We start from the raw sequence: 72089 nt of genomic DNA, 5'->3' as shown, positions 1-72089 counted from the left end.
CTGCTCACTTCTACATGTTTTAGGTCGTTAATACGATCATCCTCAGACAGCATCTGGATAGTATGGAAACTGCCTTCTACATATTGGAGGCATTGGTCAGTGAAAGGGAGAAGCTCCTTGAGCGTCAAGGCATAAAGGAAGGTTCTGAAGACCCATAGATAAGATTCTTGGTGAGGGTATTTATGCTAACACACAGGCTCAGGCTGAATATGAATACCATATACTATCCCTATGCAGGAAAACATATTAACTACCTGGGTTATGGTTCGTGAGCCAGTAGAGTGCATAGAAGCCTATACCAGAATAGAACAGTTCCAGCGCTTCTTACAAAGTTTAACTAGGGCAGTAGAATTACAGTTAGCAGATCCAGAAACAAGACAATCAATTATATATATATGATAACTTATGAAAATACAAACAATATGCAAAAGAATACATTTGCCAGTAAAGATCAGATCAGCTCCGCTAGAAGAATGGGTTTTGCATGCAGCCAACATTAACTATTATGTGCAAGATACTGGGGCTTGGGTAAGAGAAGCCACCTCAAAAGGTTTAAAAAGACAACAGGAGATTAAAATTTCTATAGGTGATGCAAGGGCTTGGGAAGGAGAAGTACCTTACACAGGTCAACATAGGTACCAAGAGGCTAGAGGTTACTACCACTATGAACCACAATCTTGGGTAGGAAGAGCCTTCTTCAGGAGACCACAAAGACACCAGGAACCTAGATGTTTCAGCTGTGGTAGAATGGGACATACTAAGAGAAATCGTAGACCAACGAATTTTAACAACACCTCATACAGAAGGCCACTTCCTTCTGGATTTTGTAGAAGATGTGGTAAGGACAGGCACTGGACCAATGAATATAGATCATTCAGGGACATGCAAAGAAACCCGTTAAGGTCAGGAAAACCTGACGGGGCACTCAAGAAGGCCCCCACATCGAGAAAGGCCTGGTAATTCCCAGTAGCAGTGGAAGACAATCTCTCACAGGATGAATAGATAGTTCTTTGCCTATTGTGAAAAATAATACTGCTCTAGATGGTAGTTTGAATAGTGATAAAGAATCAAATGTGAATGGAAAAATGAGAAACTAATATTTTGGCAAACTTCTATTAATGATAAAAGACCTCAGTTGAAAGTGAAAACTAATAATAAAGTTATTACTGGCTCAATAGACACTGAGGCAGATGTGACTATTATTACCCAAAATTCATGAACTCAGAAATGGCCTCGTAGAGAGGCAAATATACATTTTTTAGGAATTGGAACTCTATCTAGAGGTTGACAGAGTGTTAACTTGGTGGTCTGCATTGGACCGGAAATACAGGAAGGGAGACTGAAACCATACGAGGCAGATATCGCTATAAATCTCTGGGGTCATGATCTCTTACAGCAATGGAATACTCAGATTAATATTCCTCCAGTGTCAGATACAAATTATGCACAATATTTAGATAGTAGAAAAGATCTGGTAAGATGCTATGAATAGCGGTTACCAACCATCCAGGCTGTATAGAAACTAAATACAAATGACAGACCTTCAGAAGAGCCCAAGGCCCTGCAATTGAAATGGCTTACAGATAAACCTGTTTGGGTAAGATAATGGCCTATGACCTCTGAGAAGCTAGAGGCTTTAGGAAAGTTAGTACAAGAACACTAGAGGCAGGACACATAGAAGAGTCTACCAGCCCTTGGAATTCTTCTGTATTTGTTATAAAAAAGAAGTCAGGTAATTGGAGAATGCTAACAGACATGAGAGCCATGAATAAAGTAATTCAACCAATGGGCTCTCTGAAACCTGGAATGCCATTACCTTCCTTAATACCTAAAGGATGGCATATCATAGTCATTGATCTAAAAGACTGTTTTTTCACAATACCATTACAGGAAAATGACAGAGAAAAATTTGCATTTACTGTACCAACTCTTAATAATTCAAAGCCAGTTAGGAGATATCAGTGGAGTGTTTTGCCACAAGGAATGCTAAATAGTCCTACTTTGTGTCAGCACTCTGTACAGCAACCTTTGGAAATAATTCATAAGAAATTTTCACAATCTCTTGTTTATCAATACATGGATGACATTCTTATATCAGATTCCAATAAAGAAACTTTGGAAAGTATGTTCGAAATGGTGAAGGAAGTTCTGCCTCTTTGGCGATTAAAGATTGCCCCAGAAAAGATACAAAGATGAGATTCTATTAACTGTTTAGGTTACACAATAGACTTACAAAGAATCAGACCTCAAAAGGTATAAATTAGGAGAGATCATTATCAAACTCTTAATTCTCTTCAGAAATTATTAGGGGATATTTCTCAATTACAGAAGATTATTGGTGTAGAAGGACATGACTTAAAGCACTTAAAAATGGCCCTTAAAGCTGATAAGGAGCTAAACAGTCCAAGAATATTATCTGCTGAGGCAGAAAAAGAGTTACAATGGGTAGAAAACAAAATATTGGATGCACACATAGATTGGATAAACCTTGATTTAGACTGTATTCTGGTTATCTTGCCATCCAGAGCATATCCATCTGGAATTCTCATGCAGAGGGAAGACACCATATTGGAATGGATATTCTCTTCCATGTAAACAGAATAAAAAGGTAAAGACATATATAGAAAAGATATCTGATTTGATTTTAAGGGCAAATTAAGACTTCGTCAACTGACTGGAAAAGATCCAGCAGAAATTATAGTTCCTTTAACTAATGAACAAATTTTCTGCTTGTGGAAGGATAATGAATATTGGCAAATAGCTCTTACTGATTTGGGGGAACGATTAGCAACATCTATCGCAAAACTGACAGAATTAAACTCATAAAAAGACAGTGTGGATTCTTGCACATAGTGTAAGACAGATTCCCATTTCTGGAGTTCTTACCTTCTACACTGATGCCAACAAATCAGGTCAGGCAGGTTATAAAGCAGGTGAGGTAAGTAAAGTAGTTCAAAGTCCGTATACATCTGTACAGAAGCCAGAATTATATGCAATTCTCATGGTACTCATGGATTTTATAGAACCTCTTAATATACTTACTGATTCTCAATATGCAGAGAGAGTCGTCTTACACATTGACACTGCAGAATTCATTCCTGATGATACAGAATTAACTTCTCTGTTTTTACAATTACAAGAAATAATAAGAAACAGAAGTAATCCTATATACATTACATATGTCAGATCCCATATGGGTCTGCCAGGCCCACTAGCACAAGGCAATGATGATATTGATCATTTATTATTTGGAAGTGTGCTAGAAGCCACAGAATTTCATAAGAAATATGTAAATAGCAAAGGTTTGAAAAAGGACTTCTCCATTAATGGCAATAAGCCAAGGAGATTGTGAGAAACTGTCCTGCTTGTTCCTTTTATAACCAAACTCCATTGCCAACAGGCTATAATCCTAAGGGCATTCAGAGAAATGAGGTTTGGGAGATGGATGTCTTTCACTTTGCAGAATTTGGAAATTTGAAATATGTGCATCATACAATAGACACATTCTCAGGATTCCAATGGGCTACTGTTCTTATCTCTGAAAAAGCTATTCTGTTATTATACACCTGCTAGAGGTGATGGCAGTTATGGGTATACCTGCACAAATAAGAACTGACAATGCTGCAGCATATGTCTCCACAAAATTGCAACAATTTTTCAAATACTATAACGTAAAGCATGTTACCTGTATACCAAACTATCCTACAGGACAAGCAGTGGTTGAGAGATCTAATAGAACACTTAAGGAGATGCTCAACAGACAAGCTTGGAAGACTAAGCCCCCCAAACATAGGATGTATAATGCTTTATTAACACTAAACTTTCTTAATGCCAATGAGAAAGGACAAACAGAAAGTCACTGGACTATAGAGAAAACTGCTGAACTGAATCAGCCGGTACACTTCAAAGATGTACTAACTTCTATATGGAAACCAGGATATGTGTTACATTGGGGTAGGGGTTTTGCATTGGTTTCCACAGGGAAGAAAAACTTTGGATACCATCAAAGTTGATCAAGATTAGAGTTGAAAAGGAAAAACCTCTTGACAAGGAGAAATGACATGTATTCTACTAAGGTATATCTCATAAACTAAAGAGAAACCTCCCAAAGGAAAGGGAAGTGTTTTGCTTTTATCTTCACAGGAAATCTTATCTCCAGAAGGCAAAGAACAATGCATGGGTAGATATTTAAGTAGAGAAGGTAGCTATAACCATCAAACAAAAGGAATGTGCTATAAGGTAAACTTTACAGCTGTCTCTCAGAGAAGTCTATTTCTCTTTATTTCCTAGTCCGTATTCAAGTAAATCAATGCTGGATTTAGAGGTGAATTTGGCTTTCCTCCTCTAAAATCCGAGCACATTGTTTAACTAAACTTTAGAGTTTCTGTATTGTATCAAGAAGCCAATTGATGTAATAAAGAATAAGAGAAGAATTTGGGGACTGTTTTTGTCTTTTCTTGGTTCTTTCTATCAATGGTATACCCTCTTGTAATCGTTATTCTCCCATGGTTGCCTTTCCAGTATATGTACATACACAAGCAAGCATTTCTCTACTAACTGTTTATGTTTGAGTCCCACACAGCCAATGAAGACCTGCCTGACAGCAATACCTGGACACCCTGGAAAGAAAATGGGCCACACCTCCTCAACTGCACTGGATCCAACTTCCTCCATTTCAACTGACACTCCCGCCAGAGCTTCGAGTATTGACTTCAATCAAGTTGAGGATATCAATCGAGATTTTCAATCAAGCAAGTACCATCTAACATGGACTGGATACAATACATTCAAGACATTCACTATCCTAACATTTTCTTCCTACAGGACCCCACAAGGCTATCGTCATCCCATTTCAGCAGGAAGTAACTTGGAGGATGCTACACCCCCTTTCCCCCATTGTTGTCACTTAGGATAGTGTATATACTTAGGTTGGGATAGCTTCCTATTGTTTATGGTTGGGATTGGAAGGAGATGTTCAGGCTTGGACACCTCTTTCAGATGATTTTAGGGTTTAGTTAAAATAGATAGTTAGGATGTGACATAAGCAGATTGTTTTGTCTTCTTATATTTCACCTTTATGTTTGTTAACTTTGGATACTTTACACTGTTAAGTTTTAATCCTCTTTTAGAAGCCCGTGAACATTTACTGTGACATACTTGAGTTTCTTCCTAAGGTGAGATTTATCACAGCACAATTGTGCTTTCAGTATGGTCATTGTCATTCAGAGTAAAGACTCTATTAGCAGAGTATAGACCTTGTTCTGAGTTTGTGTGCATAATAAATTTGTAACTTGAGGGAAACTCGTATACAATCCTAGCTCAGTTTCTAAAATGCAAAAGAGAACATTGACATATATAATTCTCAAAGTTACAATTGTAACCTGAGGCCAATGAATTTTATAGGTGGATTGTAGAAAATATTTTTCTATTTTTAAGATGTTTTTCTTCTAGGCTGTGCATGAGTTCCATCAGTTCTTTTACTTTCTGTGTTAAAGCACAAGCCAGCAGGGAGGGTATAAATTTGTGTCCATAGATCCAACAAGAGCTGGCCTGAATCAGTTTACTGCTTACTCCCAGTGCCACATTAAACAGGCAATTCACCTTCAGATACTTGGTTTTATCATCTGGTAAATGAACATTACTATTCCCCAAGATTCCAACAGTAGCTGAAATAACTTTTGTGGGTGCATTATAAACTGGTTGCCATGATGTATGGTCGATAATTATTGGGATAATTGAAATTTTATTTGAGTAACATAGAATCTCTGACCTGTAACACAGCAGTTTATAAAGGGTTATTGGTAAGTATCTAAAATAAATTTCTCAAATTCTAGTTCACAAGAATTGTTTTTGATCTTATGACACCAGCATTTTCAACTGTATCTGTCCTTTACACTGTTTATTTTAAGGTGAAATAACATAAGATTTACAAAGTAACTACTGAAAAAGATGATGACATAGTTCTGTATGTTGTAACTGGAGCAATCTTATTAAAGGACTGGATAACTGAGCAGTAACTTGGAAACACTGACTGGGAGCCATTCATGGGACGGACCCATATGGGAAAATGTAAGAAGACCTTCATCAGCATGAACTGGAAGTCATACTTCAGTAGAAAAGGAGGTCCATCTACCTCATCACATCATTCTGAAAGTGAAAGTTTCCTGATTAATTTCTGGGTATCGAGTCAAATGTGTTTGTTGTTTCATCAGAGAATGGGTTGTTAGTGTTTCCTACAGCTTAAATCCCATATACATTTTCATGAGTCCTAACCACTGGATTAATTTTTGTTGTTTGTTTAGCTTGTTACAAATAATAGCCTCTAAAAATTGGGTGCAATTAAGTATCACTTTAAATACAGCCAATTTTTCTTTTGTATATGAAATTAACTCACTTTTTAATCTTTTACCATGTTGCACTGGATTAAATATCTATGAGTAACTGATGAAGAAAGTGTTTAGCCTTGTATTAATTCTATGGTCATTGTTATCAGAATCACTTCTTGGATGGGAAACTATATTTTGATTTAATTTTCATGTTAATTCATATAATTAATTGTGATTTGCAATTCAAATGTAGACCTCAATGAATAGGTTTTTTCTTTTTCCCTGCCTCACAAACATCAGTGGAGAAAAAAACTAATATTCTCCACACTTTCCTTTATGGTTTGGTAATCAAGAAAAGTTATGCAGAAACAGATTTATGAGCTATTATAAGAGCAGATAAAATCATTTTACTTGCTTAACAACTAGTAACTGTAAAATACTATATTTCACATTAAAGTCCACATGTGTCATATACAGCTTAACCCTGATGAATACAAGTCCAGTTTAGAGGTATTCTTTCACACAGGTCTCTTTATTGTTTGATAATTTCCTACATGCATATTGATCAAACCCCCTGTCCATTGTCTCCCCTCCAATTCCTCCATAGTCACCTGACCACTTTTCACTTCCAAAGTCATGTTCTCATTTTAAAACCATCCACAGAGATAAGTTAGTGTTTAGAGGATGTGCAGGCTATCATGGCATCAGATTAGTAAAACAGCTAACCTAAAATAATACAATTTGACATCACTCTTACCATTCTATTGCTACCAAGTTTCCTTCATTTGTATGACAGCTCTCAAAAAATATTCTAGATTAAGTTTTCATACTACTCAGTTGGAGAAGTTAATTGCTCTGGTGTAATGTCATTTTTAACATCTAAATTTCCTTATGACTTGCCTTTCCCTATAACACATTGTCATAGACAAAGGGGGAAAAAGGAAACAGCATCTTGTAAACTGAAATGTAAGGCACCTAAATTGTTATATGTTAGGAATTATGAAGAAAAATATTTTATTAAGTATTTATAAAGTGATTTGATCTTCCAAGTTGAAGGTGGTTTTTAAAAGTATATTTTCAGATTTTTAACAGCCTTGCATCGAAAAGTTAATGAAGGCAAAATTTGTATATTGTCTTTTCTTTAAATTCTAATTTATGTCTTAACCTTATTATACTATAGATATTACTTAAGAATATAATTTAAAGACAATAGTGCACAGATACCACATTTTAATGTGTGCTAAATGAAGCAAGAACCATGAACTTCTGATAGATTACAAGTCTATTCTAAAAAGGATTTTCTTATAGGAACTAAGTGCCTGTTATGCTCTCTTCACTGTGATAGTGAATTAAAATTGTGTGTTATTTCTCTTTGACTTTTCTTATCATACATGACTGAAAATTTGAAATGCTATTTAAGAATTTTTTCTTTATCAATTTAATTTATGTGGAGTTTTTTTTTTTTTTTTTTTGTGGGGAACCAGCTAGCTGGTCACATGTCACACTAACTTAACTTATTTTGGATTTTATTTTTAGTGCAGAAACAAATTAGCAGGTTACATGTCACACTATTAGCACAACAGCATAACAAATAACCAATGGTAGCTAATATTTATATATTTATATACAGTTGTTATTTGAAAGTCTTGGTCTGATTTTCTTAGAAAGGAACGAAATGTAAAGGGTAGAAAACCTGTCTACTTATAAAGTGAAAATGATCATTACTATGAAAAAGAAGATTTGCTTCTCTTTTGTGAAGTATTACCTGAATTTTCATGCACTGATAGCATATACATAAACATTTTTTAAACATTTTTAGAAATTGTAACCTGACATAACTGGAAATAACTTAATCAAGCATGCTACTAATGTGTTATGGCTATGAGTAAAACTGCTAAAGTCCGTCTAATAATCAATTTATCTTTTTACAACTAAATTTTAAGACCAGCAAAATAAATTTTTTAACATTTGTGTATAGCGATACTTAGTGATTTGTTGACATCCAATTAGTAAAAGATAAATGTATGAATAGGAAAGTGAGAGAATGAAAATCCTGTTAACCATCAATGTTTGTTTCTTAATTAGCATACCTTGTTTGTGCAGAATGACATTTTTATATTTTCTTTCAGGTAGAATTTGCTGAAAGGAAAGGGTAGTCTCTGGGTGATCAGTGACATATTATACACATAGAAATAAACAAGGACTTTGGCAGTGATTCTGGCCAAGAGTATGCCAATTCTTTTCCCTCCAGGTAGACTCCATTTGAAGACAGTGGTATCTGACTAGTACTGGAAATTGATGTGTGCCTGATGAGTTTGGGTGCCAACATAATTATGTAGAAAGGAAGGAGATACGTGTTGCCACATTGACCAAGAATAAAACCTGATGTTTACGCAAAGACCTTTGACATGGGGACACCAATCCTTCCTTTTAGCAAACACTCCTGTAAAATGATTTAAAGGGGAACAAAAGAATAGATGCTGTGTATTCCATTTCATCAAGCTTATGTTTCAGCAGTAGTTGATTTTTTTAGAATCATAATAATGTCTGAAACCCAACTGAATATATATAGATCAATATATATATATATATATATATATATATATCAATTCTCCTGTTAATTTATTTATTGAAATTATTTAAAAACTATCTCACAATAAAATTTATATACAAAAAATGTCTCACAGTAAGAAATGTAATACTTTTCTAAATTCTCATTTCTTGGTTTCTTCTATCAAACAGAAAATCTAAATGTGATTGAGGGCTTTTATAGTTATATAAAGCCCTGCTTATGAAACAAAATTGATGACTGCTAACAAGGGTATCCTAAATTATTTTGTCAATACAGTTAAAAGAATTAATTTAGGTCATTCCTGTGTTATTCCCATGGTTATGTTAGCTATTTTATGGATGTTTTTATCTGCTGCAAAAATGTGAGCATGAGTGTTATAATTGGATGTTTAACATCCACAGAAACTTATATCTCAGGGTCTGGTTACCCAGAGTAGAAAATTAACTGGGGGAGAAGTTTCAGAAGGTAAATCTAGTGGAATACCCTCATACAACTTAGCGCACATTTCAGTTAGAATTGTGGGATACTGATCCATCCACTTTATTCTAGTCCCACTTGGGTGATGAAATGACAGGTTTCACTTAGCTGTACACTCTGCCATATTGTGCATTCTTGGAAAAAAACACAAAGCAGTGGGGTCAAAATGAAATTTGAAAACTTGTTAAAATACTACCTTTTCTTTTTATAAGTATATGAAGTATTTTTCTGTGTTATAGACTGAGGACCAATAAATGTATGTTGGCATATAAATCAACTTAAAATGGAAACACAAAATATTAGTACAAGCTTCAAATGCAATGCTAATAGTTTCCTAAAGAGAAGGGAAGAGTCAGGCACAGAGAGACATGGGCAGTAAAGGTTATGAAAAAACAAAACACTAAGAACTTATGAATGGAGGAGCATGGCTGTACTTTATTTATAAACATTACATTTACCAACTATATTGGTACATGTCTTTAATTTCAGCACTCTGGGAGAGACAGAGGCTGGAGGATCTGTGTGAATTCAACACAAGCCTTGTGGACAAGTGATGTCCAGGCTAGCCAACATCATCAGAGAGGCTTCATCCAGCAGCTGATGGGAGCAGATGCAGAGACCCAAACCAAACTTTAGGCAGAGCTCTAGGAACTCCAAAGAAAGGGGAGGAGGAATTGTTGGAGCCAGTTGGGGTTCCCTTCCTTTTGTTTCTTCATTCCTTCAAAACTGATATGTCTACTTTCCTAAGTGGACAAAATGTCATTTCCATTCTTTTATTATAAGAATGCTTTATTTATCAGCCAAGTCTGTCCCTCATCTGTTAGACTGCCATTGACATTTTTTATATTTGAATCTTTCTTATAGGATTTTGCTATTGTCACTTTATATTTTTTGTATAATGTATTAACTAGTGATAATAATACTTTAGAGGAAAAGGATAATTTTATACTCACTTGTATTTATTTTAAACTATTTTACTAGGAGCCAAATACATACTTTCTTTTACTCAATGTACTATGTAAAAGCACAATTTTGCTTTATTTTTTAATGAGAATATTGTTACTTCTTAGATATTTTAAGCCAGTATATTTTATACATAACTACTTGGTCTTCCTGAGACATTTTTAATGTTTTAATCAGTTATACATATGTGTGTATATATGTATGTTGCATTACATTTTAAAAGTTGATTAAATAGAGGGATAATAAATCAGAAATGATCTGTCTATAGTAAGATGATGGTATATGAAATAACAAGGAAACACAGTCAACAACAATGACTTTCCCCATTCCCCCTCTTATCTGTTAGCTAGCATTCTAGTTTTATTCTGTAGCTGTGATAAAGTGCTCTGACCAATAGCAAGCTGCAGAGGAAAGATTTTATTGGCTTCCATTTCCAAGCCACAGTCCATCACTAATGGAAGATAGAGCATGGGAGAAAGCAGAAATCATGTAGGATTATGATCTCTCTGACTCTGTCTCTCTGTCTCTGTCTCTGTCTCTGTCTCTGTCTCTGTCTCTGTCTCTGTCTCTGTCTCTGTCTCTGTCTCTCTCTCTCTCTCTCTCTCTCTCTCTCTCTCTCTCTGTCTCTCTCTCTCACCCACAGGCTAGGGTCACTTGAGGAGGAATGGTACCATTCCTCCTCAATTAGCCATCAAGAAAGTGCCCAAAGGACATACTCACAGGCCAATCTATTAAATTTAATTTAATTATGGTTTGCTTTTCCCAGGTGACTCTAGGTTGTACCAAGTTGACAATATAAACTTACTTGAACACGCCAGCCCTTTGTCAGCTTGACATGGAAACATATCACTGATTAAACCATTATCTTCTTGTCATTATATGACAATATAAAATATGGTTCAACTTGTAAAAGTCTTTAAAACGTTTAAAATTTAAAAGCCCATTCCCTGTGGAGGGATAATATTGCAGCCCAGATACAGCCAGCAGGGCCTAGGCCTTCCCCAAAATGATATGACAGATTTTGAAGGTCCCCCATGGAAGGCCTCACTATCCCTGGGGAGGAGTTTGGGGATGGGTTGGGGGAGTTGATGGGGAACATGGGAGGATGGGAGGGCAAGGGAATGGGGGGAAAGGATACGTAAATAAGAGTAGTAATTAAAGAATTAAAAAAATCCATAGTTTCTTAACTGATGGTTAAGAAACTATGAAAACAAGTCATGGTCTTACCGCAAAAAAGACCCAAGAACGTTTGGTTTTAAACAAAATTCAATAGCATAAATCGCCAGGTGTTGTTGGCACACTCCTTTAATCCCAGCACTTTGGAGGCAGAGGCAGGTGGATCTCTGTGAGTTCGAGGCCAGCCTGGTCTCCAGAGCAAGTGCCAGGATAGGCTCCTCCAAAGTTACACAGAGAAACTCTGTCTCGAAAAAAATCAAAAAAAAAAAAAAAAAAAAAAAAAAAAAAAAAAAAAAACTAGTATAAATCAAATCCTGCGTTTTCTTTGTTTACTTTTTGTTTGATTTTTTTCAACACAGGGTTTTCTCTGTGTAGCTTTGGAGCCTGTCTGGAACTTGCTCTATAGACCAAGCTGGCTTTCAACTCACAGAGATCTGCCTGGCTCTGCCTCCCCACTGCTGAGATTAAAGGCCTGCACCACCACTGCCTGGCATTCAGTATCTGACTTTTGGGACTCACTTATAGTACTACAGGCTCCAAGAAGGCTCAAGTAGCCCCACTCCGCTGGCTCTCTTATCCTCACACAGGACTTGTATCATAGCCTCAAGAAGCTCTACTGTATAGCTGTCACAGTTACTGACAGACATTCCATGATCCTGGCATCTCAAATATCCTGGAATATCACTACCTCACCTCTCTTCAGAGACTCCAACCCTGACTCTCAATTCCATTTCCCAGCTGATGTCCACGAACCACTCAATATTGCATCACTCATGTCTTCAAAACCATTTCCCAGTAGATAACTCTTAAAGATGGTCCTGAAAACTGTGATACTAGTTTTTTGTTTGTTTGTTTTTATTAATGATAGCTGAATATTCAGTTGCAGCTGTCAACCACCTGGTCTTAATCCAAAATATTATACAACCTGCTCTCACTGAGTCTTGGTTTCCCTCTGATATTCCATAAACTATGCATCCATTGTTAGCATTTCACTCAATATTATTGTCATCTAAGCTTACTAACCTCTGGGCACTCGATGATTTTTTTAGATCAATGATTCAAATGCTACCAGAGTCTTCCGAAAATACAAAGGGGCTATTTTTATCACAATGATATCCCCATTTCTTCTCATCCCACTTTCTGCTCTAGTTTGCTTCCCATTTTGGTAAACAACATCACCAAAATCAATATAGTTGGTGGAGATAGGTTTTTATTGCGGTTTACAGTTCCAGGTCATACTCTATAATTAAGGAAAGTTGTGTACATAATTGAAGCAGAAACAATGGAGGAGAGTTGCTTCCAGGATTAGATTTACCAAGCCATTTTATTCATTATAGGAATAACCCTCCTGGGATGGTGTTACTCTCAATGTGCTGGGCCATCCCACATCAATTTTCAATGGAGATAATTTCTCACAGACATTACACAGGCCGAGCTGATATGGAAAATTCTTTAATTGAGGATCTCTTTTCTTTGATGACTCTAGGTAGTGTCACATTGGCAATATAAACTTACTAGGACAGTAGCTATGGAGAAATTTTCTAAATATTTATTTAAGTATATTCTTTTAAAATATGTAAGGAATGAATAACAAAATTACTTAACAAAGTTCCTGCTGGGATAAAGTGCTTAGCATCAATGTGATATTCATTGATTCCTTATGTGGTTTTATATTGTTTTTAATAACATTAATCAATAGTAAATAACAGACATAAGCTTATAAAGAGTGTTTATGTGACTCTAGAATTGAATAATCATCACTAATAGTAACATTCACTTTCTAAACAACCCAAAGTAGATATTTGTTTATCTTGTGATTTTTCTGCGTGGATATAGCTGTGAGTAAACTCCCAGAGACTACTTACATCAGATAGTACATATGCCTTTTATTTGTGTTCAAATTGGATGACTTCTAAATATATTAACCCGTACAAGCACCACGGGTAATTAAAATTTTAAGAAAAGCACAGGTTGTTGAATATCAACATTGCTCATATTGTCTGTATTAATTAACTTATTCCTGAATGAATGACAATCAAATTAAAAATGATGAGCTATATTGTGAATGGTGAAACTTCAAAAAATTCACAGTGATATTTTTTTCTCTAAAGTTAGAAATATTGGCTTTGATGGCTAATTTTTTCAGAAACTGAAGGCAAATATTTGTAATCGTGTTTCACATATTAGAGATACCTTACTCTGATTCATAAACATAAATCACTGGTATGTGTGTTAGTTTCACCAAGCTGTGCAGAATTTTTAGAAAAATGATTTTGGCTAATGGTTTCAAAAGTTTTGATCCAAGTGCAGCTTTTTCTACACCTTTAGACTGTGGCTAGTTTAGAACACTATGGTAGAATGGGTGAGGTAAGTTCTTCTGATGGTGCCTTCTGGAAGAGAAGATGGTTTGAGTACCATTAAGTATTGCAAGGCTTTCTACCCAATGAATTTAACACCTTCCAAGTAGACATTTTCCACCAAATATCCTGCTACCTCCACTTCATACAATCAACTTTGAAGAATCCAAGTGTACACATGGGGATTTGGGGCTAGCCTAAATGTAAACATTTAATTTCCTTTAATTCAAATTTTATATCCCTTTAATAAAGAGAACTACACTTAGTTTATATGTAATACTCACCATAGTCTCAATATTTCCAGTATTCCTTAAAAAATCCAAATCCAAATTCAGCTCCAATAAATGAGGCAAATTCTTCTCTGTGAAACCATATAAAATGAAAAAGGAAGTTACATCCTTTCAAGATATAATGGAACATGATAAACCTTCTTAATCTGAAAGGGAGCAATAAGAAAATAGCAAAGGGCAATCAGACAAAATAAAGGATAAAGTCCAGAACAGAAAACATTAATTTTCTGTAAGCATATTACCTGGCTTCTAGAGAACAGAGTATTGTGGAAAAGCTAGTGGAGGCTTAGAAAGCACCATTTGTCTGTTGTTGTGGCTATGTGCACATATGACTACAACCTTAAACTAGCTATATTCATTTCAGATTCCCTTAACAGACCTTAAAGAACACTGACTTTCCTTCATTGACTTCATTTTTCTCAGTTCTCTGCATTGCCAGCCTCAGAAAGTCTTTCTAGGGATTATGACTCTGACACACAGTGTTTTTAAAAGTTCTGGGATATCCTTCAGGTCTTAGTTAAAAAACAAAAACACAAAAACCAGCATCATATCAACTTGAGCAACAATTATAGCCATTTTGAGCATAGCTTAGCTTAAACAACACCTAAAGTGTATTATACTGAACATGGTATAAAGTATATAAATGAGGAACCTGGAGTAATTAATCCTTTTCACATAATACTAATGGTCCTATGTGAGAAAGGAGTGTGGGCCTTGTTTTCAGACTCTTTAAGGTAAATTTCCACGTTTCTACCCATGAACCTGGTATAGATGAGGTCTACCCATTCCTGAGGCATACGCTTAAGGTATCTTTCTTACTCACATATTCATACAGCCTGAATCAATACAGAAACTATTGTCAGTGTAGCATGCTTCCTAAATACTTAGCTTTACTTAACTTTTGAAAATATTGATAAGTATTATTTAAATAACCTCCTTTGTGGATACGGTAAATCTCACAAGGCACCATCCCTAGATGGGGAGCTATAGTCAACTAATGGCAAGAGAGGAAGATTCAGCCTTCAAGAAGGAGCCCTCTGATTGTTTATGTCAATCCAAGGTTCAGCCTTAAAACACTTATACATTCAAGCAACTTTAAATGGGCTCGTTATGTTTATTTTAATTGTCTCTGTGTTTATAAGGTGTAAAGGGGTGTGTGTGTGTGTGTGTGTGTGTGTGTGTGTGTGTGTGTGTGTGTGTAACAATAATAATTAAGACAGAAGAATTCATGAATTTGAGAGTGTTTGGGGAGTACAGGTGGAGTAGAATGCGGGATATAAAAGAGTGTAAAATGATGTAGATACATATGGATAAATATGTACATATCCATATAAATAGTCATGGATAAAATTTTCAAAAAGTAAATTAAAAATTAAAAACCTTTTACAATATTTTTTAGATTGTAAGTTCATCAGACTACAGTTTCCCAAATATTTGTTGCTTTTTAAAAAAACAAGATGATTTACATATATCTTTACTATTGGAATTTTATACCGCTAAGCCCTCTCAAACACTAGTTTTGGTGCAAACGTTGTCATACCACAGATTCTTTTCATAGTCTGCTAGTAATTTTGTAGTTGACTAACGTTTTCTGGAAAGTAGGTCCATATACAGCTATCTTTTCACTATCTACTTGAACACCTTTTCCTTCTCACATTTTTGTACTGACCAAATCTGAACCTGTTTAGCTCTAAGATCAGGTGGAACTGAAACATTCAGGGTGGTCTGGCTATTGACAGCTTCTTTAACTTCTGCTTAAGATAAACATTAACTGTCTTGAATGATAAACATACTGCTGCGCTGCTAGGGGAATGGAAATAAATTTCATAATTTCCTGTCTGCAAAATTTGCTTCCAGGATATATTTCCCTTTATTTTCTTATTGTTCATTCTTCAGGGTAACCAGGGGCATTGTATTATCACCCCTTTTAAACTTCAACATTCTCACACTATGGGGATGTGGATTACTTACTCTTGACCTGAGGCATACTTCATACTTCATTTGACAGGGGAGTAAATCCATGAACATCACCAAAGCTGTCTGTCATCTAATTTTAACTCTGACCTGGACCTTCAAGTTTGTTTCCTGATGGCCATTGCAATTTCTGATTAAACTTTGTGTCAAAAGAGATACTGTTTGGCTTGCTTAACTTCTTTCCTTTGAATGGATGACTTCTGAGAAGATTTGTAATATATTTAAACATTGATATTCAGTTTTCTTAGTAAAACTGACAGTGTGTCCATAAATATTATAAGAACTCTAAAAGGTAACATAAAGAACCTTTGTCTTATGTGAAACCATCTCTGAAAGAGGATCCTGTTGGTTGTTCCTTCCTGCATAGCATATATTCTTCCATGATTCCATGACACATAACCAAATTAACTTTGAAAATCAGATTAGTGGAAAAGAATTAAAAAAAAAATGTGAAACCAGGTTTGGAAATATAGGGGTACTCTCTTCAACTGATGTTTAGGGTACAATTACATGTATAACCCATCCAGATCTCCCTCAGATTAGTGGTTTATTTACTTATCCACTTGCTGAGGTTGTATAGGGTCCTTGTTTACTGAGGAATCTTGTCAGTGAATTCAAAGTGAAAAACTGTCTTAGAGTCTTTGACATTTTCAGAGGCCAGCTGCTCTAAAGTTTTGGTATTCAACTTTGACTTCACCTTGTTAAAAAGATCAGCACCTATGGTACCTATGTTGTTCTGTTTATTATCTCCATAAATATGTATGTCTCAAATTACCATGGCTGCCATCTACCTAACCCCTCATTCATTAAATATATCTCACTTTCATAACTGTGTCTGCTTTTATTATTTGTGGACTCACATTTTAAAGCATGTTATGCCTTGGATTTAGGCTGAAAATGACAGTCCTATTGACTTTTCAAAAGAGTGTTGTTTTATTCCCATCACATTTCTTATTCCTATCGCTAAAGGAATACCTTCAGTCGTATTGTGAATTATACTCAGTCTGTAGGTATTCTTTCCTTATCTTTATATCTATTTTATCATGTCTCCTTCTTTTTGAGCTTGTTATCTCTGCCTAATAACTTTTTATATTTCTAATTCTTGACGTGTGGGGCATCAATCATTCCTTGATTCTAAGAGTTGTTATAGCTATTTGTTAGCACTTACTTTTGCATCTGGATAGATGATTAAATCCTTCATCATAAGAGAATAATCTCATATCTACAGCCCAAGTTTGTATAACATTCCACTGTATCTAGCAATTTTTGGGGACATTGCAAAGTATAGTGTCTTTAGTTCTGCCTTAACACATATTGCAATTCTCTGAGAGAATGGTGTCTTTCCTTCTTTAGCAGACACAGCTGTTTTTCTATGCATTTCTTTCTTTTGGCATTTGAAAATGAATGCTTATTAGTGAGAATGTCAACCTCTGCAACATGACTGTTGGCCAAGGTCAACACACATTCCATCTTCTAGTCACATGATCCACTCTACAAATCCAGTTGACAAATCTTTCGAAGTCTAATAATTCTTCGAATGTTTCCTGGTGCCAACTGATGTTGATTAGATTATTCAGGACTCAAAATCATGTGAAGTGTGCTCTGGGGAACATAACAGTGAGGTATAAGGAAAACAGTGTGGAATGGGAGGGAATTTCAACTCATATTTAAAGTCAGCAGCATCTGGAGTTAATGCTTCAGGAATAATTTCACTTGATTATGTACTTCAAAAACATTCTGCATCCACAAATGTCTTCAACTTGTCCTCCAGTGATAGGGCATGTTGCATGATGCAGCTTCATTTGGCCAAGGGAGATGCATGACTTACCAGGTTGAAGTGTTTCCATGGACTAGGATTTCAATTCTGTACAGTGTCAAGAGGGTAGTGTAGCATATATATATATATATATATATATATATATATATATATATTTCCTTTCCCAATTCCATGACTCTTAAACCATAGCATATCATAAAGAACATGATAGCATAGTATAATGAAGTGAATGATGTATTAACAATGCTGTTTTAGCCATCATTTTAATTGTATGTGAATTTTTGAAATATTTGAGATTCCTATAAAGTATAGGTATACCTTGCTCAATTACTTGTATGCATAGATTTTCAGAGTTGACCAATTGGTACTTGATAACCAATAGTCCAGTTATTACATGGGATATATATGATTACATTTTGTTACGTATAGAGATGCAAGTCTTAACTATAAAAAAGCAAATGTTTAAAAATAATTGATGATATATCAGTATAAAAAAGTAACTACAACAAAAAACAAACAATTGCTTTCATGTATGTTGATGTATTCTTCTGATTTTTTTTTAAAAAATTTTCTCACCCTCTTGTAATTTCTGTGTGTCACAGCTCACTTTTAGTCCCTGGAAAATGATTTTTGCATTTTGTTTCTTTTCCCAATAACGCTCCATACATGTGACATTGTTTCACTTGCATTTTTTTATTTGTCTTTGTCTTTTGCTTTTGGAACTGAAGAAACACTTACTGGGCTTAGACTTCTCATCAATAGTCACCTTCCTTTAGTTTTATGGTATGATGAGTGGAATAAGAATGAGTCATATATTTGAATTCTGAGCCATCAGGGAATAGCACTACTTGAGAGGGATTAGGAGATGTGGTCTTGTTGGAATAGTCATGGCCTTGTCAGTGGAGGTGGGCTTTGGGGTTTCAAAAACCCAAGTCCAGGCCAGTGTTTCTCTTTTCTTGTGACCTGCAGGTCAGGATATAGCTCTCATATACTACTCCAGCACCATGTCTGCCTATGTGCCACCACGTTTTCTGCCATGCTGACAATGGACTAAACTCAGAAACTATAAGCAATCCCCAACTAAATGCTTTGTTTCATAAGGGTTGCTTTGGTCATAGTATCTCTTCACAGAAAAAAAAAAAACTCTAAGATATAACATTTTAAGCTGTATCATATATTTCATACTTTTAACTAATAATCTAAATTTCAAAGTTTTGAGTAGCCTAGTATTAAATAATATTTTTCTAATCTGCGAAAAAACTACACATTTTATTTCATCATGTATAAAGTTTTAAGTAAGATATGCTAATTTTGAGACCACCATATTAATAAACATGTCTTCTCACACCTTAAGGAATTATTATACATGTGGGTATAGTATAATGAAAATAATAATACAAATTCGTAAAATTTAAAATATGTCAAATTTCAATTTATTAATGAAATTACTCAATAATTATGCATGGTGTGAATAATTGAAGTAGGAGAGGCAGATTGATGAGCAACCTCCTGTTGCACAGCATCTTCAATTTATCTACACTCTAACCAAGAACCCTTAAATCAACTTTATGGACAAGTCAATGCCTTCCATGAATGCAGGGTATATTTGAGTAATTTTGTCAGCATACTTGCAAAGTATTATGATTAGTTTCATGAAGACAAATCAAATTGAGGTTTTATTTCCTTAAGACAAATGAAAATCATTGAAAATTTTAAACATGAATAACATAATTGGTTTGGGTATTTCTGTGGAATGATAAAGGTTGAACCACAAAACAAAGGAAGCTTACAAAAAGGAAAATAGGGAGGGACACTTGCCTGACAGTGATGAAAGAATCTGAGTTTTAGGGATCTGCAGAAGAAATCCTTAAATCTTCCTTGTTGTGCAATTTTAAAGGAAGGTGAGGGAACAGAAAACCCTCTACTGTGTATTAGTTGCATTAAAGTTAGCTAAGGGTGGCCCATTCAGAGCTGGTTAAGAACAGGGTTCCTAAATGGAGCTATGACCCAACTGCCTCCTGAAAATTCATATTTATATCTGTATGCTAATGATCCTATCAGCCATGGGCAAAGAAGCTTCTTTCTGCTGTGAGCAATGGATAAAGCATAGACTCATAACTGCTCAAATTGTGAGAGTGGCTGTTGAGTGCTCAGACCTAAAGAGACTCTCTGTATCAACTCTGCCAAGGCCCAGGAATTATTGAGAAGTTGAGCCGGAAAGAATGCAAGAGGCAGAGTACAGGAGAGTAATGCTGCTTTGTGGATATGAATAGACAATCAGAAAGAAGAGGGGTAAAAATCAAGTGTGTGGATTCTTCAAGGAGAAGAAAACCCTTCATTTTGATTCACTAGTACATTATTACATATGTTTAATGGATCTTTGCCAATATTTGAAAAAAAATCTATAAAATAGAGAAAGGGAGAAAAGAAGGCCTTCCATGTAATGAGTTTAAACATCATGTTTAAAATTTGTACCTCTACATTGCATGGATTATGATTGCATATATGCTGTGGGTTACCCTGCTTGGACCCCCTTTGGGGAGGTGGTGGGAAGAGGCAGCACCAATGACTCAGACACTGGGAGTCAGTGAGTAGCAGAGTATGCTGCAGACTCCTTTATTAAGGAAGGTAGGCATGCCTTTATACCCCCTCCCAAGGTCCTATTGGCTCAGGCGGCTGACTGTGCTGCATTGCTTTTCCTCATTGGTGTCTCTGGGTCAGGTGTCACTTCATCAGCAGTCTCTGAGTATACAGGCAGGCTTGGCTTAGGGAGGAAGTGCCTGCCACTTTGTATACTCATGTGGGCTGGACTGGGCACCTGGACAGGGTGACCATAGCTTCGGTAAACTGGCCAAAGTTTCTCTTACACATATGTATTAGCATAGTGTAGAAGTGTGCTTATAGGGTGTGATTAAAAAAATTTAAAATCAATAGAATAAATAAGAACACTTGTTTTTAGTTACCTTTCAAATCAGAATAAACTCAAAGGAAGCATGTATCTCACAATATCAGGGTATTATAAATGAAGGAACTTTGCAAGAATAACTTGCCTGTACCAATCTTTTGAAGCATAACATATGTTAAATAAAACTGTCTGCATAACCTCAAAAGTTAATAGCCTATGACAAATCCAAACAACTTTAATATTTAATTATAAATTTGAAGTGTTATAAATATTACGAACATGAATATACAATTGATGATTAAATTGTAAATAAATCAAATATATTAACTTCTATTTTTCTCTTTTATAAAATAGTAAGTTAAAAACAGTGAATTTTTAATATTGTTTTCAGAAAGTTACCTGCAGTTAATGTTACAATTTGCAGTATTAAGTTACATCATTATTGACAAGGGAATATAAAATTATTAACAGAATGTTCTTCAATATGTATTCTCAATATGCATTTATTCAATTAAAAAAACAATATAACATTAACTTATTTAGATATTTAACTCTGAAAATGAGAATTTGGACAAAATAAGTTAACCAAAGGAAAGGCCATATGGAACTAATTATAAAATACTTTAAATTTTTATGACTCATGGTATGTATCAATTTTAGAATTCCATAGAAACCAAAGGATTATCTTAACCAAAATTCGAACTTAACAAAAGTCAGTGTGGAATTAAACCTATATTTTTGTAACTATTTTTATTTTTACAAGGTATATGAGTACTGTTAACCATTAAACTTTAATTTAGTTACCTGATTTAATTACAAATTGTGTAATTATATTTTCAAGTGATTAGATATGAATAGACTTAGTAGTGTAACTAGAAATAGCATGGACTTAAAACAAAACCAAATCCAGACATTAGGATCAGACATGCTCCTTCTTCAAGTGTGTTGGCCACATGCCCCAATGTACTATTTTACTGGGATTTTATTCACCAAACATTATGCTGGGTGTTTATGTTGCAGATGGGATACAAACAAATAAAATATGGATTGCCACCGCAAACTTGAAATACTAGCCTTTTTAACTAGTACTTGGTATATAGCTGTCATGTCTGACATCAATTGAATGAAGTTTCTAGTTGACCTGGCTAAATAGGTAAGTGTATAAGTTACTTTGGTGTCTTCAATATTAAATGCATATAGTTGCTTATTTATAGAGTTTTGATGAAGTGGTGTAAAAACAGCTTTAAAGAATATCTAAGAATAAAATCCTACATTGTTTAATTTTTCTTGCATCTTAATTTATAATACAGGCTATTTAAAATTTATATTTTTTGGTAGTATAAAACAATTTAGGTGAAGCAGCTTTTCATTAGAAATGGAATGATGACAAATAATATTTGGAAACATATATAATACAATATAATCAAACCACCATTTAGAAAAAAATATTGCATAAATGGTTCAGAGCACATGTTACTCTTACACATCTGGATTTGGTTCTCAGCATCCACGTGATGGTTTACAACTATGTATAACTCCAGTTCCAGGAGATACGATGCTCTCTTCTGATCTCTATGGGCTCTATGCATGCACATATACACACACATAGATGCAGACAAATAACACAAATAAGCAAGAAATATATAAATGTACCTAAAAATAAAAAAAGCATTGCTTAAGTGGCAGGTAATAGCAGCAATTTATATGCATTTAGGAATATCCAATCAGAAAAAAAAAATGCAAAAATGAACATAAGAAAGGAATTTTATTCTATGAAAAACTGAGTAGAAGGCTTGTATTTATCAGAGTAAATTTATACAGTTTTATAAGAATGTATACAAACTCAGATGCTAGTTTAGTATTTGTTAGAGATTTAACAAACTAGATGGTTAGGAATAATGACGTAATAGATGTTACCGTGCAATGAGCTTGATTATAGATTAGATTTCACAGTATCATTTCCATTAAAATCCTAGTGGTGGGGCTACAGAGATGGCTCAGCAGTTGAGAAAACTGGTTTCTCTTCCAGGAAATGTGAGTATAATTCCTAGTTCCCACATGAGCATCCTACACCCATACATAAAAATACAAGCAATCAAAACAAAGGCAAATAAAAATAATTTAAAAATCTGGTGACTTAAAACAAACATATCTTAAGTTGACTTCTGAAGATGGGATATTATTGTTAGATTTATTCAGACATTGACATTATATTTGTTTACATTCAATTATTAACATTGGAAATAGGATAGTGGTAATTACATAGTTATGAAAATTATTTAGTAATTGTCAATTCCTTTGAATATTTTAATCCCTTCTAATATTATGGATTTTAGTGTATTTGTTGTTTAGTCCAGAATACAATTGGAACTAAATTATTTCCCCATGACATTCAGGTTAAAGCCTTAATCCTCAAGGTTTCTGTATTTTTAGTCCTGATATATAATAGGAGCACTACTTGCCAGTCAAGGAAGGATACCTCAAGGGAAGAACAATTCACTAGTAAATTGCTGCTGAACATTCAGCCTCTAGAGCTTTAAAATTCCCAGTTCAGAATATTTTGGTAAAGCACCCAAAGTAGTTCAGTGCAGTCATTATTACCTGAAGTTCACTAATAAAACAACCATGATATGGTTAGATGAGAAGCATTATTTTCTATGCCAAAGTGTAGTAGTCAGTAGATTAAAGCTAAATTTTCTTCCTGTTTGATTAACATTATATTTAATTGACATAACAAATATGCTCTGTGATAAAAATACATGAAAATGAGGGAAACATATCAATTTTTTATTACAAACAAATATTTCTTCAATACCACAGGTAGCAGGTTAATTGCAACCCATTAAAGTTCAATAAGAATTGATGAAAAAACATTGGCTTTTGTTCATATTTTACTTTATTTAAAATTAAAATGGAATGACTAAATAACTATAACCTTAAATCAGATCAAACTGACTAGAAAGATTCTAGCCACTATAGAGTAGGTTATTTTTCTCCATTTTTTAATTTAAATTAGGAACAATATTGTTTTTCCCCCTTTTTATTAGAAAGAAAATAATTTTACATATCAATCCCAGATCCCTCTCCCTGCCCTTCTCCCCTGACCCCTCACAACTAATGCCCTACCCATCCCATAACTTTTCTGCCCCCCAGGGAGGGTGAGGCCTTCCATGGGGGGGGAGTCTTCAAAGTCTGTCATATTTTTGGGGATAGGGCCCAGGCCAACACCCTTGTGTCTAGGCTCAGGGAGTATCCCTCCATGTGGGATGGGCTCCCAAAGTCCATTCCTATGCTAGGTATAAGTACTGATCCACTACAAGAGGCCCCATAGATTTCCAAGGTCTCCTCACTGACACCCACATTCAGAGTGTCTGGATCAGTCCCATGGTGGTTTCCCAGCTATCAGTCTGGGTTCCAAGAGCTCTCCCTTGTTCAGGTCAGCTGTTTCCATGGGATTCACCAGCCTGCTATGGACTCCTTTGATCATCAGTCCTCCTTCTCTGCATCTGGATTTCAGTTCAGTTCAAGGTTTAGCTGTGGGTGTCTGCTTCTACTTCCACCAGCTGCTGGATGAAGGATATATGATGGTGTATGAATTAGTCATCAATCTCATTATCAGGAGAGGGCATTTGAGGTAGCCTCTCCTCTGTTGCTTAGATTGTTAGTTGGTGTCATCTTCGTAGCTCTCCAGACATTTCCCTAGTGCCTGATTTCTCTTTGAACTTATAATGTCTCCCTCTAATATATTAACTCTTATCTTGCTTTCTTCTGCTCTTCCCCCAATTCAACTTCCCTGTCCCATCATGTCTTCCTCACCCCTCCTCTTCTCCCCTTCTCATTCCCCTAGTTCCTTCTACCCTCTCCTCATTCTCCCATTTTTCTCAGGAGATCTTGTCCCTTTCCCCTTCTCCAGGGGACCATGTATGTCTCTCTTAGGGTCCTTCTTGTTTACCATCCTCTCTGACAGCCTGGGCTGTGGGCTTGCATCCCTTATACTATGTCTAGAATCCACATATTAGTGAGTACATACAATGCTTGTCTGGGTTACTTCACTCAGAATGGTTTCTTCTAGTTCCATCTATCTGCCTGTGAATTTCAAGATTCCATTGCTTTTTTCCCGCTGAGTAGTACTCCATTGTGTAAATGTACCACATTTTTTCTATCCATTTTTCAGTTGAACGGCATCTAGGTTGTTTCTAGGTTGTGGCTATTTCAAATAATGCTTCTATGAACATAGTTGAACAGATGTCCTTATTGTAGGAATGTATTTCTTTAGGGTATATGCCTAAGAGTGGAATTGCTGGATCTTGTGGTAGACTGATTCCCATTTTCCTGAGGAATCACCATGCATATTTCCAAAGTGGCTGTACCAGTTGACACTCCCACCAGCAGTGGAGGAGTGTTTCCCTTAATCCACAACCTCTCCAGCATAAACTGTCATTGGTTTTTTTTTTTTTTTATTTTAGCCATTCTTACAGGTGTAAGATGGTATCTCAGAGTTGTTTTGATTTGCATTTTCCTGATGACTAAGGATGTTGAACACTTTTTTATGTGTCTTTCATCCATTTTATATCCCTCTTTTGGTAATTGTCTATTTAGTTCTGTTCCTCATTTTCAATTGAATTAGCTTCTTGAATTCTTTGTAAATTTTGGAGATCAGCTTTCTGTCAGATGTGGGGTTGGTGAATATTTTTTCCCCAGTTTTGGGCTGTCATGTTGACTGCATCCTTTGCCTTATAGAACTTGGTAGTTTCATGAGGTCCCGTTTTTTAATAGTGGAACTCAGTGTTTGTGCTACTGGTGCTATGTTCGGAATGTGGTCTCCTGTAACAATTCGTTCCAGAGTATTTCCTATTTTCTCTTCTAATAAATTCAGTGTGGCTGGACGTATGTTGAGGTCTTTGATCCATTTGGACTTAAGTTTTGTGCATGGTGATAGACATGGATCTATCTGCAGTTTTCTACATGCCAGCATCCAGTTATGCCAGCACCATTTGTTGAAGATGCTTTCTTTTTTTCCATTGTATAGCCTTGGCTTCTTTGTCAAAAATCAGGCGTTCATAGGTGTGCTGTTTAATATCAGGGTTTTCAACTTGATTCCATTGGTCTACCTGTCTATTTTTGTGCCAATACCAAGCTGTTTTCAGGACTGTAGCTCTATTGTAGGGCTTGAAATCAGGCATGGTTTTGCCTCCAAAAGTTCATAGCTCTAAGTTCTCTCATGAAGAAACTAAAGAATAGTCACACCAGAGAGTTGACTTCACACCTGAAAGCTCTAGAACAAATGGAAGCACATCCATCCCAGATGAGTAGATGCCAGGAAATAATCAAACTGAGGGTAGAAATCAATAAAGTTGAAACAAAGAAATCAATTCAAAAAATCAATGTAACAAAGAGTTGGTTCTTTAAGAAAATCAACAAGATAGACAAAACTTTGTCCAAACTAACCAAAAGTCAAAGAGAGAATATTCAAATTAACAAAATCAGATATAAAAAGGGGAACTGATGGGGAATGTACTGTGTATATTTATCTTATTGATTGTTAAATAAAATACTGTTTTGCCAATGAGACAGCAAATTAGACAGGACTAGAAGTCAAAGAGGATTCTGGGAAATGTAGTGGAGAAGTGGTGATCCAGGCAGGAAGTGACATAGCAAGGAGACTCATATTTAAGTGAAGGAGAAACAGGAAGGGTCCCTTTTCCCCGTTCCTCCTCCAGTGGCGCAATGTGATCCACCAGCAAGAGGGACGCCAATAAGGCGTCCGATAAGATAAGTCTTATAAAATATACAGATTTATGATAATTGAGACTGAGTTAACAGATGAGGAATCCTAGTCATTGGCCAAGCATCTTTGAACCTAATACAAGTTTCTGTGTATTCATTTGGGCCCTAACTCAGGCGGTGGCTGGCATAGAGCTCACACATGGCGGTGGGGCTCAGGCGGCTTTTGGCAGAAAGATTTATTGTAACAGGGTACATAACAACAGACAATGAGGAAATCCCGAGAAACTTCAGGTCATACTTTGAAAACTTGTACTCCACAAATTTGAAAATTTAAAGGAAATGGACAGTTGTCTGTACAGATATCACTTACCAAAATTGAATCAAGAACACATAAGCAACTTAAACAGACCTATAATCTAAGTAAATACAAGCAGTCATCAAATGTCTCCCAACCAAAAAAGGCCCAGGTCCAGATGGCTTCAGTGCAGAATTCTACCAGAAATTCAAAGAAGAGCTAATACCAATACTCCTCAAATTGTTCCACACAATAGAAGCAGAAGGGTCATTTCCAAACTCTTTTTATGAGGCTTCAATAACCTTGATACTCAAGACACACAAAGACGTAACTAAGAAAGAGAACTATAGACCAATATCCCTCATGAACATTGATGCAAAAATACTCAATAAAATACTGGCAAACTGAATCCAAGAATATATCAGAAAAATCATCCACCATGATCAAGTAGGCTTCATCCCTGTGATGCAGGTTTGTTTCAACATTCACAAATCTGTCAATGTAATCCACCATATAAACCAACTGAAGAAGAAAAACCACATGATCATCCCAATAGAGGCTGAAAAATCCTTTGACAAATTCCAACATCCCTTCCTGATAAATGTGCTGAGAAATCAGCAATAGCAAGAACATACCTGAACATAATAAAAGCAATATGGAATAAACCAACAGCCAACCTCAAAGTAAATGGAGAGAAACTCAATGCAATTCCTCTAAAATCAGGAACAAGGCAAGGCTGTCCACTGAAGAATAAGGTTGTAACGTATGCTAAAGGAAGAATCAGTCCATGATGGTAAGATTTCTTTATTCAAGAAAGCACCAGGGCAAAACGCAGGCCAGAGTGAGGTTACAGGAACCCAGCAAGCGTGGCCAGAAAAAGAGGGCTAGGGTCTCCACACTCAGCCCTTAAGAAGCTCCCTTACATCACTCCAGCTTTCCTTCACCACGCCCTTATGGGCAAGTCCCGGGTCCACCTGGTACCTGTCCCAGGACTATTGGGCGGGGCTAGGGTGTCTCCATAAAGTCCACTCTCTCCATATCTCTTCAGTATTGTCCTTCAAGTCCTGGCTAGGGCAATAAGACAAGAAAAGGAGAACAAGGGGATACAAATTGGAAAGGAAGAAGTCAAGATTTCACTGTTTCGGAAGATATGGAAGTCTACATAAGTGACCAAAAACCTCTACCAGGGAACTCCTACAGCTAATAAACACCTTCAGCAAAGTGGCAGGATACAAGATTAACTCAAAAAAATCAGCAGCCCTAATACATATGGATGATAAGTGTGCTGAGAAAGAAATCAGAGAAACATTACCCTTTACAATTGCCACAAACAACATAAAATACCTTCAGATAACGCTAACCAAAAAAGTGAAAGACCTGTATCATAAGAATTTTGAGTCTTTAAAGAAAGAAATTGAAGAAGACACCAGAAAATGGAAGGATCTCCCATGTTTTTGGATAGGATCAACATAGTAAAAATGGCAATCTTTCCAAAAGCAATCTACAGATTCATTACAATCCCCATCAAAATCCCAGCACAATTCTTCACAGACCTTGAAAAAACAATTCTCAACTTTATATGGAAAAATGAAACAAGGTTGTTTAACACATCAATCCCAGTTCTCCCTGCCTCCTCTCCTCCCCTGCACCCACCCACCCAATACCCTACCTATCCCATACCCTTTCTGCTCCCCACAGAAGGTAAGACCTTCCACAGGGGATCTTCAGAGTCTGTGGTATGCTTTGGTAGCTTCCGCCCTCCCCGGTGTGTCTAGGCTCAGGGAATATTCTGATTTGTGGTAAAGGATGGGTTATATATTGTTATGAAAAGTGAGAACAAAATGACTGTCAACACCTAAATTATGTCTTTTGTGCTTTCCTGTGACAGTTAAAATTGCTTTTTGGATAAGACATATTTAGTACCTTGTAATGAGTACTTATATTCATTACTTTAGTATTCAAGAGACTACATATATAATCTACTACTCAGATGTATTTCCTCACCTTTAGGAATTATCTTGAATTAAATTCATTAAATGAAAGTTTGAAAGCAAACAAACAAAAAAAGAACTGTATACTTCAGGAAGCATATAAAGTAAATGAAGGTAGATAGAATGTCATTGTTAAGAAGGAGAGAATTAGGATGTGACTACAAAACTTTAAATAAAATAAGGCAAGCTCAGATCCCAAATAATAGTAAGGATTGAAAATAGAGTGAAGTGTTCTGTATGTATTTTAAATATTAGCCCTCTGTTGAATATAGGTTTGGTAAAAATCTTTTCCCATTCTGTAGGCTGATGTTTTCCTGTTGATGCTGTTCTTTGCTTTGCAAACCTTCTTAGTTTCATGAGGTTCCATTTATTTATTGTTGTTGTTATTGCCTGTGCTCTAGGTGTTCTGTTCAAGAAATTGTTGCCTGTGCCAGTGAGTTCAAGGATGTTCCCTGTGTCTCCTCTATTCGGTTGAGTGTATGTATCTTGTTTTGATCTACTTGGACTTGAGTTTTGTGCAGGGTAAAAGCTATGAATTTATTTATGATCTTTTACTTGTTGATATTGAGTTAGACAAGCATCATGTGTTGAAGATGCCTTCTTTTTTCTATTGTGAATATTGGGCTTCTTTATCAAATTCAGGTGTTTGTAGGGGTGTGGATTTAAGTCTCATTCTTTGGCTTAATTTCATTCATCAGTTGTTCTGTTTTTATGCCACTACCATGTGGCTCTTATTATTATAGCTCTGTAGAACCGATTGTAATCAGACATGGTGATACGTCTGGATGTCCTTCATTGTACAAGATTGTTTTAGGTATCCTGTGATTTTTCAAATTCTTTTTTTTTATTTTTCATATGAAGTTAAGTATTGTCCTTTCAAGACCTGTAAAGAATTGTGATGAAGTTTTGATGGGAATTTCCTTGAATCTGCAGATTGCTTTTGTTACGATGGCCATGTTTATTATGTTATTCCTACCAATCCATGATCCTGGAAAATCTTCCCATCTTCTTATATCTTCTTCAATTTCTACCCTGTATGAGTCTGAGCTAGGTCTTCTGCATATAACTTGTGTTTGTATAGCTTGGTGTTCTAGTAGGACTCTGAACAACAGGAATGTGTATATGTGTGAGGGAGGTTCTCTCACTGTTTGCCTGCACCTAGGACTCTTTTCCTCCTACTGGGTGGCCACATGCAGATGTGATATGAAGGTGTGAGTCCAGTCTCATTGTATCTCATCAAGCCATGTATGGTGGATATTCCTGGGGTGCCTGTTCCCCCTGCAACAGTGATACATTATTTATGATTTATTAAAACTTGACTGAGAGTTCAGAAAAGCAAAGTCAGCTTTGAGCTATACAGATCAGGCAGTGGTCATACACACTTTTAGCCCCAGCAGCAAGAAACTAGGAAGTGGTGGTAGACACCTTTAATCCTAGGACTCAGGATTAAAAGTAGATGGAACTCTATGAGTCCAAAGCCACCCAGATCCATCTAAGACTGAATCAGTCTAAAATAGAATTACAGCTCATACCTTTAGTATTAGAGAGGTACAACAGTCATAAGCAATAATACAGTAGGAGATATTTGTTCTCCATCTACACTGAGGAAAGGCAGCAATTTGAGACTAGGTGAAGAGCTCATACATGGATCAGCTCTTTCAGACTGAGCTAGAGATGAGAGCTTGTTTCCCATTGCTTTGCTTCCCTGATCTTCTGCTTTACCCTCTATATTTGTCTCTGGATCTTTTATTTATTCATGGTACAACCCCATTTTATGAAAGAAAACAGAGGAGGAGTTGATTTGGGAAGAAGGGATGTCGGATGACAGACTGGGTGGACTAGAACATTGGGAAAACTGTGGTTTGGATGTAAGGTATAATAAAAGAATAAAAGTAAATAAATAAATAAATAAATAAGAATTGCAGGCAAGAAGAGATAAACAGAGGAGAGCTGACTGTGAAAGACTGGAAGTGTGTTTGCTTTAAATTTGTAGACAGCAAAATGTAGAATCAAAATGAGTCTACCCTCTAATGTAGAAACAGACTTCTCCAAAATCTTTCAGTTTTATATCCATGAAAGAATAAATTGATTTTAGTCTTTGTTTTTTATCTCTTTGCAAATGTTCATAAAGTACATTGCCTAACAGTTTAACAATAGGAAATCTATTGGTATTTTCTTTGCTTCCCTTGTTTCCCTAATAATGAAGAGACTACGGTCAAACAGTTTACACTTCATTTAATTTTTTTTTCTGTAAACACCTCTAACCTGTGGAACTGCCTATAAGTTTTGCAGTGTACTTCAGGCTTCCAGCATTTTTGAGCAAATGTGGGCTTTTGGGATACAGTTATTTTTCTGTCTTTCCTGCTCACATAAGCCACCCTAAACCCACACTATTGTAAGTAGCTCTTTGCTTCAATAATTTGAATTTGGTGGTATTCTTACTTTTGTCTGCCACTGATTTCCCATCTGAAGAGAGGAAATGTTTGTGAATGTCTTCCCTTAAAAGGTGCTCTACAGCAGGGGTCCTTAGAAAAACTAAGATGATTTTGGAATTTAATATTGAAAAGTGGAATGAACAATTCATAATACAGATTTCTTTCACAAAATAGCACAAACAAAAGGAACCACACAGCCTCAAATGTATGCTTAGTTGTTATGCAGAAGGAAATGTTGAAGGAAAGATGACCAAGTTATCTTCAAAATTACTACATGTGTTGAAAAAATAAAGACTGCATTTTTTTCTCAAAATGGTGTTGATCATCTTGTGGAAGTATTAATGTGCTAACCAAATACGTTACAGTCCAATGTGAATATATACTTTTCACCAATTAGAAAGCTTTTGTTTGTTTGTTTAATGTAGTATAGTCCCTGTCATCCTCCAAATGTTTCCAGGAAAGGCAGACTCTCTCTTCTTGGAATACATTTAGGAGGTGTGTTGCTCCAGATGCTATCAAAGGTTCTTTCCTTTTGGATCATAATTTCTAATCTTTTCTGATACAATTTTTGAATTTCCATGCACAGTTGATACAATAATTTAGAAAGAATTCCATGTAAGGAAAAAAGTGTTCAAATTTGGAGGGCTATGGGAGAAATAATGAAGAGAAAATTGATATTATTTCTTGGATAAAAAAGTGGTTTTAGGGAAGAAAGAATAATAATTGTAATGGTTCAGGTATAAGTAGTACAAGGATTCAGATTTGCAGTGTGGAAAGCAAAAGGGAAACACTAGACATCCTTGGATTCTGGGAGAGTGAGATCATTCAGAAGTCTGCAGTACAGTGGGAGACTGGGATGTTTTTGAACTCAATCCAAATTGAGTCAAGCTTAGCAATTGTCTGTAATTTGTTTGAGAGACTCTTTATCACATATTCTTTGAAATTGGATTTAGTATTAAGATTAACTATACATAATGGATTTTTGATAGGCCTTGCAGGATAATTGGTTGAGAGAATAATTCTGAGATATCAGTGATCATCTGGGATTAGGATTTTTCTTTTTCTTTTTAGGAACAAATTGAAACCAGGGCTACATCTACACATATTTAATGTCTCAATGTATGCTGAAATTCTTCAATAATGCTGGATTCTCTGATTTGTATAAGGGAAATTGGCTTTAAAGACTCTTTCCACATCTCACTTAAATATTGATTCCCTGGAAATGAATATATTATGCACATATTATGCACGATTCTCAGTTTTTATTTCACCCACTTTTGACATAACACTCTTATTTTTTAATGTTTAAGTGTGTTGAATCTAAAATAGTTTTAATTCCAAGAAACAAAATCCTGCCTATTCTTTTTAACTGGTATTATTCTGCTGGTATTACTGATATTATATGTGTAGATCCATATTCACATTTTGTTAGACACTATTAGGACTGTATGCATTAGAGTACAAGCAAGTCAGTGTTAGGACAGAACCCCACAGAGCTACTACTCACAGTAAATCCAAGGCAACTTCAATGCTTTTCTTTGTAATCTCTGTTTGGGGAAGTGTAGTGAGACAGCGACCTTGCCCGCATCTGTTGCACTGACCATGCTGGTTTAGACGTGGTCAAAGGGGCAGATATGACAGGAGAAGGACCCCCAGCTCCCTCTCTTGTTTCCAGTTAGGTCACGGAGAGCAGCCTGAGTGTGGATCTTTGGAGCTAGAAATTGCAGGTCACTGGTTTCTTTTCTTTTCATTCTTTCTTTCTTTATTTTTATAAGGATTCATATTTACTTATCAATTCCCCCATTCCCTTGTTCCTCACCGGCCCCACAGCCTACCACCCCCACCCAATCCCCGGGGATAGTGAGGCCCTCCACAGGGGACCATCAAAGTCTATCACACCATTTGGGGGAGGGGCCAAGCCCTCCTTCCCATATCTGGGCTGCAATAGTATTCCTCCATATGGAGTGGGCTCCCAAAGTCCCTTTGTGCTCTAGGGATAAACACTGGCTCCACTTTAGAGGTCCCATAGACTGCCCTGGCCTCCTAGCTGGTATCATATTTAGAGGGCTTGGTTCAGTCCAATGCTGTTTCCCCAGCTTTACACCTAGATTCGCCATGCTCTCCGTAGGTCAGGTCAACTGTTTCTGCCAGTATCTCCAACACCATCTTGGCCTATTTGCTAATCCCTCTTTCCCCTCTGCAACTGGATTCCAGGAGAATGGCTCAGTGTTTAGCTGTGGGTGCCAGTTTCTGCTTCGAACAGCTACTGGATGAAGACTCTATGTATAGCAATCAAGGTAGTCATCAATCTTATTATAGGGAAAGGGCATCAAAGGCAGCCTCTCCACCACTGCCTAGATTCGTAGTTGGGGTCATATCTGTGGATCCCCTAACATTTCTCCTATGCCAGACCTCTCTTTAAACCTATACTGGCAACCTCTATCAAGACATCTCCTTTTGCCCTCTCCTATTCCTCCCCTGGCTCAGTTCTTCTTTTCTCCTTCCCCTTCCCCTTCTCCCCCTCTCCTCTTCCCAACTCCCCCTCTCCCTCCTCCCCCTCTGTGCTACCAATTTGCTCAGGGGTTCTTGTCCCCCTCCTCTCCTTTGGGAGATCATATGTTCTTCTCTTAGGGTCCTCCTTGTTTTCTAGTTTCTCTGGTGGTATGGATTGTAGGCTGGTAGTATTTTTTTCTATGTCTAATATCTATATATGAGTAAGTACATACCCTGCTTGTCTTTCTGTGATGGGGTTACCTCTCTCAGGATATTTTCTTCCAGTTCCATCCATTTGCCTGTGAATTTCAAGATTTCATTGATTTTTCCACTGAGTAATACTCCATTGTATAAATGTACCATATTTTCTACATCCATTCTTCAGTTGAGGGGCATCTGGATTACTTCCAGGTTCTGGCTATTACAAACAACACTGCTATGAACATAGTTGAACATATGTCCCTGTTGTATGAATGTGCATTCTTTGTGTATAGTGTGTCATTGGTTTCTTATGTAAGTGACTTCTTCCTGAATAAATTTAACCTAAATTTAACCTAGTCCTGGGTATCTTTATGTGTGCATCTACATCTGGTGTCAGAGTGGGATTGGAAGACCTTGCTGTCATCCAAGAATCTAAGTACTTTCTGCAGATTGTCTGGACTGATGTGGAACTGAAAGACCCACTGCTTCCTTGTCTTCCCCGCCTGTGCCGGTGCTGGGTGTTCTCTCTGGAGCAGGCGGGATGGGCTGGGGAGGATGGGGATCGGGTGGGGGCGGGAGGAGTGTTGGCCGAGGAGGAAACGGGCGCTCCCGCCGCCCTGCTTCCCCTCATCCCGCTGTCCCTGCTGCAGCTGCGATTGCAGATGTTGGGTGGCACCCCTTGAAAGACCCTGCCCCTTAGCTCTCTCTTTCTCAAGTTTGCCTCCTCCTTCGGTCGGCGGCTGGTGGGGCTTGCACGGAGGATGCATCCGCTCCTGCGCTTCCCCGATCCCCTTCCCCGCTGCCGCACACCCGGCCACCGGCTCCCTCCCAAGCCTTCACCCCAGCGGGGCCCGTGCCCCCGGGCCGCCCGCCTGGCACCGTGCCCCGGGGCTGGGGCCAAGCGAGGAGCCCGCGAGGTGGCGAGAGGGCGCCATCCCCCCCCCGCGCCCCCGCCTGATGGGGAACGCTCCGTCCCAAGGTCAGCCATCTGGACGCGGAGAAAGACAAGATAGAACCAAGGCCGTTTCACCTGATTACCAGACCTTGGGAGAATGCTGATTTGAAATAACTCTGTACCTCATTAAATTGTCCAATAGAATCCCTGTAACTATGCTTTTCGCTTCTGTACTGCGCTTTTGCTATATAAGGACCTCTCTCCCTTGGCTCGGCAAGCTTAGCCACACAGAAGCTAATTCGGCCCTGGTACCCGCGTCTCTAATAAAACCTCTTGAGGTTTTGCATCCAAGTCTGTGGTCTCGCTGATTCCTGGGTGCGGGTCTCCTTCTACGAAAGTACCTCCTCTGAGGTCTTTCAGAACCAAAAGTTTATGCAGTTGATGTTAGGCCCAAGCTTCCACACACTGCCAATGTCCAACAAATATGCCCTTTCCCTGTAAGCACCACTACTGAAAATTTCAGTCATTTTGTGTGTGTGTGTGGGGGGGTATTCAGGAATATGAATACAAGTAAGAATTAAAAACAGTAGCAAGCAAACAACAAGCATTACTCATGATATGATCTTTTGTCTTTTATAATTGCTATGGATAGGTCCATCGACATGGATATATGAAGGAGAGAGGGTTGTGTGGTGTAAAGGTATTATGGCTGATAGGGAGGGATACATACAGAAGAAACTAGGGTGTGGAAGCATGAACTAATGAGAACTCAGCAACAACTTCAACCAAGTAAAGCAGTAGAGAAGCAGAAAACAGCTTTAGCCTAGGAACCAGAATGGGAGCATAAATGAGTTATGAAATCAGTGTTGCAGACCACATAGATCTAAAGCAATTGGAGACAAAAGGGTTCAGGAGCAGAGGCATGATGCCTCAGGGAGCCAGATGTGGACAATTGCTAATTTTGAAAGACATATTTGACATTTTCCCTTGAGTGAGGCTATATGGTTTAAATATTAAAAATTCTTGGATGGAATATGCCTTGCACAGGCCAATAATATAAGTGAAGGTTAAAATTTCCTTTTCCAAGAATATGTGGTAGAGACAGGTGATTTTGTTGTTAGTTTTTTCTTTGTTTGTTTAGGAAGTCTTGCACTAATTCTGAAAACAAAATTCCTATGGTATAATGCAGACTCTGTGGCTCAGACCATGGAGGGAATGGCACAACTTTCTAACCACAGTTTAAGAAATAAACTTTCTCGGTTTAAGTCACTGAAATATTCAGGGTGTTGATAATCACAAACCAGCATATCCCCTTCTGACTGAGACTGCAACAGAGATGAAGTGTAGTTACAGGAAGGGAAGGATTCTATTTTTGGATCTTGGAAAAAATAACTTATACAAAAGAAAAACTTTCAGTAACTCTAGTGTGTAGCAGATTTTCTCCCTAAAGGTGGGAAGAAAGAGTAAAAGAAATGACCCTTCAAATGATTATAATGTTTGCTATTTGTTTTTCTTAAATTCTTTTTCTGATTATAGCTGAGCTTGTTACGTCACTTGTTGTTCTGCCTCCTAAAACTCTCCCATAGATAATGTCTTCATTACTGAACTTTTCACATTTTCTCCTTTCCCAGCTCCCTAGAAATTGACCAGTTTGCTGTCTTGTTATATTATGGAAGGCCCAGGGTTTCTACTGCAGTAGTTCTCAACCTTTGTCAAGGTCCCTCTGGGGTCCAAAGACCCTTTCACAATGGTCACATATTGGATATCTGCCACATCAGATATTTACATTACAATTCAGAGCAGCAGCAAATTTACAATTATGAAGTGTCAATGAAAAGAATTTTATGGTTGGGTTTCATCACAACATGTAGAACAATATTAAAGGGTCACAGCATTAAGTAGGTTGATAACTACTGTTTTAAGATTCATATGAAGAATTTTATTTCTATCTTTATGAAACTGAAAAAGACAGATCTTTTAACTGAGTTCTTTATCTATATTAGTTGTTTTGCTTTTGAGTGTCTACCTGCCCTTACTTGAGAAGCAAATGCAGTGCTATTGTCTGCTTACATGTTCTAACCAACAGGTGTGTAGAAGCTGTGTAGTCCACTGATTGGGGTCCTCTCAGGTAGTCACATTTTTCCAATTACATACTTTTTGTTTGTTTGTTTGTGTTTGTTTGACCCTCATGAATTAAAACATTTGTTTCTTTCCAAATAACAAAAAATCTCCGAGTGTGTGTGTGTGTGTGTGTGTGTGTGTGTGTGTGTGTGTGTGTGTGTGTGTGTGTGTGTGTGTGTGTTATGGGAATGAAAAGATTTAGAGCCATTGCCAATAAAGTGTCTTTATTTATTCTATTTTTGCACTCCAGGTAGTGGTTTTTGGGAGGCACATCTCACACATTGGCATGCAAACTTTGTCTACATGTTTCCAGGCCAGAGAAAGTGGTGAAATGATTTACATGCAAGTTTATTCAATTCTCTATCTATTTACAACTTTTTTAGTGTGTTTCAATTGTTAGCACGCGTATTCAAACATTTATCCAACTTTTATACTAAACGAAAGGCTCTATTATTTGTTATAATAGGCTTTTTTTTCTTTCACTCTTTGTTCTAGATTCAGATGAAATCCTTTTGGTGTGCAATTGTGTTCTCAGGTAAAAATAAGGTATGCACAAATAGCAGGTGCCCCACCAAATCATTTGTGTTTAGTTCTTAAGGAAAGTATTCGGAAGCAGGCTGTTAATACTATGTCTTTTAGAGTATGACCCATTGTTAATTCAAGAGGTACATGTTTCATACATTTGACCTTTTCCTTTAGATAAGAACCTTTCCTTGATAGGGAATCCAAGGCTTCAAAAACATCACTATAAGAATTTTCGATCCTTCATAATTTAGTTACTCAAGAGTGTATTTTTATGTTCATTTTCCTAACCAAACTCTTTTAACCTTTCAAAATGGCACTGTATCTTAAATTTTGTTAAAGTTTTCTATATCTGTTGTATATGAGTATATGTGCATATACATGTTAGTAGGTGTACACAGCTATGAGTTTGCAAAGATCCAAAGAGGGCAATAGATCCCTTAGATATATATTGCAACAGTTTGCAAAATACCTGGCTGACTGTGTGGTTGCTTTGATGTAGAATGTGGTCCTGGTGATTGTGCAGCTAGCACCTTTAAATGTACAGTCATCTCTCTATTGCCTTAAATTATTTTCACATCTCTTGTTGATGTGAAATTTAGCATGCTAGTATTTTTCATCCTGTTTCTAAAGTAATTTTACAAATTTCAAATACATTTTCTGTTTTTTCAAAACATGATAACACTAGTAGGATAAAACTACTCTGGACTACTAACATTCTACTTTCACAATGGATATCATGTTACAAAGCAGAGAGAAAAATCAAGAAGAGGACATTGATGTGCCAAAGAAACCCACACAACTTGCCATTTTCTTACTTGGTGAAATCATAATTACTTTTTTAAAAATCTGTTTCCTCTTGAGCTCAACCAGGATTTTGTCTGAGTCTGTCCCACTGTATTGCAAACATCTTGCTCACTGTCTGTCATATTCTAGTTATTTCAGATGCATGGATGAACACATGAGTTACTCTAGAGCTGAAACAAAAGCCCTCTGACAGTGTGTGCAGCCTGAGCATGGTGTACATTTGCCTACTCTCTTCAATAATGGTTTTGAGCTAAGTGTTCTCAAGGCTAAATGCTCTTTCAAGTTATACATTCAATAAACAATTGTGTTACTAGACAATTAAAACTTATTATTTTCCTTTCCGTAGGATGCATATGAAAAGTTTATTTTGGCTTATTTCTATATTCCTGTTCCCTCCAACTTCCCCCTTACACCTACCTGAGCAAGTGCAGTTGTTGCCATCTTAGACATTCCTGTTTCAATATTTTGTATCTTTTATCTCATTCACCCACTATACTAGGTACAGCATGTCCATAAGGACAATAAAATCTTACACTTTGTCACTTGACTCCCTACATGTCTCTAAAATTTAGCCTGTCTTCCTGGTTTTTATTATTCCAATGAATCACCCAATTTCTCATGTAAATTTCTTCATCTGGGTTCCTGCATTCTCTTTGCCCTCTACTGTTCTGGTATACACAGCTGAATTCATCAGTTCTTTCTGTCCTCCACTGCCACTTTCCTTTCAGTCTACTGGCCGTGGATGTCTTAGCAACATGCAATTTTGTCTTCTCTTTTCATGTCTTGAACATTTGTGGTATGGAATTCACAAAACGTAAACCTGGTCATGGCATTCCCTGCCTTGATTTATTCAAAGACTTCTACACAAATTCATTAAATGACTAAACCCACTGGTTATCTCTTCATCCTTTGAAATCCTACAAACATTTCACTAGGGCTCTTTCTAAAGAGGCATTTCTTTGTCTTTTCAGGTTTTTCTGTCACCACTTGTAGCATGTCCTGGAATGCTTCATCCAATCACCTTTGCCTATTTTTCTTTATCCAGGTGGTCCTTGTTCACTTGGAAGGATTTGCTTTGAGAGTACTCAGGAAATGAGTCTTACTCTCTGAAAAATTCAAGCTTTGTAAGCCTAGCACAATTACTTCTGGCATAATCTTTTATGGACTGAAATTTATTTTTCTCACATACATACTCACAGATTTCATCAATATTACTTATTACATTCTGATCTTTTTGAATAAAATGTAGCTTGTGTGTTCATGCTTTATATTGTTAATGTGTATGGTAGAGTATGGAATCCTGGGGCTGTCTAAGAATTGTGCATTGCATATTTAATGGAAGACATCATTTTAGGAGTGAAAGCTCCTACATTTTTATGAAATTATTTTACTTAGAGAAATCTGAATATTGAATGTAAAATAATAATCCAGACAGATATAAACATTTAGGTTTGAGAGATCAAGTACTAAATGTCAAGAAATTCATACTGAATATTCCATTTGGGCCACCGAGAGGACATTACGAATTCCCAGGTGTCAATCTAACTATGGGGTGTGCTGTGGCTCAGGCAGTATTGTGCATTTGAAGCAAATATCCGAATCAACATTTAAAAATTGGTGTATAATTAAAAGCAGTGTCAAAGAGTTCTTGAGTCCCATGTACATTTAAGAAATATTTTAATTAAGTCATTTGTGTGTTTGTGTGCACCTAGAAATATATATAGTAAACTGCACACAACTATATTTAGTGGGAACCATCACTGCTAATATAGCTTTCCTTGGTATTGGCCACAAAATTAGCAATTAAATATCAAACATGTCAATTCAACTGGAAAATATCTTACCTTCCACAAATTTAGAGACACAATCTGCTCTCATTTCAAATATACATCATTACTATGATTACTTCAATACTCTTTATAAAGTAAACATTTAATGTCATAAATTAAAATGTATTTCTTTCTTAGTAGTATTATTTATATTTGTCAAAAGAATTGGGTCTCCCTATAAAGCACAGGATATTTTTCTTTTATTTTAGCATAAGCATAATGTTGGCTTCTAAAAAGAATAAGGGCAGCACCCATAGATACAAACAGGAAAAAGGCTGCCATCTCTTTCAGTCTTTCAGTGAATGTTGACTTGTTTGTACTGGGTTGTTTGTCTGTGTGTTTTTTCCTTGCTTGTTGCAGCCAAAAATCTTTGGAAGAAATTACAAGACCTAATTGAAGTCACAGAGTCTGTCTCCTTTCCCTTCATTTAAGGATGTTGTCTCTCATGTACTCCAATCTGGACATAATAACTTGACCCTCTTTTTTCAATGTCTAAAATGTTGGAATCACATGTCTGAGTCACCTCTTCAGGCTACTCTGATCATTCTCTGTAAATAAGATAGACTCTACAGCTGGGCGTTAGTGGCACACACCTTTAATCCCAGCACTTGGGAGGCAGAGGCAGGTGGATCTCTGAGTTCGAGACCAGCCTGGTCTACAAGAGCTAGTTCCAGGACAGCCTCCAAAAGCCACAGAGAAACCCTGTCTCAAAAAACAAAACAAAACAAAACAAGATAGACTCTACAATATGAAATTAAATTATCTGCATTATCTGCCTAGAGGTGTTTGATTCTGTCATTCTTCTTTTGAAGCTATGGTATAAGATGTCAGAAATGAGCCCAGCTTTACATGTGTAATCCATCTTATTTATACCAAGGAGGAAGTAGTTCCCCAGTAAAGGGACCTTGGTTGTTTTTGTTGTGGTGGTTTGTTTTGTTTTTCATTGAGAACTTTCACTTGAGAATTTACTCCATCATTCTTGTAAATTGCTGCAAGGTATAAACTGTTCTGCACAAATTTATATTTTCCCTGTGGTTATCATTCACCACCAGCAAAACTCACTGTATTTCACTAAAATAGCATGTGTGCCTCTGAATATGTGCAATTAAAGTGAGGCCTCCAAATGTTTTCACAATAACAAATGAAGTTAGGTACTTGGCTAATCCTGAAACAAAATCTCACAAGTGTGTGTGTGTGTGTGTGTGTGTGTGTGTGTGTGTGTGTGTGTGTGTGTGTGTGTGTGAGAGAGAGAGAGAGAGAGAGAGAGAGAGAGAGAGAAAGAGAGAGAGAGAGAGAGACAGAGACAGAGACAGAGACAGAGACAGAGAGAGATAAGCCTTAGTCACTATTTATTTTTATTTGACTTGAAGTAAGTTAACTTTTTATTCATATCCCTTAACTTATTGCAGTGATTAATATTTGTTATTTTTTTATTTTATTTCTTTATTTGGGGGATTATAATATAATTGTATGATTTCCCTCCTTTCTTTCCTCCATCTTAACTTTGTCATATACCTTTCTTTGTTCTCTTTCAAATTTATAGCCTCTTTTTTCATTAATTATTATTTAACACATATATACATGATATGTATATGCATATATATTCCTAAATGCATAAATGCAACCAGTTCAGGATGTATAAAATTATTTGAGTGTTATTTATGTTTTAATTGTTCTTTCTCTCCCTGCTTTTTCTCTTTTGGTCTTGGTTCTTTCTCTTGTTTTGTTTATTTCCTTTTTCTCTTTCCCCCATTATGTTCTATCATGCTCCTCTTAGATATTGCACCTCAAATCTCTTTACCCACTGTCTTTATAGAAAATTCATTTCCATGGTGGGCATGGCACTTGCTCAAGCTATCTACTTCTAACACTTATTTTATATTTATATTTTGACAACTTGCTTATTCCCCTTTGTAATATGTCTTTATTTCCTGTATCTTTGCTCTTTCCTGGAATCCCAGTTTTCCCCTTTTATTTCTGGCAAAAAGACAGGCTCAGATAGGTAGATTTTCAGACAGGGACTGATTGATGCCTCTAAACATGGTTTATATTTTGTTCCCTCTATAGCCTAGACAAGTATGTTCATTTCTAAATTTTTAGTATTATTGCCAGGATTGAAAGCTACTGATTGTGAAGTATTGACCTGGTAGCCATCACACTCCACCATGTTGCTTTCAATTTATTTCTCCTTCAGTGAGACTTCTATATTCACAAGTGATTTTGTCAATTCATTTTTTCTTCATGCTATAGTGTTTACAACAGTTTTGGTTTTCTTTCCCACTCCATTTCTCAGTTTGTTACAAAATATTCTTTTTTTCCAGTGTTATTTCTGTTTCTACTTAAGAAATGTGGGGGTGGGGGCAGGTGGACGGCAGTTGTTTGTGCATGTATGACTTAATAACATTGGTCACTTCTTCCACCTTTACATGTCCCCAGAACACAAAATATAAATATACAGAATTGCAGGACAAGCACCTTTGCCATTTGATCCATCATTCTAGCCCTTCACCTAACAACTATATGGAACTCTTTTGCTTCTTTTGAGCTCTATTTCATATCTTTCCAATGGATATTGGAAGTAAAAAATATCACTTGGCCATAACATACATCTTTTTTAAAAATTGCTTTGTCACTACTCAATAAAAAAGAAAACAAATGGTGCTGGCATAACTGGATGGTAGCATGTAGAGGACTACAAATAGATCCATATCTTTTACCCTGAAGAAAACTCAGGTCCAAGTGGATCAGAGACCTCAATCATAAATCCAGTTACATTGAACCTGATAGAAGTGCAAATGGAAAGTAGCCTTGAATGCATTTGCATGGGTGACAACTTCCTGAATAGAATGCAGTAGCACAGATACTGAGATCAACAATTAATAAATGGGATCTCCAGAAGAAGCTTCTATAAGGCAAAGCATGTGATCAATAATACAAAATGGCAGCCTACAGAATGGGGAAAGATTTCCACAAATCCAACATCTGAAAGAGTTCTGATCTCCAAAATCAATAAAGAACCCAAGAAACTAGACATCAAAAAAACCAAATATTCTAATTAAAAATAGGGTACAGATCTAAACAGAATTCTCAACAGAAGAATTTTAAATGGTCAAGATACCCTAAAAGAATTGTTTAACTTCCTTAGCCATTAGGAAAATGCATATCAATTTTACTCTGAGATTCCATCTTATAACTTTCAAAATGGCAAAGAACAAAAATACTAATGACTGCTGTTGGTGGCGATGTAGAGTCAGGGGAACACTCCTCCACTGCTGGTTGGGGTGCAATCTTGTACAGCCACTTTGAAAACTGACATGGTGTTCTCTCAGATAATTAGAAATAAATCTACCTCAAGACTCATCTATACCAATCTTAGGCATATACCCAAAGAATGCTCAATTTTAACCTAAGACACTTGGTCAACAATGTTCTTAGCAGCATTATTATAATAGCCAGAACCTGGAAACAACTCAGATGCCCCTCAACCAAAGAACACATCAAGAAAATATAGTACATTTATAAAACAGACTATTGTTCACCTATAAAAGAACAACTACACCATGAAATTAGCAGGTAAATGGATGGAATTAGGAAAAAGTAACCAGATTCAGAAAGACAAATATGGTATGTACTCACTCATAAGTGGATATTAACTGTAAAGTAAAAGATAACTGTGCCATAATCCACAGTCCCAAAGAGGCTAGGTGTCAAGGAGGGCCCAAAAAGGGACTCATGGGTTTACCTAGGAAGGGAATTAGAAGAGATCTCCTGGGTAAACTGGAGGTGCTGGTTGGGGATGACATAAAGCCTTGGGTTTGATTGTGTGTTGGGAGGGAGGTAGAGAGTAATGAAAGAGATGTCTTGATGGAGAGGATAGGAAGAAACATGGTGCCAAGGAAAGTCCTAGGAATCTACAAGGATGACCCCAACTAAGACTTCCAATAATGTTGGAGAGGGTACCTGAACTGGCTGTCTCTTGTAATCAGATTGCTGACTATCCCAATTGTCATCAAAGAGCCTTTATCCAGTAACTGTGGAGTGATGCAAACAAATAAAGTGATCTATTGAAGCAGTGGGTTGAGCTTGGGGAATCCTATTGGAGAGTGGGATGAAGGAAAGTTAAGATCTGGAGATAGGGGTGGGGGAAGTCAACGTCATCTCTAGGGAAGCCACAGAAACAATTAACCTGGGCTCATAGAAACTCACAGAATCTGGGCCAACATCTAGGGATCCCACATAGGTCCAACCTATGCCCTCTACATATGTGTGACAGTTTTACACATTGATCTTTTTTGTGGGACACCTAGCAATGGGATAAATGCCTGCCTCTAATGCCTGAGCTGGCTCTTGGGAGCCTATTCCCCATACTAAGTTGCCAGTATTAATACAAAGGGAGGAGCTTAGTTTTACCTAAATTTGACATGCCATGCTTTGTGAACACCCAGGGGAAGCCTGCTCCTCTCTGAAAAGAGACAGAAGAGGAGTGGATTAGATAGGGTGTGGGGGAGTTAGACTGGGGGAGGAAATGGGAGTTGGGGAAGGAAGAGAAACTACTGTTTGGGATGTATAATAAATGAAAATTGTAATTGATTGATAAATAATAATAACAACAATAAAAGAAGTTGTCTTGTCTCCATTTACTGGCTGTAACATAAGACAAAATGTAGTTCTTTAATAGCACGTCAAAACCTAAGTTTGAACTTGAGAATTAAAAATTACTTTCAATTTCCACTGGTGTATTTACCGGGGAGATTTTTTTAAAAAACAAATTAGGATTATCCTTGCACAGTAACTTATTCCTTGGATATGGAGATTGATTTTAATTTTTGTTTGCAAATAAAAGAAATTATGACACTGACCTAGAATAACTTTCTAGCCATTCTCAGTGCAAACAGTTTCCATGTAGCTTGTGTGTCTCTATTTTACAGTCTGAGGTCATTAAAATCTACTCATAGTTCTAGTCTTCATTGAAAACCTTGATACACAATACGATTATTAAATCAAACAAAATTATTTTTGCCTAGGGTCTTTAGGAAATTTGTGAAGCATATATTCATTTTGTGCTGTTCATTTAGAAAAACTACTATGATATGATAATGTTTATGCAAGATTTTGCCAAATAATCTGCTATTGTAATTGTGTATATGAATATAATATCCATAAGTATACATGGATATTTTTTATCACTTTCCTTCTCTGTCTATTCTAAAAAAAAGCAGACACTGTGCCCAAGCTAATGTTTGCCTTGCAGCACTGAACAGGGTTGAAGAAGCATGCCCCTTCACCTTGCTCCTAGGCGTCTGGCCTTAAAGGCTAATGTAGAAATCTAGATTAGTGTCTAGAAGATCATGAGGTCAATGGGAGAGTGATAGGAGTTGGAAACTTGAGTGTTCTTGGAGGCTGGAAGCCAATTAATACAGCACAGAAAGAAACAATGAGATGAAGATCAAACCTTTTCATAAGTGTGCTCTTATTACCCTTCTTATTCAGCTCTACAAACATGTGGCTATTTTCTGTTAAAATATTCTAATCTTATTATTAGAGAGGTCATTGGTAGGTGCCAGTTTGATATGTTCAAAATAATTTTTATGGTGATAATTCAAAGTGAGTCTTCTTAAATTCAGCCCTGGAATAGACTATATTTCAGGGCAATTTCAGAACAAGAATGAAACAAAGGTTCTTGTATCTTAGTCTGTTGTTTTTGTCATGTTCTCTATCTGGAGTATTTTTAACTCAGTCTCAAAAAAACGAAACAAAAAAAACACTGTCTTAACAAACACCTTTGCACTAGTGATAGTTATTAAGATCACTCTGGGGAATTCTTTGGGTATTTCTACTACAGTTCTAAGCTAACAGATTTGAAACTTTATAACTACACATATTTGTGCTTCCATAGAAGCATCTATATTAGTAATAAAATATCAGATTTTATATTTCATTGCAACAAAGATGCCTTTTGTTGGGAATGTCATTGCCAGAAAACCTAACAACCTGAGTTTAATGTCTAAAATCTGAATAGTAGAAGGAAAGACCTGATAAATACAATTTGTGTCATGACTTACCTGCAAGTATTATCACACACACACACACACACACACACACACACACACACACACACACACAAACACAAACACACAAATAGATAAATATCAAAAATTAGTTATATTTTTAAAAATGTTTTCTTGGATATTAAAAACCTGTAAGATCAATTCTATCTTCAAATTTATAATGTAACATAATATCCCGAAATACCTAAATAACATTTAAACTGATAATGGAAATGAAGAAACCATTTGAATTTTTTTTCCAGGAAACAGTTGTTAGAGATTACAGTGAGAAACTACTGTCTCTAAGAGTTGTTAATTGTTCACACATTGTGATTTATGGATGTGGGTGGATGATATGGTTATATTTAATGTTGCATATGAATTATTTTAAAAGCAATATATCCTGAATTAAATCAGGCTAAATGGATGTATTTGTTTAAAAAAAAGAGTTATAAGCAAATAATTGCTAAATTTATTAAATAAAACATGCAATAAAAATGAAAAACTTTTCTTCATGAATTTTTAGTGCAAACTCAGTGTGAATGCAAGGTACTATTTTTATCCTTTGTGCATTATAGAGAAAATGGCAGCCACTGTACATGTTTCTTCAGCTATCATTATGATACTAACATACAATTTCACAAAGTATATGTTTTTGTCTGCCTTTATTCACTCTGTTATTCTAAAGGGCCTGAGAGTACCATCTGATAGATGAAAGACAAATGTATTTGTTAAAGGAATAAATACAGTATTAGATCTTAGCAATGAGGTAAAGACATATAAAGGCTTATAATATCAATCTCATAATTTAATACTATCATTAATCTTTACTAACTATGTATTCCCTTTACAAAATAGTGGTCAATTCCTTGTGGTTCTAAGAAAAGAACAAATACATGAATATTCAAGGATAGATTTGTTTGGGATAAAACTGAATGTGAGAAGAAAAATTTGGTGAATGAATTGTGTTGATTTCTCTGAATTTTAGGCCTGTTAATGTGGATATTTTCCTCCCTTTTTTCAAAAAATATGTAAAAAAAGCAAACAGAACAACTGAAGTATATTCTTAATATTCTGTGGATATGTATGAAAGAGAGTGTGGACCTCTAACCTAGCAAGCTATACTGCAGATTCCTCCCACCAATTCCATGTTCTCCCTTCTTCCTGACTCTGGAGACACCTGATTCATCTCTTAGGCCACTATGCCCACCTTCCCTCTCATCCAGATCAATGCACATTTCTGTTCTTACTGGACTCTTCTTCAACTGTCTTTTAGTTTTTAGTCTGGAAAACTGTTTTTCTTGGTCATACTGAGACACCGGAAATATCACTGATTTAATGCACCGAAAATTATTCCTCCATGATGTTTAACAACTCTTTATTTGGCTTAGATGGCTTACAGTGGTTCTCAACATTCCTCATATTGTGACCCTTTAATGCAGTAACTTATGTTTTAATGCCCCAATCATAAAATTATGTTCATTGCTTCTCCATAAGTATAATTTTACTATTTTTATGAATCATAATGTAAATACTCTGGAAATAGGGTTTGCCAAAGGGAAGGTGACTCACAGGTTGAGAATCGCTGGCTTAGAATGTCAGTAATTGGAATATAAGGGACAAATATCCTTTTCTGTAGCTTAACTAATATTTAGATGAAGGTGACTTCCCCTGGTGTTGCTGAGCATCTTTAAAGACACAGAATGAAGGGTCTCATCTCCTTCTGACAATGAAATTGAAAATTCAGCACAATCTTTTGTTATCTCTCTGCTCGTAATCTGACCAGCTGTCACAAATCATTGCCTCTTTAGCCTGACAAGCAGTAAAATACCCCTGAGGAGCTCTATTTTGTAGCTATCTGGCAAAACAATGATTAGAATAATGATAGTTTGTAGGAGGCACTGTATATGTAAACCATTTTCAACTCCATAATGTTCTGTACATGTGAGTTGTTTTCATTACCCATAATTGATGTTGCCATGAATTACTGTTTTCTGTGCTGGGTGAGAAAGTCTTTATTTAACTCAGGCTTCCTTTTGTATTGTGGAGAACGCATGTCTCACGGACATTGAATGTGACAGCTTTCTGGAGGGCTGCTGCTTGTCTGTAATATCTTTCTGGAAGATTTCTTAAGGTTACACAGATAGTTTCAGAATGTGGCATTTTAGTTGGCAAATGAATTATTTGTGAAGGAAGGTCATTGTGCAATGTATTATTGAAAACACTGACGATAATACAGTTTGCTGACTTTTTCATAAAACAGAGAATCCTGCATATTTTAATATTAATTGAACTTAGAGTGTTCGGTGGAAAGAGTTCAGAAATGGAGAGTTGAGTTGGAGGCTAATGAGGAAATGCTAGGAGGCATGCTCATTAGTGCCCATTGGAACTTTAACCCACAGTGTCCAAGTGGCTGCTCTCTGTGTCAGTACTAATTCACATAAGCATGGCAGGAGAAGCCAGTCTGGTCCCTATCCATCCTAATTTCATTGGGGACTGTTTGAGTGTGCATGAATGCAAGTGTCCTACATATTCCCAGAAGCAGTCACTTAGTCTTACTGATGCTTTAGATGCAAAAACCAGCATGGGGTCTAATGCATCTGAAAATTCCCCACTCATTTTGTCAGTCCCCACCTCTTTCCTCCTTTGTTTCTCCCTTCAAGTCTCTGCTCCTTACTTACCTACTAATAAGAGGTGAATCTCCAACAGCAAATAATGCAGGCAAGTGTGGAGAACCCTGACTAGTAATCCCCCTTGGTTGACATAAACTTGAATAACTTAACTCAGGGGAATTCTTCTATGCAGCCAACAGTGGAATAGACATGGCCTTAAGCTCTGAGTGTGGCAGATAAATTAAATTTATTAAGATAAAGTTATATTTAATATTTACAATGGCCATGCTGCTGACATAATCATGAAATCATCTGCTTTTTTCAAATTTTTGTATAGATGTTGTGAAGTCACATGTAATTTGTTTTTCTGAAACAATTTTATAACCCCATTTAATCTTAATTTAGATTATCTTGAGGTGTGATTAGGTCTAGATGTTTTGTGAGAGGGAAGAGTAAATAAAAAAGTTAACAAGGTGCTTTTCTAGTATGAGAATGGTTTCCTTCAAATATATGTTGTCAAATTATGTTGTAGAATTTTGTAAACTGACCAGGTCTATAAGATTACATCTCTTTCTAAGACACTACCAAGTGCTTTGAGGGTAGAATATTCAAGCAGTAAAATTTACAAACAGATCACCAATTTATTTCTATATTAAGCCACACTTAAATGTATAAGCTATGTTCTGCAGCTAGCAAAGTACACATGTCCTAAAGAAATTTAGTACATCACAAAACTTGTCACCCATCATGTTGCCCTTTCTTTAATATGGTTGCTATAGCTCTAAATATCACATGGCAGCTTCAAACACAGACAAAGTCTCAGAGAGAACATAAGCATGGTTCATTGACCAGGACTCAAAAAATACATGGCCATAAGAGAAGTAGTAAAATTCTCTTCCAGCTTTCCAGTGGTTAAATTGTGTCAATAAGCAAATAGATGTCTTCTCGGATTCAATATGCCCTTATTTTCTTTGTTATTTTAGAAACACCCATTTATTTAGAAATTAGTTATTTGTCATTTAGCAGAAATACCTAGAAAATATACAAAACAACCCTTCTAAATTAATGATCTCACTTAGGAAAATGAAACTTTTTTGTGGGGCAGAATAAGTGATTCTAATATGTGACAATGTTTACTATAGTGACACTTAAATAGAACCTAGGTTACCTGTCACTCATGTCCTACAGAGACGAGGCCCACTGTGCAAACTTTCTCAGGCTACATTTATAATCATTAGGGAAAACAAGGTTTGTTTAATACAATTAAAACTTTATAGCAAGAACCACCACATTGCAGAGCTCATTAATGTGCTTATAAATCCTGAGTTAGCAAAGTGTCTCGTGTTCTCCCACTGAAAACCCATAAGCTGCTGTTCAAGGGCCCAGAAGCCAAACCCTTTTCTATTTCTGAATGTTAGCACCTCAGTAGAGATGAAAGAGTAACACTCAGAAACAGTCCCCTAAAATATTTATCCTGTCTATTATTACTGCCAGAGACTTGCAATATTTCTTCTGTGTTTCTTTTGAGTATACTGTATTTTTGAAAGATGCTCTGTCTGTGAAGACCCACATAATTTAAAACTAAGATTTCAGCTTCAAGAAAAAAAACTTCAAAATCATTTTTTCAAGGCTTCTCATCTTTAGTCAGCCAAGGTAACACATGCTAAGGAAAATCCAAACCCAGAAGACTTTTTTACTTGTTTCATGTGAGGAAAAAGTCAAAGAAGTTTTGAGAAGAAGTGATCTGACTTAGTCTAGAAAGAAAACTAGTAATAAGATAGCTACAACTTTTCCAGAAGCCCAATGGGTTCCTGGCAAGAGTTAGAGTGGGAAGATTTTAGAATTCATTTTTCTAAAAGAATGAAGTAAATTGGGGGTAACAGATAAGCATGGTACTGTGTGCTTCCTGGGTCATGAATGAAGCAATGCTGAACCAATAGAGTGACTGAATAAATGAATGGACATTCCACAGCAAAAATATCAACAGATGACCCTAATTTGAAGTGCCAAAAATCTGCTCTTGTAAAGAGTTGATGTAACTAGGGAGCTGGCAAACAGGACTAAGATATAGACCTAATTATTCAGATTATTCATTATTCATGAATACAAATATTTAAGAAACTGGCACAGACACATACCCCCAGTTTTGAGTCAAGGAACTAATTCACAGAAATAAGGATCCATGTTGATCTTAGATTCTTATGCCAGTCCAATTACTAATTAAAGAAAAATGTGGTATCAGTTCTGGTTGTACAAGCCTATGATTACAGCTAGTTATGAAGCTTGAGGATGGAGGATCACAGGATCATGGCCTGTTTTTGCCACAGAATAAGTTCAACATCACAATGGACTACTTAGTGAAATTGTGTTTGCAAGGACACAATGAAAATAAATCCATCAAAATGATTCAAGAATGAGTTCACCTGACAACCTGATTTGATGCCTGGAACCTGTATGAAAGTGAAATAAGAGACTGGCATAACAAAGCTGTCCTTAGGTCTTCATATGCACCACACAGACATATCACATCACACCTACTACACCACACACACACACACACACACACACACACACACACAGAGAGAGAGAGAGAGAGAGAGAGAGAGAGAGAGAGAGAGAGAGAGAACATACACTGAAATTTATAAATCCATAAAGATATTATACAAGTAAAGGTAAAAAGATAAGTAGAGACTTAATTCTAGGGATAGTATATGCAAGGCTTTCAATTTTGTAATAAATTAAGAAATAAATAATTTGCATTTCTTCTGAAAAGAGCATTCAGGAATAGGAAAAGAATCAGTAGAAGGCCATTCAAACAGTGTTGACTGATACTGAATGATTCTGTACAAGAGACCTTAGCTGAATGTGACTGATCTGGCCTGGGCTTGGAACAACTACTAGAAAAATAATCGTAAAATAGAATTTGCTGTGGTCAAGCCTAGGGTTTGGTCTGAGTCATGTGATAAGTGAATTATTCCTTTATCTTTATTTATAAAGTAGAATTTCCAATGAATTAAGTTAAGAATATCCATACATTGGTAATATCCTTATAAATAGCACCAGGTTATTGCCATCCATCTCTCTGATCCATGCTTCCTCAGGGCAGCTGCTATATACAATACTCATTGTAACTATCTTCTATGGTTGAGAAGAATTTTCAGATCTTTCTCTGTGAATTAATTTGTGATGGACTACACCAATTTAGAAAAGATGCCTGTTATGCCATTATTCATTTTCCCTTTTCTAATGCCCTCAAGAGTTAATACACCACAATTTGATATAGTGCATGCATTTTAATCTCAATATATGATGAAACCTTTTAATATACAAAATGCATTTTTTCTGAAGCTGATTTTTCCTATAAAGAGAACTGCTTTTTAAATATTGTATAATTCTACATTATTTTATATCAAACTCAAAACTGTAAATCAAGGTTCAGTTTTATTTCTTTCTCCCCTTTACCATCTCTTCCCTTCATGACTCTCCTCCTTTTCTTCCTTCCCATCTTCCACCTCCTCTTCCTTTGTTTCTTCCTGTATGTATTGTACTCATTATTGTAGCTGAACTTTCATACATGCCTGGGGAATGCTCATCTACTAAGGTTTGCTCCAGTCATAGTCACTTTGTCCTGAATCTTTCTTACTAGAGCCCATGTAGGATTCCTTTCTACAAGATCCCTTACCATCATCCGATTTCCTTCATGTTATTGAGGGGGGTAATGTCTCCTATGCGTAACTCTTTGTCAGTTTATTATTTCAGTGGTGTTTTATAGATACATATTTCAATACATTCATGAGAAGAAATGATCTAGACATAAGTAGTGCGTAATGATGAAACTTTCTATCCTTCATTGTCATAAAAGCTACACATAGAATTATGATAGCTGGAAATGAATTCCCAACAATTTTTGAATGAATTAATGAAATGATGCTTTGAGGAACTTTTTCCCTGCTAGTTACTACCATTACTTACTTGACCTTTTGTTTAGAATTCTGAATTTGCAGATTCTTGTTGTGAAGTTTGGATATCTTTGTTTCCACACACTATCATGCTATAATACTATAAATGGAGTATTGTAACAGAAATGTATCTTGACAGTTTCTTGTTATTTTTATGAGCAAGTGGTAAGATTTAAATATATCATTGATATCCAGAGTTCTCTACTCATTCTGTGAATAAGAAAAAGAATAATTCCAGGCGGTAAATCCCAGATAGGAATACTTGATGATATTTGGAAAATGCCTGTGATTGTCACTTTGGAAATTTCTGTTTATTATCACAGAGTAAAAAAAAAATGAGTTTCTGTTTAATGTCTTACAATGCACTGGAAAGATTCTCCTATAAGGTCCCCCAACAACAATTTAGCAGATATGTCTATAGCTTATTTAGGAAAATGTTTAAAATTTTATATAAAGTCAGAGTTTACTGTGAAGGATTTCAGATATTTTGTTAATAAAGCCATACTCTAATAGGTATACCAAGTGATAGAGACAGTATATTCAAATTGTGGAAACAGAGGCATTCTAAGTATTTGTTTAAAATGCTGTGGTCTATATGTGCTACAGCATTTATGCTGAAATAACATTTATAGGAAACATATTAATAAAAATATGCAATGATATCCTTCATAGATAGGGAAATAAGCCTTCCACAGTGCTTCTCAAATAACAAGGTAAAGCCACCTGCAGAACCTGAATGAAACATATTTATGTATGCTGGTGCTCTGCTCTATGCAAACAGACTGAATGGGAATCACTGGGGGACAGACCCTGATAATGGTTTGTTCACAAATGTTCTCAGGTGATTCTAATATGCAGATGGGTTAGAGAATCCCTGATCTAGGGTCAACATACAAATGCAGTTCTCATGCATGCAACAACTCACTTCTCTTTATTAATGTACCCTGGGTTTCTTTCTGTCATCAGTTATATCACTAAAAAAATGTTGCACATTAAATGTGATATAAAATATGGCTACTCTAACCTTTACTCTCTATATAAACATTTATTTTTAATCTGTCCTTTATTATCACATACTCATTACTGTTTGAGTAAAGGTAAAGCCATTGTGTCTTAAGCAGTAGGATTTTATTTATTTTAACTTTATGTATTGGTGATCATTTATTTCCTGGTGTGTTTAATAAGGCTTACATTTTGCCTGCTTAGCAGTAGGTCATCTACCTCAATTTTTCATTGACTTTCTGTTGGGTTTTCATTAAAGTGACCATATTCCCTGTATAGATTACATTTGATGTATAGATTACATTTGATTTTAAATTACAAATATTGGTGACAAAATCTCAAAGAAGCTTCTAAAGGGGAGTTGACTGAACATGTATTTTTCTAATTACTTTAATAAGGGTTTGAAAAATGTGTTCTTTAAGCAAGCATTTTAAAAATTTATATAATCATGAATCCCAGCTAAATGAAGGCCATGGAAGAACACAAAAGCCCAAATGCACATCAGATACATAAAATGTAAGCTACAAATTATGCTAAATAAGGTGTGAAAGTAGCAATACTGTTAATAATATCTTCCTGTCATTTATTGAAAACTACTATGTAGAATCCATATAAAATAAAATAAACAACTGTTTAAAAAATCACCTTGCAAATCAAACTAAGAATGGAAAGTATAGGTCTATACATACTAGTTGTGTTAAATGTTTCTATCTTTTCAGTAATTTAAATAACATGGCATTTTTTGAGTAGATTGATGTGATATTTTATGACATGGTAATGAATCTAGACTGAAGTCATGCACACTTAAATTTCATTGACCCCATCTGTGATTTCTTGTATCATTTGAAGTGTATATTTACTGGAGACTGGATAAACCAGAAAAAAATTCATTTGTTTTGTAATGATATGTGATGCATCAAACTTTCATATGTAATGATAAACTTTTTCAAAAGTTAGTGATGTAGATGTTGTCTTGCCAGTTTCTTCATTTCTATTTCTCCTAACAGATTGAAAACAAAGAATGCTCAGTGGAATGCATTACCAAGTAGAGCGACAGGATTCACTTAGTATTTCATTTTACACTTCCTTAGTATGTTAACAGAGTTTAGCTCTACTTTTTGTGGAGTGTTTTTCATTAATACAAAAAAAGCCAGAGTAGGGTGATGACTCACAAAAGCTGCATCCTAGGTGCTACATGCAAATCAATGCCTTCCTACAAAAGTTGTTTTCTGGAGGAGTTTTTCTATATCATACCTGTATGAGGTTCTAAGCTTCATATCCCTAGATACTTGAATTTAACAAGCATACCTCTGGATACAATATGGAATTTTTGAATCAGAGAAAATTGTCATGAAACCATATTCTTTCAAATTGGAAGACATTTTCAGAAACTGCTTGTTCTAGTCCATTTGTTCTCAGGGAGATCACATAGTTTGTAAAAACCGTGGATTTATGTTTCACATTTTTAGAGATTGAGAAATTCAATATCAAGAGATGTCCTCCTCTCTTCTCTTCCTCTCTCCTCCCCTCTCCACCCCTTCCCTCCTTCTCCTCCTCTCTTCTCCTGTCATGTTCTCTCCTCTCCTGTACTCTCCTCTCCTGTACTCTCTTCTCTCCTTCCCTCCCCTCCCATCCGTACCTCACCTCTCCCCCTCCACTTCTTTTCTTTCCTCTTGGCTTTTCCTTTTCTTTCCTTTCCATCCCCCCCTCCCTCCCTCTTTCCCTTTCTTTTCTTTTTATTTTTTCCAGCAGGATCTTACTGGGTATCTGAGTAGAGAGGAGATTGGCCTAAGAACTCAGAGATCTGCTTGCCACCACCTTCTGAGTTTTGGAATTAAAGGTTTAAATGTGCCGCTATGCCCTGTTGGGGTATATGGTCTTTGTGGACAATGCCATTATAGAGCTAACAGCAAACAAAAGGTTGTGCTGTTGTCTTGAGCTCTTTTATAAACACGGGAATCCTAAAGTGGTATTACAAAGTTTACTTAGATAACACCTTTTGATGGGTTACTGGGATCTGCACGTATTTACTAAATATACAAAGTGAAATTTTAGACTTTAAATAAATCTTATAATAATGTTGCAATATGATTTTTATTATCAAGCCTTAGAAAGTTCCAACATTCATGTGTTTGTAAGTTAAAAACCACATTTCTGTTTGCATAGACTACATATGAACTATTGTTTTGGAAATCAGGAAGCATTGTTTCTAGTATTTTCAGTGTTTTAAATAAAGTAATTTTGAAGCTAAAGATGCCTTTGTATTGTATTAAATCATATAACGATACTTCCATGATTTTTTAATCTAAATTTATAATACCTTTGGAAACTGGTAACATTCAAAATTACAATGTATAAACGCATGGCATATTCTGAGTCAAAATTAATATGTTATATTTATTGCAATATATATCATAATAAGTATAAATTGATGAGTGCAACTGAATTATAATTTTGTTAAGAACCTGTATTGTATATCTTTATGTGGTACATCAGGGTAATTTGATTCACTTTTATACTATGTAATAGTCCAATTAGTCTAATTAGCACTTCCATATGTTCAAACATTAATCAGTTTTGTGTGTTGGAAATACACAGTAGTTTTACTTAATAAATAATAGTGTTATTACCTAATTTGCAAAATACTTATTTAACCAAATTGTCTATAAGATTGCCAAGGGATTTTTATCTATGGTTTTAGAGAATCCTGTTTTATAATCATCTTTTTAGCCTGTGTTTTACACAATATTTATGTTAGAGCATCTCATTTGCTGTTGACATTTAGTTTGCTATTTCATGCTTAGAGACAGTTTTTGTCATAACATTTTCTGTCAGTTCTCAGAGCTGAAATCTTCCAATTATACCAATGGGCCAAGTAACGCCATTAGTAAAATTTTGTATTCTGTCAAATAGACCCCTGATTTCAATGTTTGGTCTTCTTTCTATGTGTACTTATTTGTTCATGTTTTTCTCTTGTCATTGCCAATAACCTCCTTTGGTAGGTAAGGCCTGTTCAGCAATACCAGGTTCTCTCCATGCTCTGCTAAATGTTTGTATAGTGTATTGTTGAGACAATTACTATAAATATGGTGTATTTAGAGTATTTTAAAATGAATTATTTGTATTTACTGTGTATGTGTGCGCCTACTTGTTTGTATGTTCAGCACATGCATGCATTTACCTTGGATCTCAGAAGCCTTTGGACTGTAGTAGCAAGTGAGCCACCTGGTGTGGATGCTTAGAGGAAACCCTGGCTCCCTTGCAGGAGTCAAAAAAGTTCTTAAATGTTGTGCATCTCTCTAGCCCCAGGATATAAGCTTTTGTTCCACAAAATTGTAATTCCTTATATTGCCAATATAATTTTAATTCAATTTCACTTGTTAGGGAATTTTAGGAAATGATAACTTTTTATTTTGTTTTCTGTGAGCAAAGTAGCTTTGAGTCACATAACTCATCACTGCATGGTTCCTGGAAATGGTCAACTATAGTTTGGCATTTCAATATTTCAGACCAAATATCACATTTGATAAATATCATTTTTGCTTTCTTGACAGATATTTTTACTTTCTTAATGAAAATATATTTTTCTTATAAGATAAATTATAGTAAAAATTTGTTGGTATTGCTGTTGCCCTTCATCAGTTGAAGGTGAAGTTGCTGAAGACATTTCACATTTAGGATTCAGGGAAGAGATGTGTAAAGCTGGATTGCATCTGAAAGTCTCCTTCCTGTGGTCCAGTTTCCACAGTACCAGAAAGCACTGCTCAAGCTGCCAAGGGAAGAAACCAATCAATCATCCTTTCTGTCTCAGTTACTTTTCCATTGCATTTGAAGATAACATAATCATTAAAACTTATTAATTATGGCGACTGAATGTGGGATTTACAGTTCCAGAAGGTTGGAGACCATGACCATCATTGTGGGGAGAATGGTAGCAGGCAGGCAAACATGGGTCTGTAACTACAGCTGAGAGCTCACAACTTTATCCACAAGCAGGAGTCAAAGTAAGCTAACTGGGAATACTATAGTTTTTTGACCCCTCAGAGACCACCTCCAGTGATACCTCCACCTTCAAAAATAGACTCCCTCCAACACAGCCACATCTAATCCTTTCCAAACAGTTTCCAGAACTGGGAACCAAGCAATCAAATGAATAACCCTCTGAATGTCATTCTAATTCAAACCACCATACTAGTTCTCTGTTATGCCTATGAAAAACTATAGTGACCACTACAGAGAGATGTATCTAAATGTCCAATAGGACATGCATTGGTGCTAATTAGCAATAGTCTAATTGAACTTAAGGCTTACTCAGTATGATGGAAATCATTCCTGGTGCTAGAAACTTTGACAAATAATGAGGCTACTAAGGTCATGAATTTTAGAAGAGCACCTACTATACCACTTTCCTAATATAGCAAAAGTCTTAACTACATTCTACAACTTATCCTTATATTCATAGATAAGTGTAGCTCTCATTCCTTGTCAAAGAACCTTCTGTTTACAACAAAAGGAGACACAGAAAACTACCACAGAACACAATGTAGAGATCAAAGGATTGTGGGAAACTCATTTAGAATGAATAATACCATTGACAACAACTTTCATCTAAGGTTAAGGGAACATGAAAAAGAGGGACTGGGAAGAATGTAAGAGCCAGAGGAACAGAGTATCTGCTCTGAGACTGTCTCATGGAAATGGCTGCCTAACCAAGACCCAAACATACATGTAACATGGAAGGAAGAAATTCTGAGGGTTTCCTATCCCTAGACAAAACATTGAAGACAACTAACGTCTGGTGAGAGAGATATAATTAGCTTATTCTGGTGATGAGCCCCATAATTAGTTAATCAATATAAAGTGCTTATTCCTGAAACCGTATACATACAAACAACAAAAATGGACTCAGGGATTTGTATTTATATACTTATGCACATATGTAAGATATATATTATATATATATATATAATATATATTATATATTTTATATATATATTTGTGCATGTGAGTTTTCTACCATCAGGAAAATGTGTCAGATTGCTTAAACTGAAGTTAACAGGAGCTTGTAAGCCGTCCAATATGGGAACTAGGAATTGACCTTTGGTCCTCTGATAGAGTAGTGTGTGCTCTTAAACACTGAGTCATTTATTGCTCCAGCCACTTGTTTTGAAATTTGAAGGTAAAGGACAAAAAGCGGTTTTACTATAAAACATTTTAGTTAAATTAGAAACCTTCTATTTTTTCTTTTATTACACCTCCTTGGTACTCAAAATGTTAACTACACATACATTCTTCACTGAGAGTTAGAAATGATTAATTAGTAATACAGTATAATAAATGAAGAAAGAGAGGATGCAATAAAGCATGGTAGAGTCAAAGAGAATGCTTCCATTGCAGACTTTCATTGATATAAATATTAGGTTTGAGGTCTTGTGTTTTGAGTATGCCTTATATCTTGACTACAATAATGTTATTTACATTGCAGCTGTTAAAAATCAATGACATATAGCAAGTATTTAGTATACTTCTACTTCAGATTGAATTTTGCTGTGGATGGAGATGGATGGTGATTGGTTACTAGCTTGGCTTTCCTTGGGCATGAGTTCTCATTTGTAAAACTTAAGTCAGTTGCTGCTTATTTTCTCTGTCCAAGCATGCTTATACTTTATAGCAGTATATATCGGTATATTTGTGTTGTACTTTTTTTAAAGAAAGAAGAAAAGATTGTTCATTCCGATATACTCACAGTTAAATTCTCACTTGTAGTCCAGATGTTTTAGTATGTACATGAACACTGATCTCCCAAGCAACCAAATACAGTTCTTGAAGAAATGTAAACAGGCATAGGTTTGAATATTATATTTTTATAGGTTTTTTCTGTCATGACATTCATGTCCTTTGAATTGTCCTTTGTGCATGGCTTTTAAAACTGTACTTATGCTTTTAAGTTTCCTCATTTACTTCATATTTTAAAGGCACTGCCACATTATAGCAATCATGTGTAGATTTTCAGTATCTACCCTTTCCCCAGGCTGTCCTCCCTCCATAATTGCAAAGAGGGCTTGTGGGCTAGCCGAACAGACAAATGTTGAGATGTGGACAGTGCTAATTAGCTTTAGAGCCCTAGTAAACCTCCTTATGTGAGAGCCATAATTGTAAATACAGCCTGCTTCAAACCACTCTATTTGAGAGCAGTCATAACGAGTACCATCTGCCAAAGGGGAGCGAGAAGGCTGCTTGGAGCAGTTGGTCTGTAGGACGAGCCACTCATTGTGTCACTGTGTTCTGGTTCTTTGTTCCAAGAAAGTACATTTGATTTGACAATTAGCTCTTATGTTTCCTTTTAAATATTGTTTACATGGGAGTTAAACATCAAATAAACAACAGGAATTGATGTTAAGGCATCTCCAGCTGATTTCCTTTGTGTTTTTCTTTCATCTAGGAAAGGATAATATTCTATTGTTCCTATTTACATTCAAATCACTTGCATATGGTGTAATTAAAATCTTTGAAGTTTACTGATTTCCAATATGTACAGAGCATAGTATTATTTTTAATCTATAAGCTATCCAAAAAGATAACATGTATATAAAATGTTCTTATGATTTCATGGCATATACTAAAATTATTAGAAATATCTGTCTGTTACTAAGGAAGGGTATATAGATAATAGTGATATTAGAAAAAATGGTATGCTGTAGAATTCATGTAGGTGCCTATTTGAAAGCATTGCTTTGCAAATCATTAATATTTAATTTTAATTCAGTGCATGGGATATACTTCAATATACTGCTTGGTCGCTAAGCAAATATAGTTGTCATTTGCAGCATGGGTTATATAATGTTGATCAAAGTGATAAGGAAGGATATTTGGGAGCATAGTGCCTTAAGTTGTTACTAACAAATAGGTATTCATGAGTTCAAGGTGGATAAAAATAAGGAAGCTAGATGGTGATCCATTTTTAAGAGATCATAAAATTTGCTTTAGCACAGGGCCTGTTATAGAGCATGGAAGCTAATGAAGGTAAAAAGAAATATGCAGTTGAGCAAGTGGGAAGAAAACTAAGGTGGTAATTTAGATGAGTGAGTAATGAGTCCCTCTGAACTCTACCAACAAACTGGAGTTATTCGTGCTTCAGGGTCAAGACCATGTATGACATGGTGATGAAATGGAATACACTCACAGGGAAATTCATTAATTAAGGCAGAAAATTAATAAAAGATGTTGAAAGTATAACAAGTATATTGATTACAGAAGAAACAAAATAAGAGGGTAGGTAGGATTATCAGTTAATCAACTAAATCAATAATAAAAATAATGATTATTGTTAAACATCTGAGAACATGACCGTTTTTTTCCATTTGCCCAGTCCAGTGAAATGTCTCATGGCAGTAAGAATGTTCTGTGTTGACAGCCAGAAGCTGTATGCTTTTTGTGAGGGTTTACAATGTGGCCAGTCCAATTTTAAAAATTGAGGATTGTCATATTTTCACATTTAATCATTGAGCGCATTAATTTGCGGAAGAAAACCTTTTTACAAAGAAAAAAGACATGTGACTTATGTAACCAAGAAGATAATTATAAATGTTATATGATATACAGTTAGATGAGTCTCAGTTTCTCTGGAATGGCACATATATAATATTATTCCTGTGAATACAAACAAAATAGGGTATCAGTTCATCACTCAGCTTTCCATCACTGTAGTAAATATAAACAATTAATTTGTTTGTTTTTTCTTTTCCATTTTTAAATTTAAATTAGAAATGAGATTGTTTTACATGTCAATCCCAGTTCCCTCTACTCCCCTACCCCCCACTAAATCCTTATCCATACCCTTTCTGCTCCCCAGGGAGGGTGAGGCCTTCCATGGGGCAATCTTCAGAGTCTGTCATATCTTTTGGCGCAGGGCCTAGGCCCTCCCCCATGTGTCTAGGCTGAGAGAGTATCCCTCTACGTGGAGTGGGCTCCCAAAGTTCATTTGTACAATAGGGATAAATAATGATCCACTACCAGAGGACCCATAGATTTCCAAGGCCTCTTCACTGACACCCACAGCTAGACAATCAATAGTTGGAGGCTTATGCCTTAAATCCCAGCACTCAGGATGCAATGGCAGGTGGATCTCTGTGAGTTTGAGGCCAGTCTGTTCTCCAAAGTGAGTGCCAGGATAGGATCCAAAGCTACACAGAGAAACCCTGTCTGGAAAAACAAACAAACAAAAAAATGTGAACAGAAAATGTTGGTTTGGGCTCACAATTTCGGAGTTCTCCCTCCTTCATGATCAGGATAGATTAGACCCGTGACAGCACATCATAGAGTGATAACGTGTGACAGAAAAAAGCTGCTTACCCTCCTGGCCAGGTAGCAAAAGTAAGAACAGAATGGAGTCCCCTAATCCTTGTCATGGGCACACCTCCAATGATCTCACATCTTCTAATTCTACAGCCCTTCCAGACTGTGATCTGGACTTTCAAAGGTGTAGGCTGTAACACATGGGACTTGAGGGCAAACGAAGACAACTCACAGCATGTATCTTCTTTCAAACTTGATTATTATTAGCACACAATAAAATGTCTGAATTTCCATATGTAGTTTGATAAGATTTGAGAACTGAATAAGCTGCAGTCATAAGATACAATCTCCAGTGGGAAGAGTTCATACAGGGCACTGATGATAAGCTGTGGAGGAAGAGAAGAGGGTAGATAGTGAAAGGCAGTTTGAGGTGAATATATTCAAGTGCTCTGAATATTTTCCCCAATCTGTGCTTCTTCCTGATTACGACCACTATATCCTAGGAGTTCATTTCACTCTGAAGATGAGATCATTCACGGAGTGGTAATTTGACTTTCCTATTAAAAATGCAATTCTCTTCTGTCTCAAGGAAAAGAACAATAAAATAGACATAGATCTGGACTTGTCAGAGGACTTATGTGTTGTTGCTGGGGTAGATAAAGAGAGTTCATTGGTTCCTGGTTCTGAAATTAGTAAGTACAAGAACTAAGAAAGAATCAGCTCCAGACATCTTGAACATTTCAATGCAAAATTAAAATTCTCCATGTTCTTCAATTCTACAAGTATCAAAGAAATCCCTCTGAGGATATTGAATGATAATGGCATTTATTAATCTTTAGTAACACTTTCTGCCAGGAACAGTGTTTGGTCTTTTGTATTTATTATTTTATCTAATATTCACAGCTCTCTAGGACTGTAAGCTCTATTCTATGCATCTAGGATGATGTCCTCATATATAGGTTTTTATAAATATGAACTTCATTGATACTTGGATGATTGACAACGCTTTAAGTGGTTCAAGCTACAGTTCCATTTTTCACTCAATACTTTTATTCCTATTGCCTCTTACAGACAAGATCAGGTAAATATTCTTGTTAACACATTTGTTGTGGCTTGTTGGCAGTTATAATGGCAAGAAGAATTGAAGGTGGAATAGACTGAAGAGAAATATGAAAAAATAGCCGTCATACTTTCATCACATGAATTAAATATCTTATAATCCTCAGGCTCTCATGTAAGATATGTGGCTTTTATGTTACTGGGAAGTGCTTTGAACTTGAGAAACAGAATGGTAAAGACTTTTTGTATTGATTTGAGCAACATTGAGCCTCCTGGTGACATTAGTTTACAGCATTTTCTTTTTCAGGCACCCTGGTGAAGGGAATATAAACAAACAAACCTCCCATGAAATTAAAAAGAGAAGTTTCTGAATTAAAAACTAAAGAGCAGTTAATAGGGAGTACTTGAAACTTGGAAGAAATATAAGACCAGGACAAGTGGACAGTAAGGAAATAGCAGAAGAAAAGGAAAAACCATGCAGAATAACTATTCAGAATTTTGAGATCTAGGGGCATGGTTAGAAGCTTTAACCTTAGTGCATAGAAATGAATGTTCTTTCTAAATTAATTTATGATAGTCAACAATTTTGTGATGAGTATGTACATATAGTAAAAATCACTTTTACTATTGAAAATACAGCAAAATGTTTCTTTGTTGTTATGGCACTTATTAAAAATTATTTTTATTTAAATTAAAAAATCTTATTTTACATACTAATCCCAGTTCCCTCTCCCTCACATCCTCCCATCTCCCTCCCATCTCCCCATCCCATCCACACGCACTCCTCTGGGAGGGTGAGGCCTAACATGGGGGACCATCAAAGTCTGTCACATTATTTGAGACAGAGCCGAGGCCCTCCGCTATGTATCTAGACTGAGAGAGTATCCCTCCATATGGAATGGGCTCCAAAAAAACAGTTCATGCACTAGGGATAAATACTGGTTCCACTGCCAGAGGCCCTATAGACTACCCAAACCTCCCAAATGACACCTATGCTCAGGGGGTCTGGCTTGGTCTTATTAAGGTTTCTCAGCTGTCAGCCTGGAGTCAGTGAGCTCCCACTTCCTCAGGTCAGCTGTTTCTGTGGGTTTCCCTAGCATGATCTTGACCCCTTTGCTGATCATTCCTCCCTCTCTACAACTGGATACCACAAGTTCAGTTCATTGGTTTGCTACGAATCTCTGCTTCTGCTTCCATCAGACACTGTATTAAGAAGAAATGGAAAAAAATGGCAACAGATACATTGAACTAAATAAAGCAGAAATGAAGAAAACTAAACATAGGAAAAAGCAGAGAAAAGTTAAATTGCAGGAGCAAACAAAAAGGTAGTGGGGACAAGCTGCTTATGACAGTGACATACACAGCATGAACACAAAGGGGAATCAAAGAAGACCAAATATGCAGGGCAAATAGATTGATGTTCAGAGTTACACACCGGGGTAACAAGCTATTGGAATTATGTAGATAGGAGGATATGGGAATGTGTTTTATATTTTAACAACTACCTACTAGAATCTGATTAATTTCTATTTTAAATTTAACAGATTGCTAAATGGAATATCATTTGCTCACACTATGTGGTGTGATTGCCATTTGATTTTTGAGGTATGAATGTGAGAGTTGTAGTGAAGGACCTTTGCAATTTAAGGTTTGTGTACATTACTATGACATTTTTCTTAATGCAGTTTCATGATTAATTAATTCAGTTAAAGAAACATTATCACAATTTTCTAGCTACATTATTATTGCTGTATTAAGGACAATAGCTAGACTGATTTCACTCTGGAACAAAAGCCATTTGTTTTTAATCAAGACCATGAGGTCATTTGATAATACACTTCAGGAGACCCAGGTTTACAGCAGTGTGGAACAACACTGGAATATATTACTTCCAGTTTTCTACTTATCCATAAACGAGTACCATGCATTAAAATAATATCTTATGTATTGGGAATGTATCTTAGGTCTCCTAGGTATTAGTAAAAAATTAATAATTATCACTTCCAATATTACAATTTGCATTAAATGCATGAACTGTTTCTGGAATATTTTTGACATTGTAGATGAATTGTGGTTTCATTTTTTTAATATCTACTATTTTCTGTCATGTTTTTTGAGGCTAAATTTCAAAATAGCAATGTACACTTCTAATTTGTTTTCTTCTAACTGTATTTGAGTGATCTATATGTAGTTCTTTATAAGGTGTTGAAATCAAATGAATAGATATCAATTTAATGCATTTCTCTAAATTTCTTTTTAATAAATTTTGCTTCAGATTTTATGGAAAGATCACATATATCAAAATTCCAAAAAATTGTATATAAAAATCACTCACCTTTCATCAAATGTTGTTTCATTTTTCTTTCCCTTGTTATTTTCTAAGTTATTTGTAAATTTGGTTTAATATTTTCTCAACAGAAAAAACTAAACTATAACCAAAAAAAATTTTTTGGTTATACATTTTTGGTTATACATTTTTGCTGTTTTTTCAACAACTAAAAAATATTTGAGCCCCAAACAAAAACTTTAATAACTCAAAGTTTGTATTCATAGCTACAATTTCATGCTTATATTCCATTGTTCAGAACCTCTGGTTACTTTGTCAAGAATATCCATTTTCCCTCATGGTCCACTTTAGTTAAAGATCCATGTTATGGAGAAAAAGATAGCTGGACCTCTTAGAAATTAATTTTAGGGACAGTAGAAAAATTTTAGTTGTTTAGCTTCTCTTCCAGAGAACTGGTTCAATTACATCACTTGCATGATGGTTCACCATTGTTTGTGGATCTAGTGCCAATGGATCTGATACCCACTTCTGGATTCTCTTGGCACTGCATGCCTGTGATACACAGATAAACATGCAGGCAAAAATCCCATATGTATAGAAAATAAGAAAAGAATGAAATTTTACAAAATGAATTATAAAATACTTCTCATATAATGAAAATAAAATAAAAAAGTAGAAGATGTATGACCATGCAATTTATGATAAAATGAGGGCTTTTGATGTGTGTGTGTGTGTGTGTGTGTGTGTGTGTGTGTGTGTGTGTGTGTGTGTGTGTGTGTGTGTGTGTGCATATATGAGCTGGTATTCACAGCTGTTCAGGTGAGAAAATGCTGGCTAAGTAAATAATGTATCCTCATCTAACATCCTCTTTGTTTTCTGATTAAGCTCAGTGTTTCCCCGAATAGGGGTTCTTGGTTATATTTTTAATCTGGAAACCAGAAAGTGCCATAGATAGTTCCATGTCTTTACACTTCAGAACTGCAGTTGCAGGTGTTTGTGGAGATGCGTGGACGGTTATCTGTACATTGGGACATGAATTCTAATCCTTTTTAAGTTTGAATAAACTTCATTAACTTCTGAGCTATCTCTCCATCTGAAAAGATTGGTTAATAATTAATATTTGTTGATTTTTAGTAATTAAATAGGTCTTTGTTTATTTTACCCTAGATGTTCCCTTTTCTCTTCAAGTAAGTATAACTTAAAAGTCATACTTTCAGATTTGTTGATTTATCCATGCTCTAACAAATCTACATACTCTTATTTGGGTTCAGAGATCAAACCATTAGAAAAAGTAAGATCTAATTATTTCTTAATTTTAGTTAACAGTATTTATTATACTTTGGTAAGATTAATAAGAGAATATGCACTATAAACAAATATACACTCCATATATATCTCTAAAATATGAAATCTGTCCTTTTTGTTGACATATTAAGAACACATTTTCATAACCTTAAGAAAACTATCATATTTTCCTAGTTGTAAAACAACAGACAGTTTTCAGAGCCATAAAGACATCAATGTATTTTCAAAACAAAAAGCTATGACAGAAATATAACTGTACAATTTTAATGAAATAATTCATCATCAGTTTATCCTCCAACTTTTGTTAATCATTGTCTTTTATATTTTCTATCATTGTTATCTACATTTTTCATGACTTTCCATTACTAATCATTTCTGGTACTTTGTTTTCCCCTTTCTTCCTTCTCATTTTTTATTGTCTGAATATTTCCATAGTATATATTGCATTTCCACTACTTGTAAATCATAGTGATAAGAATTTTATTACAAATATGAACAATTTAAACAAGATTACTCTCTCTAGGTTTATTTACTAGTGCATATTAGCACATCTTTATGTACAGTTTCACTTAACAATGTACTTTATATGGGTAATCTTAGTGTTCATTTTTTTGTAATAATGTTAGTTTTCCACTTTGGTGAGGAGAAAATAGATGTTTAAAGGATCTATGCCACTTGAGCCAGATTGCTGCACAAATGTCCAATGTATGACAGTTTTACACCAACTCTAGGTCAAAGTCTTTACACTGCAAGTTGTTGTTTTGATAAGAAATTGTCAGAATGTATTTGTGACACACAAAGGAAACTATTTTCTGTGATTCTCTATACACATGCTTATAGACTGTGCTTCTGTGGATAAATTCCTTTGATACTAAGAAGAGATTTATTGGGAAATTTTTCATATCTAAGAAAAATTTATTAAATTAGGTGTGTTTCACTTGTAAGGAGCTAAAAAAAAACCCAAAATACTGAGCTCATATAGTTATTCAAAAACTGGGAATCAGTGTGTGCTACTGAGGGACAATTTAGTTGAATCCTAGTAATTGAATTATCAACAATGTTACAAAAATTTATTATGCATTGTTTTTGTTTCCAGAGAACTGTGTGTATAATGACTAAAAACACATAGGTACATGACTTCATAATGTATAGTTACACAAATTTTTACCAGAAAGCATGGGTGTCATAATCTTTCCACTTTTATGGCTAAATTATTTCCATATATTAAAATTAGGGAACACCTAAAGTTGCAGTTTTGTTTGTAAAATAAGCAAAAAGAATTCTTATCGGGTATTAATTTCTCAATAAGAGGAGATTACAAGAAATACTGTGAGCAGAAACAGTTTATTGAAATTGGATGTGTTTAGAATTCTTAGGAGCACTAATAAGTTCTGGCTATATTGACTTATGTGAAGAGATTATAATTTCATAAAATAGGTATTATGATGCACCAACATAATAGGGATATGGATAAAATACATGAATCAATGTAGGATCACCAACTTCTTTGCAGAAGCAGAGATAGTCAGAGAAGCAAACATATCAGGGCTTAGGATTTCTGATTTGTTGGTAGATAAGTGGGAGGATTATTAAATGGCCATTGACTATTTTTCAGAATGTAAATATCTTTAAATTTTTTCTATTTTTAGGGAGACTAATTGAATATTGCCATTCTGTTTGGGCGGCAGAAATTATGTAATTATTAAAATTATTTTCCTTAATTGTCATTAAAAAAAGTGTGCTCATTACATGTGTGTTAAAGAAGAGTTACACATATGAATGAAAGATTGAATCTCTGAAGAGAAGGCATGCCAAGGACTATTCATTCTCAGTATAAGTGACAAAAATATAATCAATAAAAATATGATATATTCCATTCTACATTGTTTAAGCACCAATCATGCTAAGCACTAGTGGGGCTTAGTATGACATTCATTATATTAAGTGATACTTTAGTTTTTCCCAAATAAATGAGAGGTTAGAGAATAAAATGTGTTTTAGAAAACAGGTTACTTTGATGTAGGGATGATTATTAATTACTTTTCTATTCCTGTGATAAAATACCTTGGCCAAGAAGACACATCACAGAAGGAATGGTGAAAGCACTGTAGTAGGCTGGAGGGTGCTGCAGGAAGTTGGGGGCTTTTAACGATAAGTCTTTATTCCATCTGCCCAAGCCCCGTCAACAATTGGGTGCTCAGAATAACACACAGAGTCATATATTAGTTTACAATGCTGCTGGCTGATGGACTAGGATTTCTTATATGCTAGTTCAGTCTTAATTATCACAAATTTATATATTTTATAAGACTTATCTTATTGAGGATGCCTCTTTGCGGGATCACATAGTAGCTCCAGAGCAGAGAGCAGGAGCAAGAGGAAGAGCCAGAGAGCTACTTCCTGTTTGTCCTTGTTTATATATGAGTCTGCATGCTATATCACTTCCTGCCTGTATCACAACACTTCTTTTTACTACATTTCCCAGAATACTCCTTGACTCCTAGTCCCACTTATTTTGCTTTCTTATTGGCCAACAGTACTTTATTTATCAACCAATAAGAAAAACATATACACAGAAGGACCTCCACCATCATCTCCTCTTTTCTGTTTAAATAAAAAGAAGGGTTTTCATTACCATTTATAACCAACCCCATTTAAATGAAAACAAACATTTATAAAGAATATTTGGGAATTTGGGAGTCGTTCATTCCAAAATGCATCCTGCTGGTTGGGGGATATGTCCAGACCATGGGAATCATGATAAAACACTGATCCCTGTCAATCACTTTTTAAAGGAAAAAAAAGAGGAATAGGATATTGAGATGAATACTTGACATTGGTATGGATTTTCATTTATTGATACAACTTTAAGGTCAATTTAGTAATATGCATATGTCTCTTCTTGTTTAGGTATTGTTTTTATATAGAGCTTTTAAATGTAATGTATAATTAAATACAGATTATAAAGTCACCTATAATATTCAGAACTTATAATTACATTAGTCAGGTATTCTAGATATACAAAGATATATTTGAGATGGAAAGATATTCTTCAAACCTTTCCAAAGTCCTATAGAAAATATGGCATTTAACTGGTTTAGGTTTTTTCTTGATGGTGAGACACAACTGTTCCTGGCACACAAATTATGTCAGAAAGGAGAATGGGCTTCGAAGAAACTCGTTATGGAGTTTGCCTTCAACATGGTAAGATTAGCCATTTGGGCAAGAAACTGCTCTTGCCTGGACTGTTTGTTGCTGTATAAATTGGACAGGCAGCACCAACAAGAAACCCACAGGCAGGACTGATGACTGTACAAAACAAGATGAATAGTCCTGAAGGGTTCCTACTGAAATTGGGAAGTGTACCAGACACTGTGGCCTATGGGATGAAGATGGGGGACATTTCCTTCAAATGACTGCAATATGTAAAAACTCACTCAGAATGAATTAATTTGGAGATTTGTCTAGAAGAGGCTATATAGATCAACATTTGAAAATGCTGGCCTGATTTTACTACAAGTCTCAGTACAAGCCTTAAACCACTGAAGGTCATAGTTTATCCTTGGCAGGGTTCATTATATTGGAAGGAAGGAAGATAAAAATTTGAGAAAGAATAAAACAAAGATTAAACAAAAGTAAGGAAAAAAAAAACAAATCTATGACTGCTGTATTTTTATAAAGGGAAGAATTTACATACAATTGAAACTGTAGTAAATTCAGAACAGCCATATTTGAAGACTGGAAAATTAAGGAATTATGGATGGCATTTTCTTTTTTTATCATGACTTTGCTTGTTTTTCAAGTACACATTTTCCTTTTATAGATTATAGCCTTCAAGGAAAGCTAAGAATTATTTTCTAAACATTCCCAAAAGTTTTCTATGGTATTAGAAAAATCCTTGGCTATTTGAGAAAGATAGGAAAAAAGGCAATAGTGATAGAATACATACATACACATATATGTGTATTTACACTTATACATTTTCTTTAGAAATACACACACATACATACATACATATATATATATATATATATATATATATATATATCTTAGAAACACAGACATATTCTAAAGTAGTTCATTGATATTTTAAACTATTCCACTTTTATATATAAAAGGTTAAAAAATCTGTAAAATTTCTTTTCTTTCAAGAATGATGAAATAAAATTGTGGTACATTTGATGAATTCCATAGCTCTTATTAAGTATAGTAATTCTTATTGGTCTATTAGGTCACACTTAACTGAAGCTTTCAGAACACTGGTTTCACCAAAGTAATCTTCTTGTTTGGGTTTTTGTAATGTTCTTATACTACAGATTATAATTTGTCCTGTACATACAATATTTTGAAAATTAAGAGACCATCCTATAACAACAGAATGAAATACAAAAACCAAATTAGTGTTTAATAGAATTCTATGTTTTATATCTATTTTATTAATGCTTTCTTACTAAGAGAACCATGCCTCGTCCTTCTGCCACAAGACTATTCTGTTTATCAAATGTATTTTTAAATGCCAAAGGCGTAAGTACAGAAACTTCCCTAAACCCAGAAAGATCTATTTGAAAGATATACATAAAACATATCATCTATATTTGAAGAAAAAATCCTCAAAGTTAGGGTAAACTTAAGAAATAAATTCTGCTGAGAAATCTCTTTGGATTCTCAACTCCCAAAATTACAATGTGTTCCAATGCAGTTACTAAGTACATTGAAATTGGAAAACTACAGACCATGGCAAATATTTCTGTAATTCTCAAAGTGACTGTGGATGCTAAGAAGAATCTGAGGAAGGTTTGTTTATTCCTCGAGGTTCTCTTAAGGAAAATCAAGGAATAAGATGAGTACTCATTCTGAATCCAACCAACATACTAGCAGAGTTGAACAGTAGGAAAATTCCTATTAAAATTTTTTTCAATTGACTAATTTCTCATATATGGAACAATACTATGGGTCATTAAAGCCAGGATAATCAGAATCCAACATTCAATGAATTCTGCAGCTCTTTGTATATACCAGAAAAATAGTTACTCTTTCAACTTTCATAGGAAAGCCCTTTTATGATCTCAAGATTAAACCAAATTTCTCTTTATAGTTAATAATTTATTAATATCATCAAATGTAGAGGATTAGAAAAATTGCAATATGTGTTTCATTAATTTGTCTACATTGTCACTGTTACTGATTTCACTGTTAATCCTATTCACTTTTATATCTAAGGCAGATATATGTAATGTGGTATAGATAATTGGATGTTTGTCAGTGCAGAAAGGACTCTTGAAATTAGAATATAAAAAAGACAATGTGGAATATTCAAAGCACATAACAGAATTTAGTAAGGTGTAGATTGTAATGCAATCTCTTGGCTTAGTACTGGTTCATTAAGATTG

General features: G+C 35.6%; 1 long non-coding RNA gene across 1 annotated transcript; it reads right to left on the bottom strand.

Annotated features, from left to right (window-relative positions):
• Nucleotides 1-56675: 56675 nt before the first annotated feature.
• Nucleotides 56676-69061, bottom strand: LOC118237956. The gene is made up of 3 exons (XR_004772412.1): nucleotides 68764-69061; nucleotides 62106-62434; nucleotides 56676-57522 (listed from the first exon to the last, which is right to left on the bottom strand). It is a non-coding gene; the product is annotated as an uncharacterized LOC118237956 (long non-coding RNA).
• Nucleotides 69062-72089: the final 3028 nt, after the last annotated feature.

The sequence above is a fragment of the Cricetulus griseus genome (genome assembly GCF_003668045.3).
Source record: "Cricetulus griseus strain 17A/GY chromosome 1 unlocalized genomic scaffold, alternate assembly CriGri-PICRH-1.0 chr1_1, whole genome shotgun sequence".
Classification (NCBI taxonomy): Eukaryota; Metazoa; Chordata; class Mammalia; order Rodentia; family Cricetidae; genus Cricetulus; species Cricetulus griseus.
The sequence above is the reverse complement of the archived record's forward strand: the minus strand, read 5'-3'. Positions and strand labels throughout refer to the sequence as shown.